Source organism: Brassica napus, chromosome C8 (assembly GCF_020379485.1).
Source record: "Brassica napus cultivar Da-Ae chromosome C8, Da-Ae, whole genome shotgun sequence".
In the NCBI taxonomy this organism is placed as follows: domain Eukaryota; kingdom Viridiplantae; phylum Streptophyta; class Magnoliopsida; order Brassicales; family Brassicaceae; genus Brassica; species Brassica napus.
In genome coordinates, this window is record NC_063451.1 from 19,791,650 (window position 1) to 19,863,062 (window position 71,413).

A 71,413-nucleotide genomic window follows, 5' to 3' on the forward strand; every position below is an offset into this window, starting at 1 on the left:
ATGCTAGCCATTGTCTTTGCCTATGAGAAGTTCAGAAGCTACTTGGTGGGATCTAAAGTCATTGTCTACATAGATCATGCTGCTTTGAGACACCTTTTGGCCAAGAAGGATGCTGTTGGGGTCAAAATATGTCACGATGGAATCGATGTCCGAAAGTCCTTAGAAAAACCGAATCTCGGTCAAAACTTCAAAAGCCGAGAAAACGAACAGCCGAAACGGATCGCCCGGCGAGCTCGGCCGTGACACAGGCCAGCTCGCCCGGCGAGCACGGCCGTGTTGCCGGTCGAGTCGCCGGTGAGCTCGGCCGTGACACGGGCCAGCTCGTCCGGCGAGCACGGCCGCGTTGCCAGTCGAGTCACCGGCGAGCTCGGCCGTGACACGGGCCAGCTCGCCCGACGAGCATGGCCGCGTTGCCGGTCGACTCGCCGGCGAGCTCGGCCGTGACACGGGCCAGCTCGCCCGGCGAGCACAGCCGCGTTGCCGGTCGGCTCGCTCGATCGTGCCGCGGATCGGTTCGCCCGACGACCGCGGCCAATTCTCCGTGGACCATTCCGAACCAGGTCCCATCCCATAACCATGCATCTTCGTCCGAAGTTTCCGTAACTCAGTCTTCGGGTCCGTGGATACGACACCAATGTTCCGTCTAAAAAACATCGTCGAAAGTATTCGGGAAGTTGGGAAGGTTATGTCTCTCGAACAGTTTCCTATTCTTCGTAGTAGAGCAGGTTACGGTTAACTTAACACCAACTGCCTCGGCTATGCAAAGAAACAGGGTTCCGTTGGAAGAACCATGCCTATACCAACGGCTACTTCGCGAGTAAAATCATAAAAACGCTAAAGTCTCTATACGGCCCAAAGAGGGTCCGAATTGCGGACAACGGCCCATCTTTGGTCCCAAAAGACTTGAACCCAAAAACTGGTATGACGGTTTATCGCATCTGCGGGAAGAGATAAATGTCAAATTTCCGAAGATAATCACAAGGAAGAAGGAAATATGGAAAAGCCCGCTTCACGACAAATCCGGCCCGAGAAGAGGTAAACCGACCTAAGGAGGAGTATATAAGGAGGACCTAGGACGAAGAGCAGAGGGGAGAGCATTCTAAGAGCAAACTTAATACTTAGAGCAATTTAGGCATTTTTTCGTTTTTACTATCGAGCTGCGACTCGACTAGGTTAGAACTTAGGTGGCTAGACTAGCGAACATACCAACAACTCTCGTGGCCTAGGATCTCACCTGTTGTTCACGCTCAAATGCGAATTCGGAAATATGACCTCTTTGTTCTCTTTTCGCTCTTTTACGATTTATTACTTTCGAATCTTTCATATTGATTGTGTTGTGCGTGGCCCAGCAGATAACCGGGACCTTCAAGGAAGGCTAGGTTAACTTGGCTTTCCTCCGATTAACAAAACTCGACGGTGTGAATTTCGGTTCCCACAGATGCAAAACCCAGGCTCTTGAGATGGATCCTTTTGCTTCAAGAGTTTGATTTAGAGATCAAAGACAAGCCAGGAGTTGAGAATGATGTAGCTGATCACTTGTCCAGGCTGAGAGTGGAGTGTGGCATTCCTATTGACGAAGGACTTCCAGAGGAGCAGATCATGGCTATTGGAGCAGTGATGGCAGTTTGTGAGACTGGTATAAAGCTTGAAGAAGTCAAGGCAACAGAAGAGAAAGAACCTTGGTATGCTGATTTGGTGAACTACCTAGCCACAGTAAAAGAACCTTTGAATCTTGTGGGCTATGCCAAGAAGAAGTTCTACAAGGATGTGAAGAGGTACTACTGGGATGAGCCCTACCTCTACATCCTCTGCAAGGATCAACTTTATAGGAGAGTGATTGCTGATGAGGAGATTGATGGGATACTTACACAATGTCATGGATCATCCTATGGAGGCCACTTTGCTACCTTCAAGACTGTTGCAAATGTGCTACAAGCTGGATTCTGGTGGCCACACATGTTTAAGGATACACAAGACTTTGTTTCAAAGTGTGATTCATGCCAAAGGAGAGGGAACATCACCAAAAGGAATGAGATGCCTCAAAATCCATTCCTTGAAGTTGAAGTGTTTGATGTGTGGGGTATTGACTTCATGGGACCATTTCCATCATCCTTTGGCAACAAATACATCCTTGTAGCTGTTGATTATGTCTCCAAATGGGTGGAAGCTATTGCAAGCCCCACCAATGATGCTAGAGTTGTAACCAAGATGTTCAGGAGCATCATCATTCCAAGGTTTGGAGTTCCAAGAGTTGTGATCAGTGATGGAGGCTCTCATTTCATCAACAAACTGCTTGAGAGACTTCTCAAGAAGAACGGTGTAAAGCACAAAGTAGCAACTCCTTACCATCCTCAAACAAGTGGTCAAGTTGAGATTTCTAACAGAGAGATCAAGTCCATTTTGGAGAAGATTGTGGGGATTACAAGGAAAGATTGGTCCATTAAGCTTGATGATGCGCTTTGGGCTTATAGGACAGCTTACAAGACTTCTCTGGAGACCACACCTTTCAACCTAGTGTACGGGAAAGCTTGCCATCTTCCAGTGGAGCTTGAGTACAAGGCACTATGGGCAGTAAAGTTGCTGAACTTTGACATCAAGAGTGCCAAGGAGAAAAGACTTCTACAGCTACAAGAGCTTGATGAGATAAGAATGGATGCTTTTGAAAACTCAAGGATCTACAAGGAGAAGACTAAAGCTTTCCATGACAAGAATATCCTGAAGAGAGAGTTTAAAGAAGGAGATCAAGTTCTTCTCTACAACTCTAGGCTGAAGTTATTTCCAGGAAAGCTTAAGTCAAGGTGGTCCGGTCCTTTCAAGGTCAAGGAGGTTAGGCCATATGGGGCAATAGTTTTGTGGAGTAATGATGAAAGAGACTTCACAGTCAATGGACAAAGGATTAAGCTCTACATGGCGACTGCACCAGAGGAAGATGGGGTTTCAACTCCACTTTCTGATCCTACCCCGACCTAATCTAAAGGGAGGCAAAATCAAGCTAGAGACTTAAAACAAGCTCAATTGGGAGGAAGTCTCATGTATATCCTTGTACATATTGCATTAGTATTTTAATTTTCATCATATTTCTAAAAAAAAAAAAAAAAGAGTTGAAGTTGTGTGCAGGTGCTTGATCGAGCCGGTTTCAGCAAAGAATCAGGCAGGGGAGCAAGGACCTAGAGCGACGACAAGAAGTCACTCCAGCTCCAGAGCGACATCACCACATCGAGTGAAATAAGTCGCTCGTCCTTACGGCGTTTTGGGGCTCAAAAAATACTCTCGGAGCGACCTCCTAGAGCGACGACGCGAAGTCGCTCCAGCTCCGGAGCGACCTCACCACAGCGACACCCCGAGGTCGCTCGGGTTTGTCGAGCTGGGAGCGACATCACCACAGCGACACCCAGACGTCGCTCGGTTAGTGTCGATTTGAGAGCGACGTCCCGGAGCGACGTGCCGAGGTCGCTCCACGACCGGTTCAGGTACCAATGGTTAAGAAAACAAAGGGAAAGCTGGATGCTGAGAAGCAAGAAGCTGAAAGAAAAGAGTTTGCATTAAGAGGGAAAGCCTTAGCCTCCGAGCCAGCTGGCTCTGGGGCACAGAGGACTTCTCGACAACAAACCTTGGCTATAAAGAAATCAAAAGAGCAAGAGAAGAGGGCAGGGAAAAGTGTAGCAGTTCCCACTAATGAGGAGAGTGACGATGAAAGTGAGGATGAACAGGCTCCTACAAAGAAAGCCAAGATGTCAAAAGGGAAGGCGGTTGCTGTTGATAGGGACAGGGAGAAAACTCCATCTGTGGAAGAGCTGTATGATCACTTGCTGAATGGTGTCACTTAGACTCCAACAAGGTTCGCCGACCTTGATTTGCTGAAGGAGTTGGGTCTTGATTCTGATATTGAGGCGATGCTAGAACATTTGAAGTTGCCAAAACTCCTCACCATGGCTTACCCTGTCTACAAGGATGTCTCCTGTCAGTTCTTGTCTTCCCTTGATGTCACTTACCATAACACTCCGCATGTGAGGCAAGGATGGGGCAAGATCAAGTTCAAGGTCAATGGGAGAGACTACAACATGAACTTCAAGGACATTGGGAGAGTCATGGGGTTCCAAGACTTGGAAGCCTCCTCTCTTCCCAAATGCGAAAATCTCCCCACTGAGCTTTGGAAATTGATTACCGGAAACAAGCATTCTACCGGGTCTGACAAGAACTCACATATCCGGCATCCGTCTGTGCTCTACCTCCATAGGATGCTCGTCCATGCATTATATCCACGGAAGGAAGCAGGTAATGTCACCGAGGAAGATATGCGACTGCTTTGCCCGGCTATCCGACCCTACGCCGCCCCTCGAGTTTTGCCTCTTCCAATCACCGACATCTATGCTACCTTTGGGATGGTCAGTTTCTTCGTGAGTCGTCTCGAACACTACAGAGACTGGGCCTGGTACACCTCTGATTCGCGCCCTTAGGTTGGAATTGGCGGGTTGATCACACCACTGCTTCAATTTATGAATGTTCCCTTGGGAAAGGACGCAGCAGGACCTAGATTCATTGATGACACTTACGTAAGGATTGCCACTTATTTCAGCGGGATGTATGGGAAGAACTACGTCTACCACTACTACTTGAAAGGCAAGCCTGTTGAGGTGGTTCTTCCAAACAAGAACCTGACGAGCTTAGAGAGACCTGGAGCTATCAGCTTCAACATTTCCCAGGAAGACTTTCTTGGAGAGCACGGGTCTCTCGGTCCCATTGCTGCACCAAGGAAAAGGAGTGCTCCGACGAGACATGACGAACCTGCTGCAGAAGCATCTGAACCCGTCTATGGACCTCCGCGCTACTACTTCCAGCCATATGCTGGAGTTCTTCCCCCTGGTGCGCTTCGTGATGCTCATGAGCATATTGGTCTACTTCAGAGATGGAACAAAGCACAAGACAAAACGATAGAAAAGCTGAAAGACAAGTGCAAGGCGCTTAGCAAGACTGTGAAGAAGCAAGCAAAGACTTCAGCCAAGTTCATGAAGAAAGTAGCTGATGTCTTGACCAGGGGAGGAATAGCTGGATGTAGCTCAGCAGACTTCGCCTTCGCGAACACATCAGTCCCCCAACCTCCACCTCAGCCCGCGGATCTTGGTTTCCCCCTCACTGCTAGACAGCTCCAGCGCAAGTGGAGGAACCCACCCATTGAACCCTCTGCCTCAGGAAACAAGTCCCCATCCCTAGCCTCTTCTGATAATGAGGTCGAGATTGACGAGGTTCAGAGCCAGCCATGGTTTGGAGGCTACAGCTCAGCAACAGGTGGTTACTACACCACATTCCCACCTGACGACGACGATGCTGGGGCATCTACCCGTACTCACTATCCGTAAAAGGTACTTCATTACTTTCCCTTGTATATACCATTTCATTTTTTTTTTGCATATTAGCTTTCTTTTGGGTATCTCTCTCTACTTGACAACGCAGAGACTCTGTAACTTAAGTTTGGGGGAGGTACCAAGTATTTGACCATGTTTGCTTTGCCGATTTTGCATTGACTCTTGCATACATACCTTTTTGCATCTAAAAAAAAAAAATCATATAGACTACATCACTTGCATTTTTAGAAGAGTCTAGAGCATATAGGTTGCATTCACTTGCATTGGGAGCAATGATTTAAAATGCCTTGTAAAGAACACTACCTCGCGCTTGAATAGCTATTGCATCTCTCGAAAAGCCTTATATGTTTCGAGCCTTGAAAACTCTTCCTGAATCTCATTAGTTGCTGAAACTCAATCTTTGAAGCCAACTACAACCTTATTTGAACTGAACGAACTTAATGTTTCTTGCTCATAGTCCCTTGTGTACTGAGTCATGGCTATACACACTTGAGTTGACACATCCTTTACGCCAATCTTTTTGACAAACTCGAGTGGTAGACCATTCCCAAAACCCGTTCCTCCTTTTAAGCTTTCATTGTTTGATGAGTGATGTTTTTTTCGGAAAGTCTTACATGTGCATAATGTTGAGAGTATCGAGAACGACAATGCTTGATCTTCATTCTTGCTAGATTAGGCACTCTATTGTCTAGCTATATGTGGGGATGAGTGTTGTGATTATGATTTGGGAGCATGAAAAGTTTGAAGGAAAAGAATAGACTCTTTGTGTTTAAGTGAATAGTCTTATTGAGATAAATAGATAAACATCTAGCTCAAGTTTATGAAAAGTTTTGGCCCCCAAAAATATATATATATATAAAAAATAAAAAATAAAAAGAAAATAAAAAGGGAGCTAGCAAAGTTGTTAGGAGCTAAGAAATGTTTTTGATATTAAAAAAAACAAAAAAGAGAAAAAAAAAATCCCTTGTAGATTTCAAAGAGAAAGAGTTTTATGTGAAAAATGTTCTTAGGATCTTTTAGTGAGAGATGTGAGTTGGGTTTGACATTGGGAAATGATTGTGTAACTTGTATGTTTGGGAAAATGGTAGAACAATGGAGATTGAGCATTGTATGCATGAGTTGATCCCTTTCTTAGATATATTATGTGCAATGTCAAGGCTACTTGTCTTGAGAGTGAACCACCTTAAAGATCATGTATCTCGAACCTCTTGACTCACTCGAATAAAAAAAAAGCCTTCCCTTACCCGACCAAATGATTTGAACCAATTGACCATTTGCAAGAATTCACCTGATGTTTATTGCTTAATGAATGTGAGAGTTGGTTGATTTGAATGTGTGGATGCTTGATGATGATTGTAAGGTCAAGAAGGAGTTGAGATAGGCCTAGAGAAGCTAAAGTATAATAAGAGAGTGTGCTGATGCTGAATTGAGTGCTAGATGTGTTTCTTTTGGCTATGAGCTCCCACCTTCAAACCTCTCTCCCTATGAGTTCTAGAAAGTTCACTTGTGGAAAAGTAAAAGAACAAGTTTGGGGAAGTTGATATCTTGCATACTTCCATTGTGTTATCCATTCACCCATGTGTATTTTGATCATATAGCCTAGGATTTAGCCATGTTTAGGTTGCATTTTGCATGCATGAGTCTTTATTAGGTATTAGAGTACCACATGGAGTTCTTGGAGACATTTCGGTGCGTTTGGAGCTCAAAAGAGGTGATAAAGGTGATCATTGGACGAGCAGTGCATGGGAGCGACCCTACCGGAGCGACGCCATGAACTCCCTGTGCCCTACCTCTCAGAGCGACCTTACCAGAGCGATAACACGAGGTCGCTCGCCATTTTCGTTTCGGAGCGACCTCCTAGAGCGACAAGACGAAGTCGCTCCAGCTCCAGAGCGACCTCACCACAGCGACACCCAGAGGTCGCTCGGGTTTGTGTCGAAAACGAGCCGAGAGCGACCTCCCGGAGCGATGTGCCGAGGTCGCTGCGCTTCAATTATTTGGTCGAACTTATGATTAATCAAGGGCCTTTTGGTCATTTGTTATGCATGTTTTTTACACTTTCTAAACCTATGTTTAAGTACCTTTTGTAAGCCATTGGAGGTTGATTATCTTTTATCTTAAGAAAAACCACCAAAAACCTCTTGGAAAGTTCATCTCTTTGATTCAATTGATCATTTTTGTTATTGCAATCCTGTTGTTTTCATATCGATTCTCTGTATTTCTCTACATGATTAATCTGTAATCCAATATGGGTTTAAGAGGAATCATGGAGATTAGTGAGTAATCACCGTTTGAATTCATGGGTTAGGGAGATTAAGGGTGATTAGGTTAGAGCTAGGATGTTTTAGTGTAGATCATTCTTGGTCCTTGCTAGTAGAGTATTCATAATGCATCTTTTGAGTTGGCCTCTCAAAAGCTGATCTTTAGGCATTTTTCACCCAAAAGGTGTTTGATGAAATGTCTGAGACAACTCTTCTAAGCTTTTAGCATACTTTGCCAAAGACATTTGTTGTTAGAGATGCTAAGATAGCCATTTGACTTGTTAGTAATGATTGCTTTCATATTATTCAACCAAAGACATTTGATGTTTGAAATTTGTTAGTAAATGAACATTCATCTAGACATAGAGCTTGTTTAGAACTGTGTCTAAGCTTAAGGTTGATAGTTTGATTGATCGTTTGCCATCCTTAGTTTGAAACTTGATCACCCAAGGTCTAATCCCTATGCACATGAGTTCTCTTTTCCCTTAGTAAAGAAAGTTACTTCATTTATTGCTTTTATTATTCTGCAACTGCATTAGCATTAATCATTAGTTTAGAAATCTTTTAAATCACCGGTTGCACTTAGATTAAGTGAGTACTTGCATTCTCAGTGCTTTGAAATCCCTTAGAATTGGTTCGACAATCTTTTATACTACATCATTTGTCTTAGGAGCCTTGAAAACTCTTAACATCAAAGAGCTTATATAATGCTCTGGAAACTAAGCCTAACGTTCATAAGAAGAAAAGAAAGGAAACAAATCAAGCAAACTAACAAAATCGGAAACTAGCCGTTGGAGCCTTTTATGGGATTTTGGCTCCAAGTGAGAAACTTGATTCTTCTTGAACCTGGACGGTTTAAGGGGATAAGAGAGCTTCCTTGGGATCTTCCTGGGTGCTTGATAGGTACTGATGTCGTGCCTGATCTGAAGAGAAAAGAGCTGTTGGACATTAATGTCGGTTTGCTCCAAATAAGGCAGGTTTGAGTAAATGAGGATCCTCCTGATCCAATGGTTGCTGGTGCATGGTATGAACTTGTAGAACTCTTCTGTATCTCTGGATATACTTCCTGAATGTATAGATTGATCTCCTGGTCGCCAATTTATGGTTTGAAGCTGATTGAACCGGCTAGCTTCCAATTGAGGCAAGTGCAGAACTGGTTTGGCCGGTTTTGGAGATTGGATCATAACTTCATAATTCCATGGCCATTTCTCCTGATCTTGGGCTTTCTGGAAAGATGATAAACTTCTCTTGACTCCTATGATGGGTTTTGCTTCATTCCGATTCGTCACTGGGCTTGAATCTTCTTCTAAAGTTGGGTACTCACAGATGGACGGGCTGAGAAACCTCTGACTTGTAAAATTCATAACTTCTTTCTCTGTGAATACTTTGGCCCGATTCCAATTGTCCTGGACTCCTTCTTGAATGTAGAATCCATAAATATTATCCTCGTCATTTAAACCCTCCTGGTTGGTAAGATATGGTGTTTTTAGTTCATGTATGTCCTGGCTGGCGCCTTGGCTGGTTGAGTAGAGCTTTGGGTTGACCTCTGGTTCAGTTGCTGATCTGATGGACGCATCATACCCTCCCCCTTGACAAATTTTGGTCCTCGAAACTGGATAACCTGTACCAAGATAGAGCAAGTCAAGTTTCATTCTCTTTTGAGAGTTTAGACCCTTACCTTGATATAATTTCGGTTTGAAGATGCATGATGCATCTGGTGGCTCTTCTTTGGACAGATATGAAAGGATCACGCCTCTTCTATGTTTATGGCCATTGCATCTCTTCTGGATTGGATGGTCCTTCAAATTTGTGGTGGCCACGTTTCTGATCCTCTTTGGAGTTGATCCTCCTAGCAACATAAGATAATCTGGTGGGATTTTTTTGAAGCTTTCTTCTTTGCAACCTGAAAATTTCTCATCTTTCTGGACAAAAAGCAAGTGAATTATATCTGTGTTTGGACACTGATAAAAATAATTTGAAATTTCCAGACTTACTTTGATAGATTCCACAAGTTGAAGAATGATTTTCTTCTTTAGACAACTTGTTTTTGTTTGCTGCTTTCTTTGCAACTTTTGACCTTGGTTGTTATGAACTTCTTCTTGTCTTATTCCTGGATCAAAACTTTTTGGCAAAAACAAGTGCATTATACTTGGATAATCAAGTGTCTTGGGCGTTTTAAGATCAGAGAAACTTACCTTAAGCCTTGGCATTTTAACAACACTTAGTTCAATTTTAGGCTTCCACGTATGAGGTGGTTCATGGCTGTGCTTATGGTCTGGTTCTTTCCTTGGAACTTCAGTACGCATATAGCTTTCATTTGTTCCCCCTATACCAAGAACAAAAACGTCAGCACTTGTATCTAAAAGTGGTGTTAGATACTTACCTTGGTGTGATACTTTGATTACTGGTTTTGCTTCTTTAAGCAACATGGACTGCATTGTGTCTTGAACCAGCTTCTGTTCCATCACAAGTGTGGCGCCTGGTGGCTCCTCTCCTTTGAATTCATGCTCCTTAGTTCCTGTTACAACACTTTTTGACAAAGACAAGTGCATATTACACAAGAATTTGGAATCAATAAATCAGATTGAATAAAACTATCACTTTTAATAGATAATTCTGTTTTCTTTCCTAGTGATGTTTCTATCAATGCTTGCTTAGTAGGACATACCACAGCATAATGTCCTTTCTTATGACATCTATAACATGTCTGATATTTCAAATCCTCAGATTTAGAAGACTTACCTTGGCTTGATGGCTCTTCTTCCTTTGGGTTTAAAATCTCCTTGTCTCTTGGACTTAAATCATGGACAACTTTGGATCTCAACAAGGATGTGGAGATCGTGTCTTTCGGGACCTCAGGACTTGTCTTAACATCTTTGGACAAAGACAAGTGACTCATACCAGTGGGAGATGATTTATAAAAAAATTTATCAAGTATAGGACTTACCTTGGCCTTTTTTTGAAAAATCGGTTTGTCTGATTTTTCTTTGTGTCTGGCCAATGTGTCTTGGCTGACAAAGTTCTTTTTCTCCACGGCCTTTGGGACCTCATAAGGCTGGTATTGATCATATAAAACCGTGGGCCTCTTGTTTGGCCAAATCTGGTCTTGATGGATTAAGCTTCTATGGCCTTGTTGTGGTACAACCCTCTTTGCCCCTTTAGACCCATGGCTTGAAAACCTCCTTGGGTACCTTTCTCTAATATCTGGTGTTGGAAGTGAGGATACATACTTCCTGATCATGGCATCTTTAAGATCTTCCCACGTTTTGATAGTCTCTCCATAACTCTTCTCTTGTGAACAATCTACTCTTTTCCACCATGAAAATGCTTTTCCGGAGAGTTGTTTGATGGCATGGCTCAGCCTTTCTTTCCTTGGCACGCAATGGTATGAAAACCATTCATCCATGGTTATTTCCCATGAGAGATAATCATCTGGCCAAGTGCTACCTGAAAAAGAGTATATCTTAACATCATTAGTAGGTTTAAAATTATGATAAGAATGAGTTAAGTAATCATGAGTGTAAGAAGTTTGCTGTGGGGTGTTCCATGAAGGATCCGGTGGTTTGGGCTCAACATAGCCAGCCTCTGGTGCATCTCCAAATCTTCTTTCTTCATGTTGTGGTCGTCGGCCTTGTGGCTTATTCCTTTTTCCCAACTGAGCAATCTTATCATTGAGCTCTTGTATAGCTATTAGTTGTTGGCTCAGTGCGGCCTCTAGGGTTTGGTCGTGTGCTTCTCCTAACATTGCTCCCTGAAATCAATCTCAAAGATCAAGTGAAGTAGGGGAAGTTTTGGTCGAGCATAAGAACAATGAATAATGCAAAACTATTTTAGACTAAACCGAGAAAAATGCAAGTATGAACCGATATAAAATAACTATGCAATAAATAATTTTTCTCTTTGGTTTTCTGAATCTAAACTCGAATTGAAACTATATAATATGATAAGAAACACAAATGGAAAGAAAATATGAAAAGCAAACTATCTCTGAATTTGGTTTTTTTTTTTTGACTTTTTCTTAAGATGCAACAATTAAACTAACAATATGCAAATGCTATAAACTAAAAACAATGCTCTTAATTTTTTTTTTTTTTAATGCAGGCACGAAATGGATCACTAATATGATATGAAATAATAACTAGAATGATTTTTTTTTTTTGAAGGATGGATATGCAAACAAAGGAAACAGATTCAAAATGGCAATTTTTATGGGATTTTTGATTATGAAAACAAAACAAAAAGGAAACTAACAAGAATTTCGAAACTAAGTGCAAGTAACATGAATCAAACACATCTTTCTTTTTCTTTTTCGTGGTGTTAAAATATGATGAACAGAAAGAACAAAAAAATGAAGAAACAAAACTTGAAACAAAGACTGTTTTTATGGGTTTTCGGTTTATAAGATGGAAAAACAAATGCAAGCAATATGAATGATTTTGTTTTTTTTTTTTTTGAATGAAAATAACAAACTTATGAAACAAATATGGTATGCACGAAATTAATAAAATGCTAGGCCTTTTTATTTTTATTTTATGCAAGATTCAAACAAGAAACAAATATGGAATGCAGATTTTTTTATTTTTTTTTAATGAATGCACACAATCTAAAAATGGCAAGTGGAGCTGGGGAATGAATGCAAACACAATATGAGATTTCTTTTTCAAATTTTCGTGAATCAAATGCAAGAAACTTTTTCTCTTTTGTTTTTCTTTTCTTAAGAACAATAACAATGCAAAAACTGTTTTTATGGCTTTTTGATTTACTGATGAAACAAATGCAAGGAAGATGAATGATGCAAGGATAGAATGGACCTGACTCAAGAACCTTTCGGCTCTGATACCAAATGTTACAGGGTGGAAGCTGGGTCGCCCAAATGGTTGTTGGAGGTTCAAATTGGATCAACCAAAGATGTGACCGGTTGGTCGATATGGTCTGAAATCGATTGTAAGACCTGAAACAAATGAAAGATGAATGAGATATGAATGTTATGAAGAATAAACTAAGATAAATAAACAAAGGTAAAGGATAGATATGGCGGAATCAAGCTGCTGGATGTGTATCACTCTCAGCTTGATCAAAAGATGGATTGAAGTGGATTTGCGGATGAATGTTTGATTGAATCTCTCAATCTGATGGATGATGGAAACGATGTGATTGGCTCTCTCAATCTGTGTACTGAGCTTGTTTGATTTTCACAAACAAACTAGAATCACAAAATCAATAGAACAACAAAGAATCTCTCTTTGAATCCTAAAGACCGATATTTTATACAAAGAACAATCTTTGATAAAAACTGAATAAACTTTTTATTAACTTGGTGATTGAGGGTGTTCTTTACAATGACTATCTAAGAGCTTATATAATTCTCTGGAAACTAAGTCTAACGTTCATAAGAAGAAAAGAAAGGAAACAAATCAAGCAAACTAACAAAATCGGAAACTAGCCGTTGGAGCCTTTTTATGGGATTTTGGCTCCAAGTGAGAAACTTGATTCTTCTTGAATCTGGAAGGTTTAAGGGGATAAGAGAGCTTACTTGGGATCTTCCTGGGTGCTTGATAGGTACTGATGTCATGCCTGATCTGAAGAGAAAAGAGCTGTTGGACATTAATGTCGGTTTGCTCCAAATAAGGCAGGTTTGAGTAAATGAGGATCCTCCTGATCCAATGGTTGCTGGTGCATGGTATGAACTTGTAGAACTCTTCTGGATCTCTGGATAGACTTCCTGAATGTATAGATTGATCTCCTGGTCGCCAATTTCTGGTTTGAAGCTGATTGAACCGGCTAGCTTCCAATTGAGGCAAGTGCAGAACTGGTTTGGCCGGTTTTGGAGATTGGATCATAACTTCATAATTCCATGTTCATTTCTCCAGATCTTGGGCTTTCTGGAAATATGATAAACTTCTCTTGACTCCTATGATGGGCTTTGCTTCAGGCCGATTCTTCATTGGGCTTGAATCTTCTTCTAAAGTCGGGTACTGACAGATGGATGGGCTGAGAAATCTCTGACTTGTAAAATTCATAACTTCTTGCTCCGTGAATACTTTGGCCTGATTACAATTGGCCTGGACTCCTTATTGAATGTAGAATCCATGAATATTAGCCTTGTCATTTAAACCCTCTTGGTTGGTAAGATATGGCGTTTTTAGTTCATGTATGTTGTGGCTGGCGCCTTGGCTAGTTGAGTAGGGGTTTGGGTTGACCTCTGGTTCAGTTGCTGATCTGATGGCGGAATCAAGCTTGCTTTTCCATATACACAAAGCATAATCATGACAACAAAAAGAAATAGATACTAACCCGACCAAGGTACTTAATGCATTGTTGGTGAAGTTTTAATCGAGGCACTTCTCCACAAGGTTTACTTATTTCCTATTGCCAATATCAAACCTGTAACATTTCAATCAAACAGACATCTAAGTTTATTTTTCTTGATTGGCTCAAACCTTTTGACATAAATGGGAAAAAGGAGTCGGTGAGAAGTAATTACCAGTAGAAGGATTTTTACTTTGTACATACATGTTTTATCACCTGTAAAAAACTTTTACCTAAATAAGTTAAAATAAACATAATTTCCATTGACCTAAAACCGAAGTAAGAAAAATATAAATTAAGAAAAAGTACATATGTTTTTAATGGTATTACTGTAAAAGAGTTGAGCATAATTAAAGATTAAGGATAATAATTAAAAATTTATTAGATTAGAGTGTATACAATCTTTCTAGTTCCTTCCAAGTTTTGTTTTGGTAGTAGTTAAAAATAATAGTTTATAAAGATGCCCGACAAAGAAATATAAGACTGCCTACACTTGTATTGTATGAACTTATAATCTTTCATGTGACAATGATTTGACCAGGGAAATATTAAGTCAAGTTTGAGATTAGAGTAGTCACTTTGCTGAAGTTTCTCAACATCTATTTCCTGCTTGGGAAAATAACAAAATGAGAACCGAGCACTGGAACTTCACCATTGCCTCGGAACGATCCATCTGGCTAGAGAAAACTTCCAAATTATAATACAGGAAGTAGAAAGTAGACGGATGCTCTGCCTCAAAAAAGAATTAAAGAATTTCATAAACCGCATCTGATGTAACAGAGAAATTGAAGAATGAATCAGCTTAGTATATAAACTTGGTGAAGAGTATACTCAAAAATCAAAAAACTTAATGACATGGGACTCCTTGTGACAGAACAAAAGTCGTAGTTGAATACGGTAAGCGGTGTAAGCCCTGTAATGTGAAGAGACTCTAGAATTCTGCATCAAGATCCAACTTGATTGTGTCCCCTCCGCTTGAGACCTCTTATTCTCGTAAGAGTTTCTCAGACCTGAGTATTATTTTCTCTGAACAGGCACTAAATATTTTGACCATAGCCTCTAGATAATGTAGGGAATCATAAGATTTAGCTGCAAGACAGATTAAAATGAAACAAATCATTAATGCCACAAACACTGCAATATCTAAAACACATAGAAATAAAAAATCTACTTTACCTCTTCTTCTTAACTTCCATGCATCTAGGTCTACTGGTATCAACCCTTTTCCCATAATCGGCTGGAAGATCTCAGCAAGAACTCCCTAGAGAAACACAAAGGAAGTTAACTGATGGTACAAAATAAAACAAAAACGAAATGATTCTTTTATCAATTGAAAGCATGTTACCTTGTCACTGAAAGTGTTTCCTCCGAGGACATGCCTTGCAACAATCGGATCTGAGATAACAACATAAGCTTTTCGAACAAACTCATATTTATACACTCTTGTATGCTTTAGATGAAAAATATCACGGAAGCAAACAAAGTTGGTAGCTTCAAGGAAACAAACACACCTCCTAGTGTCTATGAATTCAGAGTGGTGAGCAAGAGCACTGGCGGCAATTTTGTACCACAGATAAATACGGGCTCTCCCGCCGCTGTTTAATAAGAAATTATTAAGGTACACAACACCGCATCTATAATGCAATCTGACGTATAATGTTAGGATTAGTATGGTTCTTACTCTTTAAGTTGGAGATATAAGTACACCATATCCTTTTGCATTCACGTTCTCATATTTTGGGTACATCAACCAGCTAGAGTACCGCGCGCACAACATTATCAATGTGGGCTATGCAGTTAAGAAGGTTGTCTATAATTAGGAAATAGTAAGCATTATACGTACTTAGTATTGTATTAAAACTAATTACTAATTACCTGATCTGGTTCCTGTTTCAAGAAGGCAAAGATGTCACGAATGGTTAGCGTCTCGGCCTTTGTCACCTCAGACGCATTGACCATAACAGCAACATCTTGGTTTTGAGCCGACGTAAAACATATTTTTGAGTCAGATAGAGTTCACAACTATAAATTAAAATGAGCAAGGGATACAGACCAGGATAGATACTCAATTAAGGACTGGCCGGAAGAAGTGGAATCTAAAGTTATATACTTAGCAAACTAATAAGTGAGAAATCGTGCAGGATAACCATGAGTTACAAAGTGAGTCAAAAGGTACCTCCTATACGTTTTGTGTTGACTGTTATGACTAAGCGAACGGTTGGAGTTTGTAGGCTATTATAAAACTCATTGGCAGCCTGATCCAACAGGTAAGCATTCAGGACAGGGCCACTGCAATGTTCATCGAAAGTTTGTTAAAACTTAGAAGGGAATAAAGAAGGAATTCAATTGTTAAATGAGTTTGCAGGTGCCTACTCTTTAGGCTGAAGGTGCACCAAATCTCCTTTCTTCAAAGGATTTCCACAACAAAAAATAGTTCATAAGAGTATGTAAACCTTCCATAGAGATTACCACTGAGATCAGAGTTCGCTTCAAATTCTTTAGATGAAAGGAACATGAATCTGTCCAACTGAAACACCAGGCGGTTCTCTCCAAGATAACAGAGTTGTGAATGAAACAAACGATGTGGCCGTGGTCGAGAACACATTATATCTATTTGCTTTTGGTTGCAAAGAAATTAAGCTGTAGGTGGGTACACGACTTGAAGAGATGAACACCTATATGACACAACCATGTGATAGAATAGTTTCAGACAGCAAATCTGAATTTCAAGGAACCCAATAGTCGTCATATAGAGATGAGTTCATACCTATTCATCAATAAAAAGAGTTCCAGCCCAATTAGTAAGTCACCCTTCGTTGTGTTTCTGGCTTGCTAAAAAAAAATTTCTCTGTGTCCGTTGCCTTCAGTAGCTTCTTATAAATTGATTTATGTGGCTGAAGTGAAGAGGGGAATGAAGAAATACATGAGGGATATATATAATGTGGAGTTGGTGGGATGAAAATGATTATTGGCATTAGGATATCTGCAGTTAATGATTGAGCTTTAAGAGTTGTTGAACGTAACGTTCAAGAGGAGAAGGGGAAGCGGTACAGATGAGGTGGTGATTAGATAAGATTGAAGACGATGATGGAGAATTATATTTTACAGGTATCAGGCTTTAGACAGACAATGTGCTCCATTGTTGGGATAAGAAGAAATACATGTAACAAAATCATACTAAAAATATGAATGCCATTTACAAAAAAAAAAAAAATCATACTAAAAGCCCAGGTTTTATCTTCTGTCGATAAAACAAAAATGACATGGCGAATTAAACCCCTCTGATTGGATGATTTTTTGTGCTTAGGTGGATAGGTTAAAATGTCTCCCTCAATCCCTTTTTATATATTGGGATGTTTGGTCACTTATATAAAATATTATGAAATTTACTGAATTTGGTTAACAGTTTATTACGATATTTTCACACTGATTTTCGGTTCAAATGATTTAATCCCAACGGTCACAAAGAAAATTTTCAAAAAAAATTTACTCTTTTCAAACGACTATGAACAGTATTTTTCACCTATTAATATATTCATACTTTACTTATTTTCTTCATCCAAACATTTCATCTTCTCTCAAATATTTTCAAATCGCCATATTCCGGTTTTTCTATCGTAAGAAAGATGATTCGCTTATTTTTTATTTTATGTGCAATTGTAATTTTTGCTTCTATGTATTGTCTACTTGTTGGAGAATTTATTCTCGAAGAATTTATAACAAATATTAGTTTACTTTTATAACGTTATTTTTCCTTGTAATTGCGTGTATAATCAATATAAATGGTTCATTTTAAATTATGAAATTCTAATAAAATTTATTATTTTGTTTTTTTAGAAATTCAAATGGCAAATATCGAGAAACTTCAGTTTTCGGCTCTTAAAATTACTGGAGCAAATTACATGGCATGGATCACAAATATGGAGCTTCATCTAGATTCGGAGAAAATACTCGATACAATAAAAGAAGGAAATAAATCAGCCTCTCATGAAAAGGCTAAGGCCGTAATATTTCTGAGAAAGCACCTAGACGAAAACCTTACGCATGACTATGCAAGGATAAAAGATCCTCTAGATCTTTGGAAAGCTCTAAAAGAAAGGTTCGATAACCAGAAGAAAATAACTCTTCCCCATGCACTCGATGAATGGGCAAACGTAAAATTCTGCTATATTATGGATAGCGGCACAATTAGAATATTACGGTAAGCCCATGACGGAAGAAGAAATGCTTGAGAAAACTACCAAATGTTCCACAAAAATCATTATGTTCTACAAGAACAATACAGAAACCGTGGGTATACAAGGTTCTCTGAACTCGCTCTGGCGCTCATGATAGCGGATAAAAATAATGAACTCCTTATTAAAAACCACAATACCCGACCCACGGGACGCAAATCATTTCCTGAGGTGAATGCAACGGATGTGAAAAATTCAGAAAAAGGAAATTATTCCTATAGTGGTCGTGGTCGTGACCATCAATTTAATCGTGGTCATAAAAGGAGTTACAACCCAAGATAAACGGGATCCAACACATGGAATCGATCTGATCGAGTAAAAAGGAAAGAAGCCCAAGCAAACTCTACTCGTAAAAATGAGAACGTCTGTTACAGATGTGGATCGAAGGGACATTGGTCTCAAGTGTGTAGAACTCCTCATCACCTATGTAAGTGTACCAAGAGACCATCAAAGGAAAGGCAAAGGAAGTGAATTTTAATGAACACTTTGAGGGTACAACTTCGACATATCTTGAGTCCTCTGATTTTATCAGCGATTTTGACGATGCTGCACATCGAGATAATTAAAATACTTGTAGTAATCAAGCTCTATAATGCCCAGTGATGTCATAAAATTATTATTCCTACTATGTATTTCAATTCCAGAATAATATTGTTTTTCAAAACAACTGATGTATAATTATAATTTAATGTATAAACTATTATGTGCTTATAATGTGTATAATTATAATATTATTATTTATGAAATTTTATTTCTTTAATTAGTATTAATTCTGTGTTACAGAAATGGATAAGAAAGCAAATGGAACAACAACTAAGCAAATTGGTAGAGAAGTTTGCATACCAGATGTGGTACAACACACACTATACTGAAAAGATAATAGATATTTCTCTAACTTAAAGTCAACAAAAATGACTGTCAACACAATACCAGGTCCTACGGACTTGATCGAAGGAATTGACAAAGCAAACTTTATGTTGCCTAATATAACAAAGTTTTCCATAAATAATGTCTTGTATTCTCCAAATTCTAAGAGAAATTTGTTGAGTTTTAAAGATATATACCTGAAAGGATATGACACTCAGTCTACAACTGAGAATGGAAAAAAGTATACGTATATAACTTCTGAAAAATCAGGCAAAAGCGTTGTACTGAAAAAGTTTTCAGAACTTCCTTCTGGATTACATCATACTTATGTTAATGCAATAGAATCACATCTTGTGATTAAAAAAAATCCAGAAGATGTTATATTATGGCATGATCTCCTTGGTCACCTAGGCACTACAATGATGCGTAAAATCATTGAAAGTTCACATGGTCATTCAATAAAAACCCATGATATATATCAAAGTAATAAAATGACATGTGATGCATATGCTCTTGGTAAATTAATCATAAGGCCATCACCAACCAAAATTGATAAAGAATCACCAAAATTCTTGGAAAGGATCAAATGTGATATTTGTGGACCAATACATCTGTCATGTGGACCATTCTATTACTTTATGGTACTAATCGATGCATCCAGTAGATGGTCACATGTTTGTTTGTTATCATCTCGAAATATGACATTTGCGAGATTTCTAACTCATATAATCAAATTGAGAGCTCAATTCTCTGATTATCCAATTAAAAGAGTTAGATTAGATAACACTGCTGAATTCACATCCCAAGCATTTAATAATTATTGTATGGCATCAGGTATTGAAGTGAAGCATTCAGTTGCTCATGTTCATACACAAAATGGATTGGCAAATCGTTAATCAAACAGCTACAACTGATTGCAAGGCCATTGATCATGAGATAAAAACTTCTAACCTCTGTATGGGGACATGCAATTTTACATGCAGAAGCACTCATTCGGATAAGACCAAGTGTATATCATAGATATTCTCCATTACAATTAGCATTTGGTAGAGAACCAAATATCTCCCACATAAAAATCTTTGGTTGTGTGGTTTATGTTCCAGTGGCACCACAACAACGTACAAAGATGGGACCGCAAAGACGGTTAGGAATATATATTGGCGATGATTCTCCATTAATAATAAGATACCTAAAACCACAAACTGGTGATGTGTTTACGGCACGATTTGCCGATTGTCATTTCAACGAGAAAGAATTCCCAAATCTAGGAGGAGACAATAAACAAGTAGGAAAAGAAATCAAATAGAGTGTGCCATCTTTATTACACTTTGATCCTCCTACAAAACAGTCAGAACTAGAAGTTCGAAGTATCATGCATTTACAAAATATGTCAAATCAGTTACTTGATGCATTTACCGATGCCAAAATGGTAACTAAATCACATATACCCGCTGCGAATACTCCTGCACGTATTGAAGTACCACAAAAATGTGGAACGGCAGTTGATACACGTGAATCAGGAACACGTTTGAAACGCGGTAGACCTAATTGTTCAAAGGATAGAATTCCTATAAAACGTAAGGAAGTTGAAAGGCATGATACTCCCAAAATAACGGAAAATATTTTGGAAGAAGCGAATTGTGAACCTAACGCAATATAGAGCATCATGAATCTGAAGAAAATCACGAGATTTCTATCAATTACATCCATAATAGAAAGATATGGAAACGAAATGAGATGGATGATATTGATGATGTTTTCTCATACCTTTTAGCAAAGGAAATAGATGAAGAAAACGAAGATCCAGAACCAAAGTCCGTATATGAATGCCAAAAGAGACATGACTGGATAAAATGGAAAGATGCAATTCAAGTCGAACTAGATTCGCTTAACAAACGAAATGTATTCAGACCTATTGTACCCACACCCAAAGATGTGAAACCTGTTGGATACAAATGAGTGTTTGTCCGAAAACGAAATGAGAAAACGAGATTACAAGATACAAAACTCGCCTCGTAGCCCAAGGTTTCTCTCAAAGGGCTGGAATTGATTATGAAGAAACATATTCTCATTTTATGGACGCAATCACATTTCGATTCCTGATGAGCCTAGCAGCCAATGAAAATTTAGAAATGCGTCTCATGGATGTCGTTACAACATATTTATATGGATCATTAGATACTGATATCTATATGAGAATCCCAGATAGATAAAAAAGCCAGAAACGTTAAGTTCCAAACCTAAAGAGTTATGTGCAATAAAATTGCAAAGATCATTATATGGCTTAAAGCAATCTGGACGTATGTGGTATAATCGTCTCAGTGAGCATTTAACAAAGAAGGATACACAAATGATCTTATATGCCCTTGTGTTTTCATAAAAAAAAAACAACATCCGGATTTGTGATAATCGCAGTGTACGTTGATGATCTTAACATTATTGGAACTTAAAACGAAATTCAAAAGGCATCAGACTATCTGAAAGGAGAATTTGAGATGAAAGATCTCGGGCAGACAAAATATTGTCTAGGCTTACAAATTGACATTCTAGAAAGGGTATATTTGTACATCAGTCTACATATATAAAAAGAGTGTTGAAACGCTTTTACATGGATAAAGCAACTCTTCTTAGCACCCTGATGGTCGTTACCTAATGTTGAAAATGATCCGTTTCAACCATCTGAAGAAAATGAAAAAAAAATAGTTGGTCCTGAAATTCCATACTAAAGTGCAATTGGAGCTCTCATGTATCTTGCAAATTGCACAAGACCTGATAGATCATTCTCTGTTAATCCGTTGGCAATATTCAGTTCGTCTCCTACGCCGAGACACTAGAATTGAATTAAACATGTTTTTCGATATCTCTAAGGGACTATTGATTCAGGTTTATTTTATCCTAAAAACTCAAAAGGTTAAATGATTGGCTTTGCAGATGCAGGCTCTTGGCGTTCTCAGAAACAGACACTCATGGCTCCCTCTTCAAATCATGCTGAGGTCATTGCACCTCATGAAACAAGTAGAGAATGTGTATGGTTGAAGTCCATGAGTCGACACATCCGATCAAGTAGTGGAATTAATAAAGATACTGCTTCGACAATTTTATATGAAGATAATGTGGCATGCGTGACCCAAACAAAGGAGGGATATGTCAAAAGCGATAGAACCAAACATATACTTCCGAATTTCTTCTCATACACTCAGAAGCTCAAAAAGAATTAAGAAATTGAAGTAAAGTATGTTCGTTCATGTGACAATGCTGCAGATCTCTTCACAAAATCACTTCCTAGCTTGTTGTTCAAGAAGCATATCTATAATATAGGAATGAGACATTTACAAGACTTATAAACTATTCAATCGAATGGGAGCTTACGGTGTTGTATTATACTATGGTTTTTTCCACTAGGTTTTCCTATAAAGGTTTTTAACGTGGCAACAAACACGTTTATAAAGAGATAATAGCGACACTGGTCTCCAAGGGGGAGTGTTGTAAACATGAAAAAGAAGATGTCAACCAAACACTACAAAAAAAGAGTGGTTTAACATCATTTAATTTCTATTTTTGCATTACTTATAAATGATGCAAACAAATTTTACATCACTTATATAAATGACTTTGAAAGTGGTGATGCAAATAATTTACATCATTTTATTAATAATTGATGTAAAAATATCAAATATTCATGTCAGTTATGATAATTGATGTCAATTTATATCAATTATAAAAAAGTGATTTTAACATTTACATCATTTTTTTTAAAATTGATGTTAATACTAACATCAATTAAAATAATTGATTCAATCATTTATATATTTAATTTAAAATTAAATTAATACTATTTTAATAGAATTTTTAATTTTATAGTTTATAATTATTAATTCGGAATATTAAATAAATTTGTTTCAATATATAAATAAATAAACAAAATATTTTATTTAATCAATTTTTAATTTTATTTCCATTAAAAATTACAATCTAACGTATAAGCCAGAAAAAAAAATTAAAAAAAATTACATAGACGAAACTTCAACATTGTTTTTTTGCCTTCTTTTCTTCTTCTTCTTCTAGATCTTTAGATCTCTATTTCCATTCTTCGTCTCAGTTGATGGCATGAAGCTGAGTTAACGAGATTCATCGTATAACTCTCCACCCGGCGATATTCTCTGACGTCTACTCTTTTCCCAGATTTTGAGTCAACTTCTAAAATATTCGAAGACTCCAATTCCTAACAAAGAAAGATATATAATTCATAAACAAAAAGTGTTATAAACTTGTAATTTTCTAAAACATGAGAACTGGCAGAAGAGGAAAAGGGGGAAATAATACCTTTTGAGAGTTTTCCAGCGTATTAGTCTGATTAGCAAACCTTGGTCTCTTTGTCATATCCTCCACAAGAAGAAACAAAATCAACATCATGACTCATATGAGAAATAAATGTTTGATGCTTGTTGAAATTTTGTTTTTTATCAAAAAACTTAGAACAATAAATTTTAAACTCATAAACAAGTTTAAGAACTGAAGAGGAAGACGAAGGCTTAACGAGAGAGGATCTTGACAAAAAAGAAAATAAGATGCATTCATTAAAGCCACAAGATATTAACTACTTCTCGTATCGTTAATATTTGTAGAAAACTAATTTTAACGATTGGTTCAAGTGATCAGTTGTTTCAACTGGACGTGTTCGTGGTTCCTATTTTTTTGGGATTGCAACAGATTTGCTTTGCTACACATAATTCCATGTTAATATTACGTTATATATCTGTTAATTAATTATTTTATTAATGCAAATTAATTTTCTACTTTCAAATATTTAGAGGCAACCTAAAGTAAATAATATTATTTTAGTAAATTGATGAAAATATAATTATATAATTTTAACTAGTATCATTTTTAACTGATGTCAATTATGTATCATGTTAATAAGTGATGTTAACCAAACTAATACATACATCAATTATTTAAGTGATATAAATTTATAAAATAATATCATTTTTCTTAAAGTGATACAAATTAATGAAAAAATATATCATTTTACTGAACTGATGCAACATTAGTTAATAATAACATCAATTCCTATAATTGATTTCAAATTATTAATATTTGTCTCATTTAGGAATAAGTGATTTAAAATGAGATCATTTATTTAACTGATACAATTTAAATGATACAATACACAATTTCTTTTGTAGTGAAAGCTGCACCGATCATTGAAATGATCGTGTGAAAAAAATTTGAATGGAGCCCACTATCACTATTTACACAGTAACTTCTACCTTTTTTACTTCTATATAAACGATCGATTTCGATCATTTGTAACTTGCACCTTATCTCTCTTCTCCCTCTTTATAATAAACTCAATTTATTGTATATTTATCATATATTAGTATTATTTCTTTTCTGAGGGTATAAAATTTCGCTCTTATTTAAATTTCCCGATGTTATAAAATTATAAGTTATTTTATAACAGTATCTTAATAGTTTTGTTGATACAGCCATCAAACTTTTAATGGATATTCATTTTTTGTTGCAATACGTTCTTGATTGGCTATAAAGTTTAAATAAAACTAAAGATAAAATAAACTGTTCATTAACAACAACAGCAAGAGAGAGAGAGAGAGAGAGAGAGAGGAGAAAAAAAATATGTTGTTATATATATGAGTGAGACGAGGCAATAGAAAATATACAACAATCTGATGGAATATAACCGAATAAAATCATTAGTTAAAGCTAAACTGAATTAGGTCAAGTAGCTTTATCCATCAATACTATTAAAATAGAATAATTTTTTATCTACTCACAAATAGTTTAGCTTGAACCATTATATTTATTTAATTTCTTATTATTTCTCTTATAACTAATTTAGTTATTATTAAATATATAATATATCTAACTAAATATTTTAATATTTTCAAAACAAGATATCTAAAAAATATTCTTAAGTATCTTTTCTCAAATTTCATTTTAATAATATCTTTTAATATCTTTTATTTAAAATGTAAATATACATTTATTTTTAATATTTACTTTACATAATAAAATTCATAGTTAATATTAACTATAATTATAAAACAAATATAAATGCATTTTTATTTATTGAATAAGAAATAACATTCCTATAATACTTATCTATACATAATTTATATTCATAATTAAATTGCTACAACAATTTATAAATATAAAGTAATTTAATCACTTTATTAACTATTTTATAAATTATAAAATTAAAGAATAAAATATACTCATGAATTTTATAACATATTTTAAAACAAAATATTAAAGTAAGAAACATAAACTAATAACTAATTTCACATTTTAATATACATATTTAAATTAGAATATTAAAAATAATCAATATATTTATCAACTATGAGACGGGTTGAATGACATATATTTAATTTATATAATAATCAAAATAAATTTTGACCAATATAAAAATTAAAAATAAATTTGAACCATAATTTAAGCTTTAAAGTATAAATAAAATTAATATGAGGTGGGTTATGTAAATGAATTATCTTATCTTCATAAAACTATATTCTTGTAAATTTTAATATAGTTATCTATACTTATAAAAAAATAGGCTCGATAATTATCCTCTTAGTGACCACCTTTTCGGTGCACTTCTTCGGGTTTGGCTAATTTCGGGTTCGGATATGTTCTTTTCCTTTCTACGAGACTCATTCTTACATTTCAGACTAGGTACAAATCAATTTTTTTTTTGTTTGGATTCGATTCAGACTTCGGTTTACAGATGTTATGAAAAATGTTGTTATATATTATTTGAAAAACATTGCAACATTTAAAATGATTATAAATTACTAAAACTATTAAAAATTTCGACATTGAATTTTTTTTCATCAATGGGTTAAAAGGATAAAAATGATCATAATTCACAAATGTGAAATTTTATTTAATTAATAATCATCCTAATAATATGCTATACATATGTTAATATATTTAAATTTAATTATATACCATATAGAATAGATAAAAGTGATTATTTTGATTTATTTACAATAAAATGATTGTAAATAAACAAGAGTGGTTGTTTTGATTTATGTGCTCGCGTCAACTTCGTTGTACACAAAATATTTACTGCATTTTCAATGATTTAATATATATATATCTATTAATTTAGTTTTTCATAATATGCAAAAATAAATAACAATACATAAAAATAATTTGTATACAAACATGAATGATATGTTAGCTAGACATTTTTTTTCTTTCTAAAGTTTAATTAGAGGTATTATTGTCCTATACTTTAATTGTTTTCATATTTTTTTCCTTTTGTTGAGAACAAGTATCCATATGTATGTTTCCTTCTTTCTGTTATTTATTAACCACGCATAAGCTTTAACCACTAGCTAGTCTAGTAAGTATGATATTCACAAATATATCGGCCTTAGAGGCTTTGACATATAGAAAAGAGTTGGAAGGAAAAATATAATTTTTGCAATTTTTTTAAATCAGTTTAGATACATGTTTTCAAATCGCAGTTAATGATAACAAAATTCTCTATATATATTTATGTACCGCAATTGTTGCCACACACATACCTACATATATACCTATATATCTTTGGCACATGCTAGCATTTTTTTTGGCACATGCTAGCATTACACCTAGATATAGAAACATCACGCCAAATAACATGCCACTACACTAAATAACCCTTAATTAAATCCGTATTCGTGTTACTAAAATGCATAAATTAATCATAAGGCCTAGATAAGAATAATGGCTAGCTTTACAAGTTGAATTATACTCCCTCTGTTTTCATTATAAGTGTAGTTTTAGGCTTCGCCACACGAATTAAAGAAACAATTAATTTTGTACATTTCCTATAAAAAAAATACTATTACCTATACACCTAACCATATTTCAACCAATAAAAAAATAAATTTTGCATAAAATTAATAAATTTTGCATTGAAAATCGAAAACGACACTTATTTTGTAACGAAAAAAATTCTCTAAAACGACACTTAATATGAAACGGAGGGAGTACATGTTTATTTGATCCATCCTATATGTGTGTCTTACGTACATGCATTTAAACTGAAGTCCATGTTTTTCTTCTTTTTTTTTGCGGTGTTATAGAGATATCAAGTCCGAACTTATCCCTAAATCATATCGCCCAACGTTAGTATCATTTGATACATATTTAATGCAAACTAGGTTTTCGACTTTTTTTAGTCTGATATCTGAAAAGAATTAGCCTAATCTAAGTATAAACTTGAAATTATAGTCATCATAACTTTGAAAAGGTCTGTTTCATAATAAATTTAAACTCGGTCTGAAATAATTAAAAATTTCCAGTACAGTTATAAAATTAGAAGCAACGCTTAAACACACTTCTGATAATTTATGTTTAGTTGTTAAAATCTGAAAATTTCAAATATTTACGGCAGAATACCTATTATGAGATTTTTTAGGAATTTGATAATTTCATACTGTATTAAATAGAGCCAAAAAACTACGTGTCAATTATTTGTCACCTGCTATAGTATTTAGAGCTTGTTACATAAAAGGTTACTTTGTCTTGGACTTTTAACGTATTTAGATACTTTGCACTTGAAGTGTACTTTTTGACTTGCTTTTGTTTTCTCTTCCGTAATTGCCCTTCTCGCAAACTAGTTATAGCGAGACTTAAAATCCGGTTACACAAAAAGTAAATAATAGTTTGTCTCTTTCTGTTACAATTAATTGGTAGATTTATTCAACAATGAGATTTTTTTTTTGGACCGTTAGATTAAAGAATGTAAAAACAAATCGGATGACTAATGTTAAAGCAAGTACAAATCTACTAAAAAGAAAAGACATAAATGTGTAGTCATTGCTAAGGTTTCATCTCTTTCCTTGTTGTGGAAAAACAATGTTCATGAAACGTGTGGTAAGGCTGGATTGGTATTATTTTGGCTGGTGGAGCTTGGTGCGTTGGAAGGTGGTCTGGTGGATCGTGGTGGGATGAAGTATGGTTGATGGTAGTGTGGACAGAAAACATGTGGTTGGGTGAAGAGTTGAAACAGGAGTAGGCGTGTGGGTGAAGTGTGGCTGTGTGAAATGTGGTTGGGAAAGTAGTGGATGGTCGAGGCGTGGTTGGGGGAGACATGGTTGGGGTGACTCTCTGTTGGAGAATGTGAAGAGGTGACTCTCTGTTGGAGGTTTCTGCAACACATAAAAAGATTTAGGTGTCAACCAAAGCTTTAATCATGGGTTGAGGAGATTATCAACGAATAATCAGAGAAGATAAGCCATACCATTCGTTGTGGTTTTGAGAAACTAACGGCAATTGAAATTAATGCCGGTGAGAAATTGACGGCGGATTGTGTTTTCGTCGAATCGAAGGAGACAGGGGCTTTTGCTATTTCGCTATAACAGCAAAAAAAGAAGGGGATCTAGATCAATCTATAAAATAGGGTAAAGTAGTTAAGATTTGTCATATCTTTCCTTGTAGGAGAATACACCGTGGAGTCACCATGATTTTTGTTCTTCGGCGGTGAGAATGAAGAAGAAATCGTCAAACTGGAAGAGAAAAAGATAACTACTTGACTTTTAGATATTGAGATAAGAGAAAGAGTAGCTGGTTCACGATTAAGGTAAACAAAAGAAAAATGTAACTAATTGATTTCTGGTTTTGGAGGTAAATAAGACAATAGCACATAAGAAAATATTTGACATGGAAAAAGTATGTTAGAGTGATATAGGGTAGAGATAAAGTATGTCTAACTGTAAATTTTACCTTATCACTTAAGATTTTTGGTTTTGTAAAACTAGCTGGGGGAAATGAATGGTCTCAGGCCATCTCCGACAAAATACCAAAACACTAAATTTGGTGTAATTTAATCTCCAACAAAACATCAAAATTGATATCATCTCACCAAATTTGGTGTAATATGAATAGTATTATATCAAATTTGGTGTAATACTATTCATCACACCAAATTTATAAAAAACATATTTTATTATGTTTCATTTAATAATATAGTTCAATTACTATCAAATTTGTAATTGAAAATAAGTATATTGTATTATTTGTATTTTAATTTTATTTTCACACAATATTTTTTTTTTCAAAATAAATTATTAAATGACTATTATCATTTATCACTTACAAATAGTAAAAATATAAATAATAATCTAGATGTGATAAAATAATTATTTATCAATTACAAATAATAAAAATATAAAAAATGTAAAATTGAAAGCATCAAATAATATATAATATTATTTTTGATGTAAAATTTGGTGTCATTGTTGGAAATGACGAAATTATTTTGACACCAAAATATCAAATTTGACGTAATTTTAACACTAATTCGATGTTATTGTTCCACGAGAGTTTCTGTGTTATAAAAGGGGGTGTGGTCTCAGTGGATCTTCTCGACAAAAACAATAATGCTTTTATAATCCCGGTTTTGCGAAAACTCGAACCCCATTGCTTCAATCATTCTCGAGAAAACACAGTTAATTATTGGTTCTAGGCCTCGGCGTTCGGGTCTTCGGGTCGGGTTCGGACCGGTTCTTTTCGGATCCGGGTTTTTTCGGGTCCTAAATATTTAGACTTAATAGGTACTTAGAAATTTTCGGTTCGGATTCGGGTCGGTTCTTCTCGGGTCCAGGTCGGTTCGGGTCTATAATTAAAATACCCATAAAATACCCGTAATTTTTCGGGTCCATATCGGGTCCGGATCGGGTTCGGGTATTTAGGATCTGAAAAAGACATGATATACCCAATTCCATCAACTTTAGTTGAATATTTGTCATATATATCTAAAATTTTACAAAACAACTTAAATGAAACTATTAATAATTAAAATAAAACGTTTTAAAACTCTAAATTTTATATTTTAAAACTTTATATTACTTTAAAAATGTTAAAAAATAATAACAAATGTTGTTAACAAAAGATATTTCAACTAAATCATAAAATAATATATATAAAATAGAACACAAAAACATCATAGTTTTAGATATACATGTTTTTAAGTCGGGTACAAATCAGTTCTTATCGGGTCGGGTCTATTCGGGTCGGTTCTTTTCGGGTCCGAGTCTATTCGGGTCGGTTCCTTTTCGGTTCCGGTTCTTTCGGGTAAAAAAAATTTAGACCCAAAAGGTATTTGTAAATTTTCGGACCGGTTCCGGATCGGATATTTTTGGGTCGGTTCTGGTTCGGATCTTCGGGTCTAGGTTAAAATGCCCAGGCCTAATTGGTTCTTTAAAGAAAACACTGTCTTGGACACCATTAAATAAATAGTAAAGGGAAAACTTTATATTTACACGAAAATTTGAGGTCGGCAAGCAAATGTAATTGGCTAAACATTAGTTTTTACTTCTTTGTAGGTTAACCTATAAGTCAAACAAATTGCGGATAAGATTATTGGTGTCTAATCTTAAACAAACAGAAAGTTTTTTAAATCAAATTTGGTCCGTCCGGTTCAGTGTTTGTTTTGGTTTGCCTTTTCACGAACCAGTCCACTTGTACATCGTTTCTTTCAGTATTTGTCAACTAATAATTGGGACCCACGTTTTTACCGAGTACAAGTTTGTCACATGCAGAAACAAATGACAATTATTGAGGATAAAAAGGAACTAAAATTATTTTACATATATTATACTAATATTGTCACGTTTAGAGAGAGAAGTTAGATCTACTTTGGGGACCGGCGTTCGGCCGGCGCGTGAACGTCCGTGCCGGCGCCGGAGTCTTTTCTTGTCCGTCGTAGTGGCTCTCCTTCGCTCCTTCTTTGCCGTCCTGTCAACGACCGCTTTGTCCGAGCTCTGGTACCGCTACCATTCCTAACGGTGGCTCGGTTTTGGAGTAACGACGCGTTCGTCTGGAGGTCCCCGGTGGAGAGGGAGCGGCTTGCATGTTTAGATGTGGTGTTTTCCGGGAAGTGGAGGCTTGCTCAGATCCACCGTCGTCGGCTCTAGCTTCCGGGAAGGGAGTCTCCTTCAGATTCGCCTTCGCCGGCTTTTGGTTACGGAGAGCGGAGGCTAGCAAAGCTCCGCGCTGCCGCTTGGGAACCCGGTGTTCGTTTGGGTCAAGGTTACTAGGTTCGATTTGTGTCAAGTTCGGCGTGGTTGTCGTCAAGGTGGGGTTGGGTCAATGCGGATGAGATCTCGGTAGACGATGAAGCTCTCCGGCGAAGTGACGACTTTCAAGAAAGAAAGCGATGGTTCTCGGTTCGAGTGTCTAGGGTTTGAAGTGTTTTAAAGTCGGAGGAGATCTCGAGGTGCGTTGGAACTATCCGGCGTGATGACAACACGGTGAAGAACGACTATGGGTTCGTTGGAGGCTTGTCGGTTACTGAGCTCTGGCGAACAAGGATTTCGATGGTGTTGTTCCGACGGCGTAGAGGCGGATGCGGTCAAGTTGAGGCGGTTACGACGCGTGACGCGTTAATGGAGCAGATCTCTCCACGTGTCGAGCCAGCCTCCTCGACACGCTATCCGACTGGGTCATGCGGCTTCTGAGTTTGGGCCGAGGGCCCGTTTAGCTTTTTCATTTAGCCCGTAATCTTTTGGGCTTATAGCCGTCTTTTGCTGTAATCGGGTTTCGGCCGTTTACTGGGCATGGCCCATTTATCTAATTTAAAAAAAAAAACTTTGACGAAAAAAAAAAGGAACGAAAAACACTTCGGTCTGACTGAAAAGTAGTTTTAGCGAGAACATGATAGCGATAATTCATTTTCCACTTAGTTTAACATTTTTTTACCAGTCTTCTAAATATATTAGTTTTCGTTATATTTTTATACTATCTTTTAAGTTTTCATTTTATTTGTGTATCAATTTAAGTTGGATTCTAGTAATGATATAAAATTTCATAAAAATAATTTTCTAATTATACATATATATATTTAACTAATATAAAATTAAATTAAATTTAAAATTCGGTTGAATCGGTTGGACCGGTCTGACCATTGACCTAGTTACAATGCCGAGTCAATGTCCGATCCGGTTTTCAAAAGATTGCATCTATCCATAGAGTTCCTGAATCATCAAATCAGCCACAAATTTTTTTATATATTTTCTCTATATACTTAGTATATTAACATCTACCCATAGAGGTTCCGTAATCATCCAATCAGTCACAACAATTGTTTTTTTCACATTTTCCTCTTTGTATCTTTTCAATTAATAATGATACATATAAATCAACAAAATAACTTTTTAAATAATAGTATAAATAGATCATTCATTTTCAAATTATAGTGAACATAAAACATTTCAAATAATAATTTAATATAATGACACACATATATATATATATATATATATATATATATATACTTATTTGATGAAAATCAGTCTAAATCATATAAAACATAACAAATCAACAAAATAGTGTTTTAATTAACAGTATATAAAAGATGACCTAGTCTAAAATCATGGAAAATATGATATTTAAACGAAATAACTTTTTAAATAATAGTTTGAACATAAGTAGATTTATACAAGAAAAAATAAACTAAACAGTTTATATCAAAAAAATAAAATAATACCTGATAGTATTAATAGATTTGAGAAAAATGGATCCTGGTTAAATAGATATATAATTCGTAGGGGTGAAAAATGTGAAAACAAAAGGTTAGGGTAAAAAAAAGAGAGAAGAAAGACGGACATTTTGTTATATGCTAGTTAGCGCATCATCTACCATTTCCAGTTGAATCGTCAACGGAAAACACAATCTACTTTATTAAAATAGAAGTACAAATAAGAAATAACCTTAAGATTTACAATTTAATTACAACTAGATCCTGATCCGCGCGCCAGCGCGGATATGAATTTTCAGTTTTTTAATTATTTATTTTATTAAATGTTGTATTTGTAAAATTTATTCATATTATATTCATTAAGTAAATATCTTTTTTCGCATCTTAAACTTTCTATTTTTTACGAATATGTGATATCATATAAAAAATATAAAAAAATGAGTATACATAGTTAATTAGATAATTGTAAAAACATAAATTTTTCTTTCGTTTGCGATATCATATAAATAACGATCCGCTCAGTTAACAAAAATCATGATTTTTTATGTGTAATTTTTTTTATTTTGACCGTTTCCTTAAAACTATATTAAGTTTTACATATTTTAATTAGAATATTTTTAATATCTTTACCTTTTTATTTGAAATGCAACTCAATATTTTTTAAAAAATTATAACAAAATATTTAAAAAAACATTTTTAGAATTTGTTTGAAAAATATGAAAATTACATTTTAAATTAAAATTATCCTAAAATATGATAAGTTTTGATGTAAACGAAAACTCAAATTATGTCAAAAATAATTATATTCAATGACAATAACAATTTAAATTGATTATTTAAAAAAAATACATTTACAAAAATATTGTTTCAAAGAAAATCCATTTCTCTTTCAAATATAAAATGAAAATATTATAATTAAATAAAAAAAAATATAAATAAAAACTATATATTTAGCAAATGACATCTGAGTTATATTATGCTAAAATTTTATTTCTAACAATTTAGCAAATGACAAATGAGTTATGAGCAAATAATACCACATAATTTTTAAAAACATAGTCATTCTTAAATATTTTTTGAATAAATAAATATTTTTTAATTTAATCAACTGAAAATAATATCCGTACAATTGTGTGAGTCAAATTCTAGTTTTATTGATGTATGTTATATATTAGTGTTGTATATTTTAGGTAACAATTTAATGATGCACGTTTTTTAAAATCTCCATTATTAAAATTATGCACGTAAGGATAACTCATGAGTTTTTTTTATTGATTAAATGACATTAAGTCCAAATTTATTTAAGGATATTTCATTAAGGTAACTAAAAAGACAAACAATAAAATAGGAAGTTTAAATTCATTTAAACATATTTCATTAATGTAGCTGAAAAGACAAGTAATAAATTAGGCAGTTTTATTCGTTTTATGATATTTCATAAATGCAACTGAAAAAGACAAGAAAAAATAGGGAGTTTAATTAATAAAGTAAGAACATTTTCAAATGGGTACTTCTCTTTTAATAATATAGATACAATGCAACTGAAGTAATTAATAAACTTAAATCTAAATTAATTTTTTTCCTAAATCTATTCCACAACAAATTCATGATAAATATTACACTTAATGCACATTAATACCATGAACCTTAATATGTAAAGTAGAAAACCTATTTCCATAAATTCGTTGGTATTATCCTCTATTAGATAATATTTATTACATTTTTCAAAATTTTATTGTTAATGAAATCAATTAACAATATTTAAAAAATTTAAAGGATATGTCGTATTTGAGAATAAAAACTTAATAATGAGAACATATTTAAAAAAAATCCATTTTACTTGATAATTCTAAATTTGTACTTAATTAAAATTTTCAAATAACCAGTTTGACTAATCTATTTAATTGACAATATTGTTTTAGATATATATAACTAAAATGCTCTTAGAAAATTATTTTTAAATTATGTATGATATTACATATGTTCAATTGAATTTTACCTTAAATTATTTATCTTTAGTAAGGATTTGAAATATTAGATTTGGTAATAACATGTACATTTAAGTATTAATATTAAAAAATTAAAAACACCTAAGATTTTTCTTATGAGAAAATTGTAATAGGGAAAGTTTCAAAAGAATATTTTTCAAGTTTTGTACGTAAAGAAAAACATTTAGACAAGATTAAAAAAAATTCAAATAAAATAAAAATCCTACATATAATAAAATTTTAAAGTCAATAAGTTAAAATAAAATTAATTTGATAATAATATAAATACAAGAAATGCAATTACTCATTCTAACAAATTACTCATTTTAATAAGTATAACATAAATATTTTACTAAAAATGCATGACAAATATTTATATATCAGGTTGAGAAATTAAAAATTAAGACTATTTATATAATGGGTTGGAAATTTAAATATAGTTATCATTTATGACCAAAAACCTATCAAAACATCTTAAATATTATTTTCGCATATATATAGGTTAGTTTATGGAAACACACACATAAACTAAAAATAAACGAAAATATATATTTTAATTATTATGCGTAATGTCATAATAAAAAATACATAATATGTGAAAAAATAAATATATATTATACTATTTATAGAAAACAAAAGTATATTCCTAAAAGATGAAAAAATGGTTTCTCTTTTTTACTGGGAACCCAAATGTTGTAAATAATGTCACATATCAAACCTGACCAATGAAAGGCTACTAGCATTTCCTTTACTAATAGCCAACTCGATATCGGGTAAATAAAAATGATATCGGTTAAATAAAAACAAATATTCGCGTGATATTTACATTTACAGTTATATAAATTATTTTACTTTTACTATTAGTGGAATTATGTAACATCAATATATGTATTATGTGATGTATTTTTGTTACTATTTTATTATAATTTTTATAGATTATATAATGGTGTAAAAAATATTTAGTTACATTACGTAAAAAAAAACATCAGTTCCGTAGAGCCGGTCCAGCTCTAGTTTTATCTTGTAAGAAGCTCTCTTTAAGAATTAATTAAAATAATTTAGTGGAGAAAAAGCTCAAATTCGTTTTTGTTTGATTGTTTCTCTCTCTCTCTCTCTTTCTCTCACATCATTTCGTATATCTCAAAATCTGTGTGTTACAAGACAGTACTTGTCGTGAGGATCATCGGACTTGTCTTAGATGGCGGGAGTCGATTCCGCCAGGCTTATCGGCTCTGAGATTCATGGATTCCATACTCTGCAAGGTTGTTTTCTTAAACCTTGATCCTTCGTGTTGACGATTCCGTGATAAAGTAGTTTTGACTGTGTTCTTAAATCGGAGTTTCAAAATCACCGATTCCATCTTGACTTTCGTTTCCGATCGCTCTTGATTTGATCGCGCATTCCTTGTGATCTAATATTTGCATTCAATCAGAGCTCGCCGACATTTTTTAGGATAGGGTACAACTTTTGATAGAAGAAGACTATTTGCTTAGATACATGACTTTGACTTTCTGAGTATTTCTTCTTGTATTGCAGATCTGGATATACAAACGATGCTGGAGGAAGCATACACTAGGTGGCTCCGCCCTAATGAGATCCATGCTCTCCTCTCTAACCATAAGTACTTCACCATCAACGTCAAGCCTGTCCACTTACCCAAAAGTATTCTCCCATCCTCTTTTTTTTCTTTCTTTTTTATTTCCTCAGAGTTTTCTTCTTTTGCTTCTTATAGGTGGCACGATTGTGTTTTTCGACCGTAAGATGCTGAGGAACTTTAGAAAAGATGGTCATAACTGGAAAAAGAAGAAGGATGGCAAGACTATCAAGGAAGCTCACGAACACCTTAAAGTGAGCGTCTTTGACTTCATACGTGCTTTTATATCCTCTTGTGTGATGATCTCTGTATATTATTGTTCCATCTCCAGGTTGGTAATGAGGAAAGGATCCATGTTTACTATGCCCACGGTGATGATAACCCTACCTTTGTTCGAAGGTGTTACTGGCTATTGGACAAGTATGTGGCAGCCCAAGATTGTATAAATATAGTTCACTTGATGATGCCTTCTTTCCCCTGCTTTATTTCTCAAGGTTTTTGAGTTAATAATCCATCTCTTCCTATAATGGCAGGTCTCAGGAGCACATAGTTCTTGTCCACTATCGTGAGACACATGAGGTTTTTTACCTGTTTCTCAGCTTCTTCTGATTTTTTTTTTTTTTTGGTTAGGATGATGCATTGATGTTGTTTCAATAGGTTACGGCCTTCTCTTGGCATATTTTAGTAGCAAACTACAATATTCGTTTGCAGCCCTCTGAAGAATTTTGGTAAAACAGGTTCAGGCAGCTCCAGCAACACCTGGGAACTCGTACTCAAGTTCGACCACTGACCACTTATCAGCAAAACCTGTTGCTGAAGATATTAATTCTGGTGTCAGTAATGCTTGTAATACAGGTGAGAAGGAGTCTCCTGCTGATCTTGAGCTTTTGCTATTCAAATTTTTCGTGTATATTGGCAATTTTCTGTACTATTCAGAAATTTTTAGTGTATATTGAAATATGTTCTTCATTTGGAGTTCTCTTAAGATGGCTGGACATTGATCACAGTTCCTTTTTTTTGTTTTGTTTACGGGTTTAAAGCACGCAGCAACAGTCTGGTTGCTAGAAATCATGAGATTAGCCTTCATGAGATCAACACACTTGATTGGGATGAGCTTCTAGTAGAAGCAGATATGACCAACCAGTCTTCACCAACAGAAGGTACTTATATCACTTGACCTTAACCTTCATAAGTTAACTAACATCTTCCAAAAATATAATATATCTGCTTGTTTTTAAAAAGGGAGCGATGAATTTTTACTTTCGTTTGTATCTCTGCAGACGATGTGTTATACTTCACTGAACAGCTCCAAACTGCGCCTATGGGATCTGCACAGCAGGTGAGTGAAATAGATGTTTCAAGTCTGTAAGAGGCTTTGCCTGTCTTGCTGTTCACCATTTTTCCGCCTGGTTTATTGTGCAGGGGAATCACCAGGCAGTATACAATGGATCAACAGATATACCATCATATCTCGGTCTTGGGGACCCTGTTTATCAAAATAACAGTCCATGTGGCGCACGAGAATTTTCTAGTCAGCACTTGCACTGTGTAGTAGATCCAAATCAACAGACAAGGGATTCCAGTGCAACAGTTGCTGATGAACAGGGTGATGCTTTGCTTAATAACGGTTATGGAAGTCAGGAAAGTTTTGGAAAATGGGTAAACAACTTCATAAGTGACTCTCCTGGTTCAGTGGACGATCCTTCACTTGAAGCTGTATATACACCTGGACAGGAATCATCTGCTCCTCCTGCTGTAGTTCATTCTCAGTCTAACATACCAGAGCAAGTATTCAACATCACTGATGTTTCACCTGCCTGGGCCTACTCGACAGAGAAAACAAAGGTTTCTAGTACTTCTTTCCAGTATACCCTTATCATGTCACCATTGGTTGGTCCTATAAGTGAATCTAACCATTTTCATGTTAATCTTGCAGATTCTTGTAACTGGGTTCTTTCACGACAGCTTCCAACATTTTGGAAGATCAAACCTCTTCTGCATTTGTGGAGAGTTGCGTGTCCCCGCAGAATTTCTCCAGATGGGGGTATATCGTTGCTTCCTTCCCCCTCAATCTCCTGGGATAGTGAACCTCTATCTAAGTGCGGATGGGACCAAACCGATCAGCCAATTATTCAGCTTCGAACACCGCTCAGTTCCAGTTATTGAAAAAGCCGTCCCTCAAGAGGACCAGCTGTACAAGTGGGAAGAATTTGAGTTCCAAGTCAGACTATCTCATCTTCTATTCACTTCTTCGAGCAAAATCAGCGTTTTCTCAAGCAGAATCTCACCTGATAACCTGCTAGAGGCTAAAAAACTCGCTAGCAGGACTTCCCATCTCTTAAACAGCTGGGCGTATTTAATGAAGTCAATCCAGGCGAATGAGCTGCCGTTTGATCAAGCAAGGGACCATCTCTTTGAGCTCACTCTGAAAAATAGGCTGAAGGAGTGGCTTTTGGAGAAAGTGATCGAAAACCGCAACACGAAGGAGTATGACTCTAAAGGCCTTGGAGTGATCCACCTTTGTGCTGTCCTTGGATACACTTGGTCGATCCTTCTCTTCTCCTGGGCAAATATATCGTTGGATTTCCGTGATAAGCATGGTTGGACCGCTCTTCATTGGGCAGCATACTATGGAAGGTAAAACAACTTGCATCTTTATAGTAACACGAGGTTCTTTTGCATATCCTCTTTTCGTTTTATTAACTTCTTTTCCATGTTTTACTCTTTGAAAGGGAGAAAATGGTGGCTGCTCTTCTGTCTGCCGGGGCAAGGCCTAACTTGGTGACAGACCCGACTAAGGAATACCTCGGCGGCTGCACAGCGGCTGATATTGCACAGCAGAAAGGTTACGAGGGTTTAGCAGCTTTTCTTGCAGAGAAATGTCTTGTAGCACAGTTCAGAGACATGAAAATGGCTGGAAACATCAGTGGTAACCTTGAGGGCGTCAAAGCAGAGACGTCAACAAACCCGGGGCATTCAAATGAAGAGGAGCAGAGCCTGAAGGACACTCTGGCGGCATACAGAACCGCTGCAGAGGCGGCTGCACGGATCCAGGGGGCGTTCAGAGAGCACGAGCTCAAAGTCAGGTCAAAGGCGGTGCGGTTTGCTAGCAAAGAAGAAGAGGCCAAAAACATAATAGCCGCTATGAAGATTCAGCATGCGTTTCGAAATTACGAGACTCGTAGGAAGATTGCAGCCGCTGCTCGGATTCAGTACAGGTTCCAAACATGGAAAATGAGGCGGGAGTTTTTGAACATGCGGAAAAAGGCAATTAAGATCCAGGTAAAAAAAGATTATATCGCCATCAAACTCTGCAAGACTGCTCTTTGCTGCTTTAGAATACACTAAAGATGAATTTGTTTTATGGTGGTGCAGGCTGTGTTTAGGGGGTTCCAAGTAAGAAGACAGTACCAGAAGATAACATGGTCGGTGGGAGTTCTTGAGAAGGCGATTCTGAGGTGGAGACTCAAGAGAAGAGGATTCAGAGGGCTTCAGGTTAGCCAACCTGAGGAGAAGGAAGGCACTGAAGCGGTGGAGGATTTCTACAAGACAAGCCAGAAACAAGCAGAGGATCGGCTAGAGAGATCAGTGGTTCGAGTCCAGGCCATGTTCCGGTCCAAGAAGGCTCAGCAAGATTACAGAAGGATGAAACTGGCTCATGAAGAAGCTCAGGTGAAATTACTTTTGTTTCTTTCTATTTTCTTAACTCGCTATATATAATCTATTTCAAAAACATGACACAGTTTCACTTATAAATGTGTAACATGTGACAGCTGGAGTATGATGGGATGCAAGAGCTTGATCAGATGGATATGGAGAGCTGAATTTCATATTAAAGAGAAGTGTTGTGCTATTACAAGTAAAATCTGTGTAAATGACAAGAGGCAATTTCGGCCTTTTTGAAGCTGTTTGTTAGCATGGTAAAATCAATTCTGGAGGTGGGAGATTTTGCTGAGAGGCGTCTTGTCATCAGTCTTTTGTTTGGAAGACGGTGTTAGTTTCTGTAATGTGTTATGTGACTTATGTTCAATAAACAATCTAAGATATAATAAGAAGACAGAAAAAAAAAACATGAAACAAATATACATGAAATCCAGAGTATACAAGTGCAAGTCTTCTTCCACAAAACTTTGGTTAAATGCTGTTTTCGAATTCTGGGTGGTGCTTACACTCTGTGCCGATGTTGAGTTGGACTTTTGACCTGAAATAAATAGGAGTTGCTTCTAGTCGAGATTTGATTTCTAGGTCCAGTGGGTGGGCTTTTATCTACAGTTTGAAGTTAGTCTTTTGCAACAAGATACACGTCGGAAAAAAAAACGAAAAAGAGCGGTGAACAGTTCGAACGTCACACTCCGACACGTGTGGAGATGCAAAACACGTGTCAAAGGAGTGGCTAAGCTCTCTCTGATCTGTTCCTCAAACTTTTCCTTGCTTCTTGTGAAGAGAGAAGTATTAACATAGAAGCAAAGAAAAATAAGTGATAGAAGAAACAAAAAGTGGACAAGAGTGGAGGAAGAAAGGTGATGGATGAGATAAGGAGCTTTGAGAAGGCAAATTTGTTCGATCTTGGCCATCCTCGTATCAACCGCATCGCTGACTCGTTCGTCTAAGCCTCCGGTATAAGTAATTTTAATATTTCATGTATTGTGTAAATATATTTAAGATGGCATATTTGTATTAACATAGCTTAAGATGGATTTATTTTTGAAGGTCGGAGCTTTACAAGCTGTGTGTCTAGGGAAGCTTACTTCACGGTGGTTGATGGTAAAATCTCCCATATTTAAAAAAAAATATAAGTTAATATAGAACTTTATATGTTTGATTATGAATCCAGGGGCAGGGCAGCATGGGTCCACCTTCTGAGAATGCCGGTAGCAAGAAACATAGGTTTCCTAATCTCAGAGGTTGGTTAACAATGTTATGCAATTGCAATCATGAGATTTGTACGGTTTGATGTGTTTAAAATTTGCAGTGTTTTGCAGGGCAGCTCTGAGATTTAGGGGGCTGTAGGTGGTTTTTAAAAAATTCCAGCTATAAATTTATTTTGGTAAATTTGGGGGTCTAAAAACAAATTTTGGGGCTTTTTTCTATATAATTTTTTCCAAATTTTTTGGGGGCTTAAGGCCAATGTTTCGTTAGGTTTTGCTCATGACCGGCCCTGGTGTTTTGTAAACTATGATTAACTTATGTTGATAGTACTATTTGGGTTGCGTTTTCAGGGGAAAGCAGCAAATCGCTGGAGGCATTGGCCAGTATTTTTACAAAATGAGCACTAATTTTTCCTATATTTATTTATGTCCAATATTCGTCCGCACGTGTATGCGTGTTATGACATGTCTTGTGTCGAAATGTGTTCGTGTGTTGAGCAAATGCAAGAGACAAAGTATGGGTCGGATGTAGGATGCTAATTAGTAGGGGGCACAATGATTTTTTCCATTATGATTTAGTTTTAGGGTGGAAGCATTCAATAAACCCTATAGTATTTAGCAAAGAAAATTTTAAAAACAGTAGTCATTGTCTTGCGTCCGTCATAAGCTTGTGTTTTAGAATTAGTTAACTAAGGTTTGGTCTTGTGATACCGTTATGACTATCTTCCTCCATGTGATCTCCACTCCACCTTGACAATCGACAGTCCTTGGTTTCCAAAATCTTCTTTTGTAGCTGTTCGATATTGATGCATGTGACGTGTTGTGAAGTGATTTTGCTTTTGGATTTTTCAAATCTGGCGTCCCCTATCTGAGCTTTGTCTAAGGATTGGCTTCTTCACGTGGTGGTTGTCTTGTTCTTTTGTCTTGGTGACCATTCTCGCTGATGTATCGCTCGGTGGTCTTTGTCGGAGCTGGTGTTTTGGTAGGGTTAAAGAACATATCCGAATCTGAAAAATTGAACCGATCGAATCAGGGCCGGCTTAGGGGGGCGAGCGGTGCGACCGTCCCGGGTCTAGTCCGTTGTCCCTCTATTTCTTAATAGATAAAGACCCGATTTTTTTTTAAAAAATACATGTATTTTTATATTAAAAATAAAAAAGGGGCTCAAAATTTTTTTATATGAATGTATTTTTTTATTTTCATAGATTTATTTTTAAAAATACTTCTGGTATTTTGTAAAAAAACATATATCTATTTGATTTTTTAAAGAAAAATGATAGTTTAGAAATTAAATTTATTTTTTGTCCGAGGCACACCATTGAGTCGGCCCTGGATCGAATTCGGCCCAAAGTATTTATACAGTACACCCGAAAATATCTGAATTATAGTTATATTTTTAAATACATTAATTATTTTTACATAATATTTAAAAATATTTAAATATTTAAAAATATTCAGAATTTTCCTTAACACTTGGAAATATCTAAAATACCTAAAATACATATTTTTAAATAGTCAAAGTTACTTAAAGTAGTAAATATTGAGTCTCACAACATTGAAGGTTGAATGTTAAATATTATGAGAGACTTGGACTATCAATTATTGTACTTGCTTCTAAAAAGATTATTGATCTTGCTTATTCCTCTCTCAAATACATATTACCAAGGCAACTGTCGTGATGTTATATATTTAAAGTTAGATGATCATGTAATTAGTTAGAGATAACTCTTAAGTTAAGTTGGTATTTTGAGATAAGCCTAATAGGCAATCTCTTGTAAAGTATATATGAGTCAACGTCCACACAAATATCCACCAAAACCTTGTTTACAGTAGCAATCTTAAGCTTTGATTAACAGAGCCGGTGGCAAAGCATTATCGGTAGCATAATGCTTTTATAAATGCAATTAATACACTGATTGGTAGAACAGTAAATAAAAGAAATTGTAGAGCCCAACATCACTAAGCTCCACGTCTTTGCTTGGAAGTTAAAGGCGCCCAAGAAGATATGTCATCTTATATGGCAATTGTTAACTGGTCATATGACAGTAACGAGGAACTTAACAAGACGCAATATGAGGTGTGACAACTACTGTCCAAGATGTGGAGAACTAGAAGAGACTGTAATCCATGCCATTTTCGAATGTCCGTCAACTCTCCAAGTTTGGTCATTATCATCAACTCCAACAAGTCCAAATATATTCCCTGTACCGAGTGTACACAAATATGGACTACCTGTTCTGGAGGAAAAATAGCATTATTGAACCAGAACAAGACAAAGATCATTATCCGTGGATAATATGGTATATTTGGAAGGCTAGAAACGATAAACTTTTCAGAGGGATAGAGATCCTTTGGAGGTAGTTCGACATGCAGAAAGCGAATGCCAGACATGGTACAAGATGACAATACTGACGAACCTCAAGTCATAAGCTTGGGTAATATTTGCTTGATAGATGGATCTTGGACCTCCTCTGCTCACTTTAGTTGATGCGGATGGGTCTGGATGGATAGTGGTGGGAACATTCAACTTATGGGGACAAGAAATTTCAATCGACGTGAATCAGCCTTGCATTCGGAAATAGAAGCATTGCGATGGACGATGAAGAATATGCTTCAACATTCAACATGCCAAAGCTTCGGGACAGACTGCAAAGAGTTGATTGCAATGATAAAGGCACCTCAGGCTTGGCCAAGCTTTGCGACGGAGTTGGAGAGGATAGAGACGCTACAGATATGCTTCTCGGATTTCAACATCACTTATGTTCCACGAGCGCGCAATCAGATTTCAGACTTTTTATTTAAGACTGCTAGATTCTTTCATAGGGAGTTACATTTTACTGGTTGCTCTATTCCGGTTTGGTTACTCAGACCACCTCAAATTTGAGTAATAGAATAGTCTTATGACGTCAAAAAAAAATGATTTTTATATAAAATTATCATATAAAATTAGTATATGATATATAATTAGATTATTGCTGAAAAATATAGATATATTATATTTATAATATATATTTTATTAATTTTTATATTTTTATTAACGATAATTAATTATATTTAATTTAATTATATTTTAAATGTAAAATACTTTTTTTGAAAAATAAATTTTATTTTTATATTAAAAAAATTAGAAAGATTATTTAAATTTTTTTAAAGTTTTATTTAAAAAAAAATTAATTTAATTTTAAAATTTAAATTTTTTTTGTTTCAATATATATATATATATATATTTAAAATAATAGTCTTCATTTAAATATTTTAATTTTTTTAAAATAATTAAATTTATATTTTAAAAATTATATAGTTTGGATATAAATAGAATTTGTGATACTATTATATAAAATCAGTTAATTATATTAAATTATTTTAATGATTTTATATATTGTGATATTATTATATAAAATAAGTTAATTCTGTTAAATTGTTTAATTATTTTATATATTCTAAATTTAAATGATCTACCAAAAGCGTCACATGAAAGCATTGAGCAGAGAACACTTGGAGAGCATTTGCATCATCTAAATGCTAAAAAAATTATTGATTGTAGATCCCTAATATTAGTCTGATGATTCCTCCCAGTGTCTAGACTCAGCTTGTTACAAAAAGAAAGATAAGTGGAAATTATAAATAATACTATAAATAACATATTTGCACTAAATATAACAATTGGAGAGCATTTGCATCATCTAAATGCTAAAAAAATTGTTGATTGTAGATCCCTAATATTAGTCTGATGATTCCTCTCAGTGTCTAGACTCAGCTTGTTACAAAAAGAAAGATAAGTGGAAATTATAAATAATACTATAAATAACATATTTGCACTAAATATAACAAAAAGTATTAGAACACAATTTAATTTTATTAAATTCAAATATTTGTACTACAATAGAAAAAGAGAATTAAGCATTCTCTTCGAAGATAACCATAAACTATAATAGCAAATTTGAGAGAGAGAGAGAGACATTTATATAAGCTTATTGCGATTTTAATTTATATCTTAAATAGATAAACCATTTTGACTTGGATTACCAAAACTTAAAAACCAATATATATATATATATTATATAAAAGTTGATAGGAGAAACTAGCCCAAGTGATTTCCATTACATATATGCGATCTAGTATTTTTTCAACCTTGAAGGTATCACATACTCATGGAAATGCTTTGACTAATTTCCAGAGGAGTGGGCCATGGATGGACTCTCACTCCGAAAATAATCATAAACTATAATAGGAAAAATAGATACGATAATTTTTCATGAGAGAGAGAGTACTGTTCTATATTTAGTGACCATATAATATAAAATAAAATAAAATATTTTTATTAAAATATCTTTTAAAAGAATATTTATCTTGTGCAAAAATATATATGCTTGAAAATCATATGATATTATGTATGATGTTAGTTAACCATATTTTTGCTTTAAAATATTTATTTATCATCATTTGATTAAAAATTATAAATATGTGTTAATCTATTAAATTAATATAGATAGAACTTCATTTTCTTGTTAATTGTTTTTTTGGTTTATTGAGAAATAAATGTTGGTTTGAAATTTTTTCAAACTATAGCATATGTATAAAAATGTGTTATTTTATGAAATTGATATAGAATAGAACTTGATTTTCTTGTTAAATTTTGTTTTATTAGTTTATTGAAAAATATATGTCGGTTTGAAAATTTTCAAACTATGGCATATGTATAAAGATGTCTATGTTTTTCTAATACAATTGCTTGTGATTATATTAGTACAAATATTATAAGATCAAATGAAATTAGATGGGAAGAAAAATAGAGAAATATAAAGGGTAAATATTGAATAGCTATAGAAATAGTAATGAAAATTCCATAGGATAGCATTTTTAAGTTTTTGTCACAAAAATAGTCTTTAATGAGAAAAATGACTAAAAAAAGTTTTATTAAAGGGTAAAATTACATATTTATCCTAGGGTTAACTAATCTAGACTTAGAATTTAGAGTTAAGGGGTGGAGTTTTGCGGATAGAGTTTCAAATTTTGAAATATAAAAATAAATATTAAAAATTTCAAAATAATTTTTTTTCTCGCAGCGGTCATTTTTTTATTAGTGCTATTTTGTGACAAAAACTTAAAAAGTACTATTCGAGAGAATCGCCCAAAAATATTACATAATATGTACACGATATTCTAACTATGCATGATTCTAATATGGTTATTAATTGTCAAATTATAATTTATATTTTAAGCATACATATTCTGTAAATTAATATCAAATAAAAATATGAAATGACCCAAATATGAAAACTAATCAAAATGAAGATTAGTTTTTAGATAGAACCTAGTAGGTTTTGAAAACCCTTGTTGGGTTTCTCTCTTCTCTCTTCTCTCTTCCCCCTCTTGTATCTTTCACGGAGAAGTTTTGAGAGAAATTCTTGTTTAATCTTCTGATCATAGTTTACATCAGAATTTCGTTTTTTTGATCGGTTGGATCCTTACTTTGCTTGGCGATTCTGTTTTGTTTTGTTTGAATAATTTCGAAGAGTTTGGATCTTGCCCTCTCAAGCTCCTTTTGAGGTTCTTTAAATCCAGATGAAATGAAATTGATACTCTTTTGCTGGTCTAACTATGCCTATACGTCTTTCAAGAAAGTGTAAATCTTACTGTTTTACAGGAGCCGCTGATTTGAGTCAAGTGAATTGTGAGAAAGATGAATAGAGTATTGATTCAACTCGATTAAGTTGGGTTTGATTTTAGTAGATGGCTTTTCAGGTGAAAAGCCTCCTGGCAAAATTCTAAACTTCAACTGTTAAGAGTTTTATCCAGTTCTTAATGTCCCATCAATTTTAGAATCAATCTTCAGGAATGGTTGAAGAAAGGAGCTTCGTTGGTGTTACATGGAGCATATGGTTTTCGAACCTCACGGAGGAGGACAAGTTGCTGATGAAGGATGTTTACATCGGAAAGACTTTACGTCGGTGCTGATGATTGCAGATCCAATGAGGTGTCCGGTGATACTATCACCGTACGGAGTCCACTTGTTGCATGATGCCCTTAGTTTCCTACATGTATTTAATATTTATTTAATATTGTTTTTGTTTAAAGTGGGAAATGGGGTATAAAAATATGGTGTAATGGGTCATTGGCTGTTGTAATGCTTACTTGGCATTTCATATAAATGAAACAGTTGGCAAAAAAAGTTTCTAGATACAGTAAAAAATCTACAAATTAATAATGTTTGGACTATAGCATTTTATTAATTTATAGAGTTATTAATTTACAAAAAAAATTTATTTGTTAGATTTTTCCATCTTAACATATATTTTTACAAAATATTTTTTTTACTGTAAATACATTAACTAAATTTTGAATGCGATTTTTTAATCTGGATTTTATTATATTATTTAGTATATATAAATATGTTTCTTAGAATTTAAATATGGTTTAGATATAGTTTTACCAAATACCATCAAAATATATTGAAATATTAAGAAAATATAAAGATAATTTCATTATGAATATAAAAATAATGCAATGGTTTGTTTGCACTTATATAAAATTAATATACATATAGATTATTAATTTATGATTTAATAGGGATCAAATATTTATATACGATTTTCTACAAAATTATTATTTATTATTGAGAAAATTACCCAAACTAATCTACATATTATAAGAAATAACTAGAGTAACCCGTCAAATTCGTTATTACTCACATCTCTATTATTAAAAGAGAAGTACCCACTAAAAAATACCCCTAAGTTTTTTATCTTATTTACACTTTCATGCCACTGAGAATTAAATTAAACTACATATTTTAATGCTTGTCTTTTCTAGTTAAATTAATGAGTTTTCCTTAATCAAATTTAAACTTAATGTCATTAAATAAACCTACATATTTTAATGCTTGTCTTTTCCAGTTAAATTAATGAGTTTTTCTTAATCAAATTTAAACTTAATGTCATTAAATGAACCTAAAAATACATTATATTTAACGTAGCTTATTACGTACGAGTACGGCCCAATAATGAACTTGAATTTTATTTTTACGAAAACGTGAATCACTTGACTTATGTAATATTTAAAATATATTAATTACAATATAACCAATGCATATAACCTACCTATACTTTAGTTTGAAATGATCATGTTCAAGTTTTATATAGTCAAATTACATCATGCATCGATCGATGTACAATATTCAAACCACCTATAGTTTTCGTTTTCTTTATATGATGTATCAACCAACCAATCATCCCATTGATTTTCTAAGCTTTATAAAAAAACAAATCAATAAATACAAACTCAAAATCCAATATCTTCTATTAATCAAAACAGAATATCTTCAATGTCGTATCTTTAATATACCTATTATATATAGAAACTGTAACCATAATTACACTAATTATAAGAATAGATTTGATTCCAACCAATTGATCTATTACTTCGGTAATTGATTTGCTTGCAGAAGAGGAAACAATAAATTTAAAATTTATAAGAATATAAAGATATAGAGATTCCAACCAATTGTCTATATTTGCGTATGATTTCTGCATAATAAGATTCAAATTGAACATTGAAAAAAGATAGAGATTTTTTTTAATCTTTTACCGACACAAACTTAAACAAAACGAAGAGTTAAATGTAATTTTGTTTTGTTAGATTTCCCGGAAAAAAATGGTTACAACATGGATTTTCATAATATGGCCTTTTAACATATTAATGTTATGAACATTTAATAATTATCTTGACGAAAAACAAAGACTACAAATAATTTATTATTAATAAAATTATGAAATTATTTACAATTTGATGACTAATTCATGGCCCTTTTTTATATGTTAAATTTTTCATAGAAGTTTAAAAATCATTTTATTTTCTTTAAACGTGTATAACTAATTTATAATCTTTTATGCCATACTAAGTCATAATATAATATTTCTTCATATTTTACATTAATAACCATTGTTTTTATATATCGTCTACAATTCTCTAATTACGTCTATTTGTTCTATTTTTTATATGATATCGAATATTCATCGTAAATAGATGGTTTAAGATGCCAAAAAAATTATTTACTTTGTCAATATAATACATCAAATATTACAAATATATTATTTAGTTAAATAAATAACCAAAAACCGAAAATTCAAATCCGTGCTGGCGCGCGGATCAGGGTCTAGTAACCTATAAATCATTAACTAATTTTATAATTCCCAAAACTACCCTTTTAAAACTTGATTTAAATTTAGTCGCTACAAAAAAATCGAAAAATAATAATGTGTAATTATTTACTTACCTAATTTACTTTATTAAAATCAAATTTATTTATGAGTAATCTTTTTAAAATTAGGAAATTTGATGTATCAATCTTACCTTTTTTCCGCGGTCATATGACTTTATTTTCAAAGTGAGGTTGCAGACAAAGTTTTGGATATTGTGCGACTCTGTCGAAGTAAGTAAGGATTCGAATTTGACGTATCTTCCTCTATCCATTATAATTATTACTATTCTTCTCTTCCATAAACTTATGTTATTCATGTTATTCTCATTATCTTTCAATAACGAACGCGTCTAATAATGAAACCAGTCTCTGTTTTTTTGTGCTTTTTGTTTTTTGGTTAGTGTTGTTTTATTAACTTGTCATAGTCTTTACTGAAGGTTGGATAATTGATTGATAGAGTCTTTATTTAAGCTTATTATTCATTTTTTATACAGGATGTCGATTCAAACAAATGTGGATTTAGGATTCCTGCTGCGGTTGTATTCGGTTGGTTGTGAGCCGAAATCGAAGAAAAGTATCAATCACCATAGTAAAACGAAAAGTTTCTTGAAGATGTGAAAAATGATGTTGGAGAAGAATTGTGAAGGACATTGTTTGTGCTTCTCCTCTCGGAGTAATTATACTGTTCGTAGAAAATAAGTTCACTTGGTCTTCTAAGATTGTCGAGCATCTTCTTGTGAACCAACTTGCTTGCAAGAAAAATCAGGAAATGTGGTGCTTGTTTTTCTGTATCATCACCACTACAAGAAAACAGGGGGATTCTGATGGCGGAAATCGTCGGAAATTCGTCGGAATAGACCGATTCCGACGAATTTCCGACGAACCCGTCCGTCGGTATCGTTTCGTCGGAAAAAAAAATTCGTCGGAATTTCGTCAGAACTTCCGACGACTTTCTGACGAATACCGAGAAACGTCATTCTGACGAACTTCCGACGATATTACGATGCGGATACACGAGACTAGAGTTCATCGGAAAAACTACGTACCGACGGAGAACGTTTCTCGGACAATTCCGACGTAGAGTGTTCCTCGGTGTATTCCGACGAACTTTAGGCGTCGGAATTTACCGACGGACAACGGTCGTCGGAATATACCGACGAACGTCGTTCATCGGTATATTCCGACGGAAATGGGGTTCATCGGTAAATTCCGACGGATATATGTCCGTCGGTATATTCCGACGACCACTGTCCGTCGGTATATACCCATTTTTTAAAAAAAATTAATTTTGCATTTTTATATATTTTTCGATATTAATAAATTTAAAAAATCAGAAATTTAAAACTAATAATATTATAAAATTTAAATTCATAAAAACCGAAATAGGAAAAAAACATTCATAAAGTTTAAAATTCATACAAACCGAAATAGAAAAAAAAAACATTCCGAAAGTTTTAAAAAGCCGAAATAAACTAAGATGAACTCGAAGACATCAAACGATCTAGCTTCTGCATAATCTCGGTGTTGAACTTCTTCTGGGATGCCAACTCAGCAAGGATAGTGGCATTCTCCGAACGGATAGTGGCATTCTCCGAAAGGATAGTGGTGTTCTGCTCCTCCAATGCCCCAATCCGTTCATCTTTGTCATGTAGCTCCTCGAGAATCATGGGATCGGCATACGGAGCTTGCGAAGAAGATGCCGGATACGAAGAAGCACGACGGGCCAACCCAACTAAACGGCCTCCTTTCCTTTTAGGAACCGCCTACAAAAATATTTAAAGTAAGTAAATAGGGACAAGTAAGTAATCGACATTATAAAAAAATATATTAATAAAAAAAATTACCTTTTCAACCATCTCATTTATTTGCAATAGAGACAGGTTGGTTGAAGCTCCCGTGGATTCGCCGTCATCAGAGAGAGGCTGAGATTGGGCAACTATTTCAGCTTCCACCAAATCAACTACACCTTTGATCACGGGGTCCTGAATTTGACCCGTCGTCTTGTTAGTGTGAGCCACCTTAATGAGTTGGAGACGATCAACGGGATTACCGTCATTTGCTTCGATCTAAAAAAACCGCCATTATTAGCCAAGAAATATATAAAATATTTATTTAAAAAATATAAAGATAAATAATAATAAAAAAACTTACAAGTTCATCCTCCTTAGTAGACATAGAGCAAGCGCCGAGGTTGTGCACATACATACCTTTCCCGCCACGATCGCTCTTCCGGTTCCTGGAGTTCCTAGAAGACGTCTCTGCAGTTTCTTCCTTCTCCCAATGACCTATCAACTGCTCCCACACCGTCCCGTTGATGAACCGTGGCTTCTTGTTTTTCTGCCAAACTTTCTTCCACGCGTTTATCTGCTTTGTGTAAGAGTCCATGGCCTTCTCGTTGAATTTCTTACGGACTGTTTCCGTAAGATCGGAGTGCCAGTTGAACTCTTGCTACAAAACAAACACAATTTAATAAGTAAATATATTTAAAAAAATGTAAAAACTTTAAAAAAATGAAGAGTTACTATACCGCAAACTGACGAAACCACAACTCTCGTTCGTCGTTAGGGATCACACTCCACTTTGGATATCCAAAACGGAGCATGGAGTACATCATCTGGTTGATGCTCCGGCTAATGCCATTTTTCGACTTGGTGAACCTGTTAAAAAAAATACAAGTTAGCAAGTTAATTAAAGGAAAAAATATAACGGTACAAATAAAAAAAATACTAACCAAGTGCTATGGCCTCGTCGTGGGTTGGGTTGGAGAAACGGGAGATGCTCTCGACCTGGTTGTTGAACCAATAGATGAACTGGCATGACCCCCGGATCCTGTTGAGCAGCAGCGTGAGGGGCAGCGTGAGGGGCAGAGGGAGCTGGAGCGGGAATATATGCGGGAACCGAGTCATGAGACGATCCCGATGCACGGGAACTGCTCACCGAACTACGTCGAAGACGGGCTGCGGGGCGGGCTTCATCCTCGGCCCTAAAAAAAAAAATTAATACATCAAACATATTCTCAAATCATTTCTATTTTAATGTTTTCATTTATATATTTACAAAAGGTTTTATAAACGTTTTAAAAAAAACTATTAAACCTTTTATATATATATATATATGTATACAAAATTATTAAAAATTTATAAATATAAAAAAATGTTGTTAAAAATTTATAAATGAAGAAAAATGTTGTTAAATATTTATATTTTTTAAAAAAAAACGTTTTATTATACATAATTTATTAGTGGAAACTTATAAAAAATTATAAAAAATTTTAAAATTTTTATTATACATGATTTACATATATATATATATGTATACAAAATTATAAAAAAATTATAAATATAGAAAAATGTTGTTAAAAATTTATAAATGAAGAAAAATGTTGTTAAATATTTATATTTTAAAAAAAAAATGTTTTATTATACATAGTTTATTAGTGGAAACTTATAAAAAATTATAAAAAATTTTAAAATTTTTATTATACATGATTTACATATATATATATATGTATACAAAATTGTAAAAAATTTATGAATAGATTGACATACCTGATCAGCTTGCGAACCCAGAATGAAGGGATCATAATATTGAAGTTTTCGCCGCGAATGAACTGATGTAACACCAAACGCATCAATCTTCACTCCTCTATCTGGGGTGGTGTCATACCAATCACAATAGAATACTACACAACGCAATCCAACCATTCCAGGAAATTGGATTTCCAATATTTCTTTTATGTTGCCGTAGTAGACATCGTCACTAGAAGAAGATGAAACACCAGCATCATATGTTGTCTTAGAATGACCTTTCCTTGTGAATGCATATCCTCGCGTACAAAATTTAGCATATGATTTGACCACATAGTTTGGTCCCTGCACAAATTCGCGTATCCAATCATCGAACACAAGACCTCTGGCCAAACAATCATTCACCTATAAATTAAAAACATATATGATTGAAAAGTTAATTAGTTTATATATATTAAATTTAAACTAATCATTTGCATAGGGTAATATGATATATGACTCACATAACTACGAAGCCACGCAGAAAATCCGTTATCTCTAAGTTGTCGAAGCTCATCTTCTGTTGCATGCCTGTGAGTCATACGCAACTCCGCCATATATACACTATATACAAAAATATTATCAATATGAAATAAATTTATTGAATATTAATCTAACAATAAATGAATAAATATTTTTACCTCTCATATTGTAGAACATCTTCACAGTTGGTGAGCAAATATGTTTGCAAATGAGCGTGCTCAGTGTCCGTAAGTCTCCGCTTCGTGAATTTTCCACTAAGTCGTCCTATTTCCTTGAACATGCTTGGGACAGTAACATGATATGTTGCTCTCTCCCCTCTATCATCATGCCGAGCAGGTCTTCGGTGTTTTGTATGCACTTCTGGTGGAAAATAATTTTCAGCAAAGATTGCAGTTTCTTCATTGATCACATGTGCCACTATAGATCCTTCCACCCTGCTTTGATTTTTGACCATCTTCTTCAGAGGATGCATATAACGCTCAAAAATATACATCCATCTGTACTGCACAGGACCACCAAGTTCCAATTCTCTTGCGAGATGAATAGCAAGATGTTCCATTACATCAAAGAATGATGGAGGAAATATCTTCTCAAGGTTGCACATGCTGACTGGTGCGTTTGTCTTCAAATTATTAATACCCTCTTCAGTCACTACTCTGCTGCATAAGTCGCGGAAGAAAACACTAATCCCTACATAGATAAAAGACATAATTTTCGTAAGTATTAAGTTTTTATAAGCATAATTGTTAAATATAAAAATAAATTAAATTTTAAAAATATAATATAACTGCAATTGCTTCATGAACATTACGTGGCAATAATGCTGAAAAAGCAAACGGAAGGAGGCGCTGCATAATTACATGACAATCATGACTCTTCAAGCCAGTAAACTTTCTTTCGCTTCTATCAACGCAGTTCCCCAAATTTGATGCATATCCGTCAGGAAATTTCACTTTATCTGTAATCCAATCAAAGAACTCTTCTTTTCTAGCACCATCCAGCCGATAAATGGGAAAAGGGGCCGTACCGTTCTCATCAACATGAAGTTCAGAACGATCACAAATATCGACTAAATCCAACCTTGACTTCAAATTATCCTTCGTTTTACCTTGGATGTTAAGGACTGTGTTCATCAGATTATCGAAGAAGTTCTTCTCAATATGCATGACATCTAAATTATGCCGCAATAGATGACTCTCCCAATATGGCAGATCCCATAAAATACTCTTTTTGTGCCAGTTATGTAGCTCTCCAACCGCATTGACTCGAATGTTTTCATGTCCACCTACATCTGGCGTCCTTTCTGCATCAAAATACCTAAACTGCTTCAACAAATCTTTCCCACTAACTTCCTCAGGTGGACCATCAAACACCTGCTTGTTCTTCGTAAACGAAGTCTTACTCCTGCGGTATGGATGATCAGGTGGTAGAAATCGTCTGTGACAGTCAAACCAACACGTTTTCCTTCCGTTCTTTAGTTGGAAAGCATCTGTGTCATCTTGACAATATGGACATGATAGCTTCCCATGTGTTGTCCATCCAGATAACATACCATATGCTGGAAAGTCACTTATTGTCCACATAAGTACTGCCCGCATCTGAAAGTTTTCTTTGCGCGAAACATCGTATGTCTCAAAACCATGCGCCCATAGTTGTTGCAACTCGTATATTAGTGGTTGAAGAAACACATCTAGTGATCTTTTAGGATGATCTGGCCCGGGGACGAGAATTGAGAGAAACAAAAACTCTCGTCGCATGCACAAGCTCGGCCGTAAGTTGTACGGTGTCACAATAACTGGCCATAGAGAATACTGCCTTCCATGCTTTCCAAATGGGCTGAAACCATCAGTAGATAATCCAAGATAAACATTTCTTCTCTCTTCCGCGAATTCTGGATATGTTGACTGGAAATGTTTCCAAGCCTTTGCATCTGAAGGATGTCTAATCTCACCATTTGTGGAATGCTCTGCATGCCATCTCATTGCTTTTGCTGTGCGCTCACACTGATACAACCTCTTCAATCTTTCCGTCAAAGGCAAATACCACATTCTTTTGAATGGGATCGGAACTCTTCCCCTCGTCTCCTGATAACGAGGTTTCCCACAAAATTTGCATACATTCCGTGTCTCATCCGCTCTCCAGTAGATCATGCAGTTGTCAATACATACATCTATCACTTCATACGGTAGTTGAAGACCTGCAACAAGTTTCTGAACCTCGTAGTATGAACCCGGTGCAAGGTTATCCTCAGGTAGAATACCTTTGACAAAATCAGTAATCGCATCCATACATTCTTCAGCCAAATTATAGTCTGTCTTAATACCCATTAATCTAGTTGCAGATGATAAGACTGAATGACCATCTCTACAATTTTGATACAAAGGTTGTTTTCCTGCATCCAACATGTCAAAAAATCTCCTAGATTCGGGGTTTGGTTCTTCCCCTCTATAATGATCATGTACCATCTGCTCAGTACCTACACCATAATCTATATCCGTTCTAGATTCTTCTAACCTAATATCAGGTTGAGGTTCACTAACAGGCTGAGGTTCGCTAGTACTACCATATTCATAACCAGTTTCCCCATGAAGGTACCAAACTTTATAATTACGTGAAAACCCTTTCATATACAAATGAGTCCAAACATCAAATTCTTTTATAACCTTATTATTATTGCAAGAAGAGCAGGGACATCTTAACATACCACTTTTTGCATCCGGTTGCTGTTGAACAAGCCTCATGAATTCTCCAATCCCTTGAACGTATTCTTCCGTAAGCAAATTGGTGTTCGGATCCAAATGAGGTTTATCCATCCACGAACGATAATAAACTTCTGAAGACATGATTTTCACGGAATTGTTATGACTAAAGAGAATAAAGAGAGAATGAAGTGTGAATGAGTTGAATGAGGAGGGGTTGTATTTATAGGAAATTGCTTACGGACCTCCGACGACTTTCCGACGGAATTCCGACGGATGTAAAGCAGTCCGTCGGAATTCCGTCGGTATTGTCCAATCTCAAACGGCTATACAACGGTCATATATATTTGTCGGCAACGGTCACATGGTTCGTCGGAATTCCATCGGTATTTTCCGACGAACTTCCGACGACTTTGCTGTTAATCAGAATGTCGTCGGAAATTCGTCGGAATATACCGACGAACTTCCGACGACTACAACGGTTACATTTTTTATCGGAATGTCGTCGAAAAGTCGTCGGAAAGTTCCGACGAACCATATTTCGTCGGAATTCCGTCGGAAATGGCCGACGGAATTCCGACGACTTAATTTTTTTGGATTTGGTCAGAAATTTGTCAGTATTCCGTCACAAATGTCCGACGACCTTGGTGTCCGTCGGAACCTCCGTCGAAATTCGGTGTGTTTTCTTGTAGTGCACTACCTACCACTTTTCATTTATCTTCACTACCTCTATCAAGAGTACCACGTTTTTCTTCATATTCACAAGTTTTATTTTGATTGGTACTCATTTCCTCAACTACGTACCTGCAAAATAAATGTCTATGGCGTATTAGCTAATCTACGAATAACATGTCGATATAATATAAATCTGCCGACTGAGATCTAGTCTACCAGAACATGTGATATCTAGTCTACCAAAACATGTAGACATCAGGCAAGTCAAGGACAAAATACAAGTCTACAAAAATAACATGTAAAGTCTGCTTTACACGTGTGGACTTAATGTAAATCCACCAATTATTAGCAGACAGTAATCTAGTATGTCAATAATCAGTAGACAACGAAATAATCTACGGATTATGAATGTCATGTCTGTAGAAACATGTAGTCAATATGTAAGTCTACCAAATTCACACATAAAGTCTGCCATACACATTTAGATCTTTTGCTTATCTACCGATTATAAGAAGATACAAACTAACGTACAGGTTTCGAATGTCATGCATGTAGAAACATGTAGTCATTACGTAAGTCTACCAAATGCATGATGTAAAGTCTGCTATACATGTGTAGACTTTATTCTAATCTACCTACAACAAACTAGTTTACAGGTTTCAAATTTCATATTTGTAAAATCATGTAGACACTATGTATCTATCGCACAAGTCTATCAAATTCAGATGTAAAGTCTGCTATACATGTGTAGACTATATGATAATCTACCTATTATGAGCAGGCAACAAAATAATATACAAGTTTTGCAAACAAAATATATGTCTACCGATTTCTAGTTTACCATGAACGTCTACTGGTTCGAAGTTTCTCTACCAAAATTTGACAGACGCTATGTTCTTTTTATCTTCTGCCTATATAAAGCTGTTTCAGTTACCTTGATCTTTGTAGAAATTCAATCCTGAAATTCTTTTTGAATGCTTTTTAAAAGTAAATAGATCTACAAAAAGGTTAGCAATATTAAAAACAAAACATAGAACAGTGTTATCTATGAATGATTATTATAAATTCTAGCACTGATATAATAATGGTTATAGAATTGTATAAACCTCGCGTTAAGGTATAAACTTTTGCTTTGGTGGAAAAAATGTTTTAGTATAAAAAGATGTTTTAGGAAGATGAATGTGTAACAATAATGATTTTTGATTTTTCAAAAATGTTTTTTCCTTTTTGGCCAGATTCGTTCCTCTTCTGTAAAAGCAATCAATGTTGTTTTAATGTTATACTAGGTAATAACTCACGCCTTGCGCGGAATGTGATTATTAGTTTCGTTATTTTTAATAAAAACACATTAAATCTGTTTAATCTGGATATCGGTTCGGTTTTAAGTTATTTTTTGGTTTTTAATCTCCTAAAATATAACTATTATATTAAATTAATATTTATTTTGGTTTATTCGGTTAGAATGTTTGATTTTTTAGTTTTTTCGGTAAAAACCAAAAATTACTATTATTTGTTTATTTTCATATTATGAATTTTAGATAGTCGTCATGTCGAACCAATGGTTTCATATCATAGTTTGTAAACGGATAATAGTTCAAGAAAAGAAAAGAAAATTATTAAGACAAATCATTTCACTACAATTTGGTCAGTAGTGGAAGAAGCTTTAAGAAAAAAATATTTCAACTTCAAAAAATAAAATAAATACTTCAGTTGTGGTAAATACTTAGTCACAAGATGCTCACATCAATGTGCAAATGTATGTGTATGTAAAAATATATAAAAATAGTTGACAAATATATAAAGATATTGTTAATTAATATTAAATGACATTTTTGTTCAAAATAATACAAGAAAAATAAAATTAAAATTAATTAAAAATTAAAAAGGCCTTGACATTAGTGAATTTTTTTCATATAAAGAAAAATAAATTGTATCCGTAAATAGAGGTTGACACATATCGAATATCTGGGTATTTGGAGGCATTCATGTTGATTCAATCTTTAGCCACCTGGATAGTCGGTGACTCTGATATCCGAAATGATTTAGAATTTTAAAGAATATCCGATTTAATCCGTAAATAAAATAAAATTTTAAAAATAATTGAAAATTTTAATAATAACATTTTATTACAAAAATAAAATATCATTTAATTTTTTAAATTTTAATACCTAATATAATAAATTTAATTCATAAAAATATTGTAAAACTTATCTAAACTATAACATATATAACATATATATATATATATAATTTTGTACATATATGTATATATATGTGATCGAATTAGATATCCGTTCCTAAAAATATAGGTATTTGTTATTTGCTTTTTTTTATATTGTATTTTAGTATTTGATTTGCTTCGTAGAGTTACAGATATCCATATTTTTTTTGGTTCAAATCAAAACGGATAACGAATCAAATCAAAATTTATAAATATTTTGTCCAACTTTATCCGTAAACAATAAAAATAATATATATATATATATATATAGCTTTTGATTCGTTATTTGTTTTGATTCGAATAGAAAATCCAAAGTTTTATTGGAACCATGCATGTGAGTTTATATTAAAAAAATACGAAATATATAGTGTGAACACATTTATGAATACAGTGTGAACGCGTTAGCATATTTATTATCAAATCATTGTGAGGTTGCCACGTGTCTATTATAGTGTGAATGCATTTATTACAATACTTCTCCTTTAATATATAAGGGATTCATCTTTAATATTATTTCCATTTAATTAAATTCAAATTTTGATTAATTTATTTAAAGAAATTAATTATTCTCTAATTTATATGGTAGAATCAAGAAATTAAATTATGTGCTTAAGGGTAATATAGTAAAAGTGTCTTCAGAAAATCTTCAAAAATCTTTATAATTTATTTTAGCTATTTTCTATACTTTTTTGATGACCCTTGGTATCCGGATGCCTTCGAAAAAAACTCGAATAGCGCCTAATGACCGTCCACTAGAGCTGAGCCGGTGCCAAAGGCATCCAGAAGGACCGCCTTTTTCACCCATTTAAATTGACAGTGGCCGGGACTCGAACTTAGGTGGGAGAACTCACAGCCGTGAACCCTTTACCACCAGGGCACCGGCGTCCGGTTATTTTTTCTATATTTTTAATGTTATTGTAGCAAATGTCTTTTTATTATTTTATTGATTTATGTCATACTTTGAACCAATCTAATTTGAAACCTGAAAAATTTATTAATTTATCGTGTTTATTAGTTTACCGAGTATTAATTTATAGAGTATTAATCCTATGACTCAAAAAGAGTCAATCTAAAATGTTAATTAACTAACGTTCATTGACTAAAAAGTTTTACCATATACGTTAATTTAAGAAAAATCTAAAATGTTAATTAACTAACGTTCCTTGACTAAAAAGTTTGACCATATACGTTTTTTTTTTCAATGACCATATACGTTAATTTAAGAAAAATAATATTCGTCTAATATATTTACGGAAATAAATATAAATGATCGTTGACTCTGTGTCCTAATACATTAGCATTATCTTATATGTAACTCATCACAAACTTCATGTTGTTAGCTACACTCTCCTATACCACCCAAATGGATATTCCAAAACGACACCTATCCTTATTCATATTGATTATCTTCATAACTACATATTCGTCAAATGCCGGCACAAACAACAACATTCCAGTTCCGTATGGTCCATCACCACCAACATATGCGTCGTCTAGTCCTTATGCAAAAAAAAACTGTAGAAATCATCAACGATATTGGTAGTATAGTTTCGTATCATTGTAAATCAAAAGACTGATTTTGGTGTCAGAAGTTTGCAAGTGGATAGCTCGTGGTCGTTTAGTTTCCGGCGTCAGATATTTGGAAGGTCATTGTTTTTCTGTTATTTTGTGTTGCCAAATATTGGAAGCTATTGGTTCGACATATATAAAGAGCCCCCAGATAGTTCCGGCGAATTCTGGTGCAATAATTGTGCGTGGAAGATAAGACCGCTCGGACCTTGTAGGTTTAACAAGATAACTCATGAGTTTGATCTTTGTTATCCATGGAATAAAAATAAGTCCTTGTATTGACAAATTAAAGACATAGCCGAGATAAATGTAATGCGTTTGTTTTGTCTATGGCTCGCGAACATAATATAAAATAAACCATTTTTATGTAATTTCAGTTTTTTTTATAAATTGATAATTGTTCATAGCTGGGATCTCACTACTATATGATGCCTTTATATGGACTCGGTACAAAAACGATAGCTGGGATTAGGACTGGGTGTTTTTACCCTAAACCGAACTCCCTACCCTAACGCAAACCGAAACAACCAAAACCCGATCCGCAGTGCTGGTCCTGAGTTATTTCGGGTTTTAAAGCTCTAAATAATAAATAAAATTAATTTAGATTAAAATTAAATTTACAACTACCCTTGGAACAAATATATTTATAGTTTTGAAATTTAACTCTTTATTTTCTTTATATAAATAAAGAAAAAATATTCAAAATTTTATTGTTAGAGGTTTGAAATACTTTTTAGAATCTTATTTACATTTTCCGCTAATAACCAAAGAATGACCTTAAAAACTACAAAAAATTGTAGGCCCCATATGGGCTCAACACTGGCCTGTTGATCCGTTGAATATTCGAACATGACTAGAGTTTGGTATTTTGGGGTTTGGGTTACCCGAACAAACCAAAATTCGAACTAGGATCTGAAATATCCAAAATTAGTTAAATATGTTAATGTTTTTATATATGTTAATGTTAAGGTAATTTAGAGTATTTAAAGACTTTTTTGCAATTTGTTTTATTTGTTATTTTGAATAATTTTAGTTAGTTTACGTAGTGTAACTAGTTTTAAATTAGATTTGTGAATATGGACGCACTGTGACTTAGTGGTTAAGGTTAAAAAAAACTCTTGCACCAGGTTTAGGTTTCTATGCATAGAAGATGCAATTGTTTTGCAGTTTATAGGATGTAAGACTTTTCAGAGGTTATAGTATGCTGCTGCAGGTAGCTGTTCATTGTGATCGTGTGCTGCAAAGAGAGCATGTCCATCGGAGACGTACATGCAGAACCGTTCGTAGATCCAAGTATTATGGAGAGAGCTACATTATGGAATCATTGTCCGAGAAGTTGTTCGTCGATATCACATATGTTGCAGGTAGCTTATCATCGTATCTAATAGAAATAGAGATTATATGATGTTGTAATGTATTCGACCAATGTTAAAAATCATTAGTATTGTGAAGAATTTCAGACATTGGTTATAATCTGAGAATCACACTCATAAAGAACCCAATGGAAGCCAAACCGATAATTGGTAAAATTTGAAGATAACTTATGCGCATAGTACCCCAAAATTTGAATCAATAGAACTGAATCCGACAGAACCCCCCTCCCCCACCCCCCCATTGCCCTGGGATCTTACTAGTATATTTATATATGAGTTGTGTGTGTGTACAAGGACAAATCTTTGCTTAACCATGACTTTTTAGATCCTTTAAATACATCCACACCAGGAATAAATATATTCTCATGGCATAATGATTTTTTTTTAAAACACTGGATAAATATGTTATTATAAACTATGAGAAATGTTCAAACGATTCTACATCTGACAAATTTACCTTACAGCCGACAATTCTACATGCCTTATGAGGATTCCCGTATGACTGCACCACCCCGAGCAGTTTTATGAGATACGATGCTCCTTCCACCATGCTAAAGATCTCTTATAAGCTTTTTCTATTTACTGCATAATACCGTCTTCTCTAGGACTCAAAACCCAGACTTCTTAATGTAGAAGCATTAATGAACCTTTAATCACACTAGTGGACTAGGGGGGAGGGAGAGATTCCGCTGCCATTATAATTATGAAATTGCTTAGAGAAACTTTTAAATTAAGTTAAAAGGTTTATTTTTCGAGTTATTTGTGTTTTTTACTGGCTTAAGCTGAGAAGCCCCTCCCCTCCCCCCCTCTCTCTCTCTCTCTCTCTCTCTCTCTCTATCAATCCTCTCCCTTCTCTCTAGAATTTCTACGTTTGCTTTGCTGGTTTACCGACTCCGGCTGCTCCCTTAGAGCCGGAGTCGGGTCTTTGCCTTTTGTTTTTTTTTGTCTTTTGGTTCGATTCTCTAGGGAAATCCTATGATTTTCTCTTGTTCTTCTCATCGGGTGGAATAATCAATATTCTGTTCTTGTACTTTCCAAAGGGATCAAGAGGTTTTAGTTGATCTTGCTAAGTGTGAATCGATCTTTGATTCTTGATCTACCTAGTTGAAGCGGGTGGGGTTTTATTAACCCTCAGATCTGTTTTTGTCATAGAAACCTGGTGTTGAATCGTTTGAATGATTTTCATGTTGGCTTTGAGCTTTCTTTAGCTCACATATGGTCTCAATCTTTGACCTTCTCTGTCTCTCGAGCAAGGTTGAACTTGTTTGTGAGTTGTCTCGTTCCTTGTCATTTCCTTTAAGATCTGATCGAGATCTTCTCTTCCGTCAATCTTCAAATGGCGTTCCTTCTCTGTCTCCGCCATTCTTGTCGATTGACTTATGAACTTAAATTGTTCTGTCTCCTGGAAGATGAAGCTTTGTTCTCAAATTGCTGAGTTATTCACTAAAGGAGGAGTCACAAGCCGAAGGTTCTATCCATGGTTGATTACCTTGCCTTGTCTCGTTCAAAGGGGCTTCAAGGAAGTCTACATGCTTTGTTATTCTCATTTTGTTTGGGTTTCTTTTGATCTGGTTATCGTTCTTCTAGTTTAGATTTTTTAATTTAAAGGTTCTTTGTCGGTTGTTTTGTTTTCTCCTTGTCTCTCATGTGTGGGCTGTTGTCTCCGGGAACCTGTGTTTGGTTCGTCGGCTCTCTCTTCCGGGTTTCGTATTAAACGCTGTACTTTGTAATTGATATTGGCTTGAATATAAATACTTTAGTGTTAAAAAAAGCTGAGAGCCTATAGCCTCAATTATTTTAGCTTAAAAGGCATGCTTTTTAGAGAGGATTGGCAAAATGAGATACATTTAATTTCCAATTTTTCCAATTAAGAATTTTTCTTGACATTTTGACCATATTGGACATGTCTTGCCTTTTATAAGAATAGTTTTAAAAAATTTAAAACTACAAAAATATGATCTAGTGAGAGTAATTACGTAAAAAATAATTTCTTATATATTTCTTAAAAATTGCACATCCTCTTTTCGTTTTATTAACTTCTTTTCCATGTTTTACTCTTTGAAAGGGAGAAAATGGTGGCTGCTCTTCTGTCTGCCGGGGCAAGGCCTAACTTGGTGACAGACCCGACTAAGGAATACCTCGGCGGCTGCACAGCGGCTGATATTGCACAGCAGAAAGGTTACGAGGGTTTAGCAGCTTTTCTTGCAGAGAAATGTCTTGTAGCACAGTTCAGAGACATGAAAATGGCTGGAAACATCAGTGGTAACCTTGAGGGCGTCAAAGCAGAGACGTCAACAAACCCGGGGCATTCAAATGAAGAGGAGCAGAGCCTGAAGGACACTCTGGCGGCATACAGAACCGCTGCAGAGGCGGCTGCACGGATCCAGGGGGCGTTCAGAGAGCACGAGCTCAAAGTCAGGTCAAAGGCGGTGCGGTTTGCTAGCAAAGAAGAAGAGGCCAAAAACATAATAGCCGCTATGAAGATTCAGCATGCGTTTCGAAATTACGAGACTCGTAGGAAGATTGCAGCCGCTGCTCGGATTCAGTACAGGTTCCAAACATGGAAAATGAGGCGGGAGTTTTTGAACATGCGGAAAAAGGCAATTAAGATCCAGGTAAAAAAAGATTATATCGCCATCAAACTCTGCAAGACTGCTCTTTGCTGCTTTAGAATACACTAAAGATGAATTTGTTTTATGGTGGTGCAGGCTGTGTTTAGGGGGTTCCAAGTAAGAAGACAGTACCAGAAGATAACATGGTCGGTGGGAGTTCTTGAGAAGGCGATTCTGAGGTGGAGACTCAAGAGAAGAGGATTCAGAGGGCTTCAGGTTAGCCAACCTGAGGAGAAGGAAGGCACTGAAGCGGTGGAGGATTTCTACAAGACAAGCCAGAAACAAGCAGAGGATCGGCTAGAGAGATCAGTGGTTCGAGTCCAGGCCATGTTCCGGTCCAAGAAGGCTCAGCAAGATTACAGAAGGATGAAACTGGCTCATGAAGAAGCTCAGGTGAAATTACTTTTGTTTCTTTCTATTTTCTTAACTCACTACATATAATCTATTTCAAAAACATGACACAATTTCACTTATAAATAATGTGTAACATGTGACACAGCTGGGTATGATGTGATGCAAGAGCTTGATCAGATGGCATGGAGAGCTGAATTTCATAGTAAGGAGAAGTGTTGTGGTACTATTAGTAAATATGTGTAAATGACAAGGGGTAATTTCGTCTTTTTGAAGCTGTTTTCAGAAAAGAAGTTTCAACGGTATCATGGTAAGATCAATCCTGGAGGTGGGAGATTTTGCTTAGAGATGTCTTGTCATAAGTCTTTGTTTGGTAGACGGTGTTAGTTTTTGTAATGCGTTATGTGACTTATATGTTCAATAACAATATATAAGATATAATAAGAAGACAAAGAAAAAGGCAAAATACGTGAAATCCAGAGTATACAACTGCACATCGTCTTCCACAAAACTTTTGTTACAGGCTGATCTCGAATTCTTGGTGCTTACACCTTGTGCCGATGTTGAGTTGGACTTCGAGATGAAATAAATAGGAGTTCCTTGCTTCTAATCGAGATTTGATTTCTATAGATTAGAGAACGAAAATGTAGATTCTTGTATTTTTTACCTTGCCTGCTCTAATCAGTTTGCAACAACTCAAGACAGCGTTCTATGTGCATGAACTGAAGTCTTAGCGCATTTTAAGTGGGAGATTCTTCCCAAATTACTCCACCAAAAGATATATTAAAAAAATTAAAAGCATGAAAGAAAAAGTAAAATTGTAGAGAAACTTAGGACTTTAATCTATTATGGAACAAAAGGATGAAAAAAATACGGCACCATCTAAAATAATCTCCCATAGGACAAGGAAGTGGTTAATGACAATTTGCCCCATTAATGAAATCAATATGAACCCTTAGATCAGAATTCTATGGGATATAACGTGAGCCGTCGGATCATTAGAAGAAAATAGATCAATATTTAGAAGAATGCCATTAATGAAACTCTCCCTTAAGCCGTCGGATTTTCTGTCTTTGTTTTAATCTTGGCCTTCAGATCTCACATCCAAACTCTTCTCTCTCGTCTGGGTCCCACAGATGCATTAATCTTTTTTCTTCTTCTTCATTTCTCCTACAACCATACTCAACTACCACGGAAATTCATTCTCCTCACCAACAAAAGTTTTCTTCTTCAACTTTTCATCCACAAACCTTCACCTCTGTTTCTTGGGGATTTTCGACAGGTTAGGACGCCGTGAAACAGGTCATGTACGTCGTCCTTAGTTCTGAAATCGGTTGATAAGTGTAAACTCTCTCCTTCTCTCTCTCTCTTCTGTTTCTCTCTCTCTCTCTCTCTCTTTATTGTTGTTTGTTTCGGTTTAGTCATATAAACTGTGTGTTAACCATATGAGTCAGATTATAAAGTTTAATATAATTTGGTTAAAGTATGAAGCATGATATTGTAGAATAAATCATTTTTGTCTATGGTACAATAGGTACAACTAGGTACAACTCTAGTAAAATGGAAAGTAGTAAAACTGGCAGAACTAGTATTACTGATATTATTCATCTGAAACATACCACTAGTAAACCTGGTAAAACTTGGAGTAACACATTGAATAGATAGTATTGGTACCACTCGTATAAATTATAGTAGTCATGGGCAAAGTTGACATAGTATAACTGGTCTTACTAGTATAACTGATAACTATTGTTACATGTAAACTAGTCTAATTGATAATATTAGTATAACTGAACTAACTTATTAATGATAATTTTGGTTTTTAGTCATTTTCAGGAACTATGGATAGTAATGGGTCTGTGGTGATACATTTTGAACATGGTGAAGAGCAACATATTTCTACACTAGTGATGAAAGGAAGATATGAGGAGATTACTTATTCTCAGTTAGTTGATATAATAGCCAAGAAAATGAAGATCGATGTAGTTGAGACGAAGCTTCAGTTGAGTTACTTTCCGCTGGTATTGAATAATAAGAGGCCTTGTTATATCTTGGATGATGAAGATGTTTTAGGATATTTAATGAAGGTAGATAAGAAAAACCGACGTAGTGTCTTGCGTGTGGAGCTTAAGGAAATCGTCGCAGAAAATCAGAGCAACAAGATGTTTTCTATGAATGAGGAAAATTTGAGTGATGCCAGAGCTAATGATGGCATGGTTGGAGTTGGAGAGTTGGAAATTGTTCCTCATATTCAGGAGGATGAGTTTGAGCATGAGAAAATCAGTGAAGAGGGTGATGAAATGGATGATAGGGAGGAGTTGCCGGCTGTTACAGCAGTTGAACCTCATGTTGTCAATTCAGAGTGGGATGATGGCATTGATATTAGTTTTCATCAAGAATTTGCGACTAGAGAAGAAGTGAGGGATTTAGTGGACAGAGGTGTGCATTCCAATTGTTTTCAGGTTGATATAAAGAAGTCGAATCCTCGGGTTTACATATTGAAATGTCGTGGGGCTGGATGCAGATGGTATTTACGAGCTGCAAAGCTGAAGAACTCTGATTTTTTCTCTATCAGAACGTATAGAAAGATGCATACGTGCTCTCGTGGAGATGCAAGTGTCATGAAGAAGAAGAAAAGAGGCACGCCAAGCTTGGTCGCATCAGTGGTGCACTCTGATTATCCCGGCAAATACAAGACTCCGGATCCAAAGACTCTCATAGATTTGGTGCAGAACAGACTGAGTGTTAAGGTTTCATATTCTACGGCTTTGAGAGGGAAAAATAAAGCTTTGAGTGATTTGCGTGGCAACCCGGAGGAGAGTTTTGCTAGGCTGCCATCTTACTTGCACATGTTACAAAGGATGAATCCTGATACCATTACACGATTAGAAGTGGATGAGAAGAACCAGTTTAAGTATATGTTCTTTGCGCTTGGAGCTTGCATCGAAGGGTTCAAGGCGATGAAGCAATTGATAATAATGGATGGAACTCACCTGAAGGGTGTGTACAAAGGAGTGCTTCTCATTGCCACTGCTCAGGATCCAGATCATCATCTTTATCCCCTTGCTTTTGCGGTAGTAGATGGTGAGAAAAATGCAAGCTGGGAGTGGTTTTTAACTATATTAAAAACTTTGATACCAGATGATCCTCAGCTTGTATTTTGTACTGATAGAAACCAAAGCATCATCAAGAAAGTACACGAGGTATACCCATTGGCGATCCATGGATATTGCAATTATCACTTGTCTAATAATGTCAGCGGAGCTTGCAGCAATGTTAACAAGAAAGGGGTTGCCAAAAAATTTAGAGATATTGCTGGTATTTACAGTGAGGTGGAGTTCAGAAAATGCTACAACGAATTCAGGAAAATGTATCCTCAAGCGGCCGAGTATCTAGATGACAGTGTTCATGAGACAAAATGGGCAAGATGTAAATTTCCGGGAGAAAGGTACAACATAGACACAACCAACACTGTTGAATCTATCAATGGTGTTTTGAAGGAACCAAAGAAATATGCGTTGTTGCCAATGCTTGATGTGATCGTGGAAAAGATAACATAATGGTTCAACAAATACCGTCTATTATCTCTACGCGTACCAGAGAGGCAGATACTAATCCCACATGTGCATGGGATATTGCATCACATATATCCTACGGCTAAAAAGCTGAAGGTGACCGAGCTAAATACATTTGAAGGTCACTACAATGTGCTTGGCGAGGATGGTCATGGTTATTTGGTTGATTTGAGAAACAAAACATGCTATTGAGGTATTTTGATATTGATCGGTATCCTTGTGTGCATGCACTTGCTGCCATCATGGCGCGTGGAGAAATGGCTGAACATTATTGTTCTAGGTATTACTGGATGGAGCAGTGGACTTTGGCATATTACAGGACAATATATCCAGTGCCTCATCATTCAACATGGGAAAGTTCTGAAATTCCTGAGGAAATCCTATCTCAGGTTGTCTTCCCTCCGTATGTGGAGAAAAAAAAGGAAGACTACAAGTTACTAGATTCCCGTCTGCCGGAGAATATCGGAGGAAGAGAAAGAAGAAGTTTCCACCATTGATTGGTGAAAACGAAGAAAGTGGCAGTGATTGCAGTGGCAGTGATAGCAATAGCGGTGGTAGTGACAGCAGTGGCAGCAAGGGAAATGGGGACGAGGGAGGTGACAACGAAGGAAATGATGAATGAGTCTTACTTGTCAACTTGTTATGGAACTTGCTTATGTGTTGTGGAACATATTTATGTGTTGTAGAATTTATTTATGCGTTGTGTTGTTTCAATCAGGTAAAACTTCATAAACATAACACTCATATTTATGTGTTGTCATACTGATATAACTAGTAAAACTAAAATAGGTTCTACTGGTATAACTAGTACAACTATGTCTAGTTTACTAAAATAGGTTCTACTGGTATAACTAGTACAACTATGCATGTTATGAAATTTAAATATTCTTTTGGGCTTTCCCTATTAATAAAACAATCAAATAGTCTAATTTTTAAGTGTTTGGATAGGTTTCTTTGTGTTTTGTATTGGACTTTTTTTTTTTTTAGATTTCTAACTCCATCACAAAAGTTTGCTTGATCTACCTTATACTTTTAAGGTTTGTTTACTTGTTTGTCCACATATTTTTTGTAAAACATACGTGACAAGTATTTTAACAATAGTGATGCTTTCATTGTATCGAGGCAAACAAATGTAAACATAAATAAATGGTACAACTTAGATAATGGTATTTTTTTTTTGGTACAACTAATATTTTCAGGTTTCACTCCCAAAGTACAACTCTGTACAAACCAGTATAACTGAATAACTAGTACAACTTTGTGCAGGACAGTATAACTAATAAACTAGTACAACTTTGTAGAAACCAGTATAACTAAATAACTAATACAACTTTGTGTGCATAATGTGTTTCAAATAAGTGGATTCCTAGATAAGTCCTACATGTTTTAATTCAACACTAGTTGTACTAGTTTTTCTAGTTGTACTAATTTTATATTTTTGGGCATAGTTGATGCAGTTTTACTTGTTCTAGTTTCCCACCTGTAAATGCAACCTATTCAACCACCAAATCAATTACACACATACAAGTTTGGATTTAGGTTTTAAAACACACACACATACAAGTTTTAGGTTTTAAAACACACACATACAAGTTTGGATTTAGGTTTTAAAACAAACACATACATGTTCCAAAAGCAACAACATAGTTTAGCACTTCCCCAAATCAGTTTGGCGTAAAAAGAGACCTCAACAAATGAGAACGCTTGGACACCCTCTTTGGCATCTCATCAACTCCAACCGAAGCTGCCTCCTCTAAAGCATCATCCACTCCAACAGAAGCTGCCTCCTCTAAAGCAACATCAACTCCAACCTCACCTTCCTTCTCCAAAGCATCATCATCATCTACAACCTCATTTGTCTTGTCCGCAGCAGCTTTTTCCACAGCAGCCTTCTTAAATCTCTCTGCAGTGTCTGCCATAATTTGAAGTGTAGATTGCTCATCTCCATCATCATCAAATCTCTCTTCAGTATCTACATTGAACAAAAATACATCCTGACTTAGATCATCATCATTTAAAATATAATTTGAACTTATATGTTATCATGATTTACCTTGCATCAACTTCTCAGCCTCTGCCTCGATCTGTTTCTCACCATCTTTCTCAGCCTATGCCTCATCACCATCCTTCTCAGCCTCTGCCTCGATCTGTTTCTCACCATCTTTCTCAGCCTCTGCCTCATCACCATCCTTCTCAGCCTCTGCCTCATCACCATCCTTGTCACCATTGTCCTCGCCCTCCTTATCACCCTCATAATCATCCAAGCCCTGCTTCTCAGCCTCTTCATCACCCTTCTTATCACCATGCATCTCAGTCTCTTCATCACCCTCCTTATCACCATGCATCTCAGCCTCTTCATCACCATCCTTATCTCTTCTTCTCCCTCCGGAAGCATATCCGGTTTCAGCTTCACCAAACTGGAATGGCCAACTTTCTCTCTGAATCTTGTCTTGTTCTAACTCCTTCACTCTTGCTGCTAGAAGACGAATTGCTTCGTCTCTCAATGCAAATCCATCGTCCATTCTTTTGTTCAACTTCAACTCTAATTCTCTTAAACTCTCACGACCTGCCTCGCCCCCTGCCTCGCCTCCTGCCTGGCCCCCTGCCTCAACTCCTGCCTCGCCTCCTGCCTCGCCCCCTGCCTCGCCTTCTGCTTGCTCTTGTTGCTCTCGGGTTCTCACATCCATCTCGAATAGATCCGGCCAGAAAATTTTACTCCCTGGTTCTAGTAGGATCTTGTTCCAACTGTCAACAGCTATGTCTGGCGTATCCGAATCATCTATCAGCTCCAAGTCTTCATAAGTCCCTTCATCCATTATTTCATACAAAAGGTCTGCTTCATATCCTTGTGGTTCCAAAATACTGATAATCTCCTGAAATATAACCAACAACAAATTACACATTTAATTAACTATGAACTTGAAGAAAATGACATAAACAACACTTAAAAAAATTATAAGCTTTTACCTTTGTGTTTCCTAGCGTCCGATAAATCATGTCAAGTGGAAATCATGTTGTTCCGGTCCTCTTGAACTTCCATTTGCACATTCTTGGACAACCATCAGGACAGTTTGGAACAGGCTCTCTGAATCTATCTCTAAGGACAGGG

At 35.1% G+C, this 71,413-nt stretch overlaps 6 protein-coding genes, 3 long non-coding RNA genes and 1 pseudogene across 16 annotated transcripts in view; 5 read left to right on the forward strand and 5 right to left on the reverse strand.

Annotated features, from left to right (window-relative positions):
• Positions 1–9,728: 9,728 nt before the first annotated feature.
• On the reverse strand, positions 9,729–11,369 carry LOC106412860. The gene is made up of 5 exons (XM_013853741.1): positions 10,641–11,369; positions 10,367–10,490; positions 10,008–10,142; positions 9,820–9,950; positions 9,729–9,734 (listed from the first exon to the last, which is right to left on the reverse strand). The coding sequence occupies exons 1-5, from the start codon at positions 11,367–11,369 to the stop codon at positions 9,729–9,731; spliced, it is 1,125 nt and encodes a 374-aa protein (XP_013709195.1).
• A 3,294-nt stretch (positions 11,370–14,663) lies between these two features.
• LOC125591664 (cytochrome P450 97B3, chloroplastic-like) lies at positions 14,664–18,162 on the reverse strand. 2 transcript variants are annotated; one of them, XR_007327769.1, is made up of 7 exons: positions 16,307–18,162; positions 15,809–16,222; positions 15,615–15,722; positions 15,445–15,528; positions 15,279–15,328; positions 15,110–15,194; positions 14,664–15,022 (listed from the first exon to the last, which is right to left on the reverse strand). XR_007327769.1 is itself a non-coding variant. In XM_048766243.1 (6 exons), the coding sequence occupies exons 3-6, from the start codon at positions 15,653–15,655 to the stop codon at positions 14,919–14,921; spliced, it is 480 nt and encodes a 159-aa protein (XP_048622200.1). In that variant the 5' UTR covers positions 15,656–15,722; positions 15,809–16,222; positions 16,307–18,162; the 3' UTR covers positions 14,664–14,918. The 2 variants fall into 2 exon arrangements, 1 of the variants encoding a protein (XP_048622200.1); XM_048766243.1 differs by having other exon boundaries at positions 15,279–15,528.
• Positions 18,163–22,966: 4,804 nt separating this feature from the next.
• On the reverse strand, positions 22,967–24,221 carry LOC125591773. The gene is made up of 2 exons (XR_007327882.1): positions 23,359–24,221; positions 22,967–23,257 (listed from the first exon to the last, which is right to left on the reverse strand). It is a non-coding gene; the product is annotated as an uncharacterized LOC125591773 (long non-coding RNA).
• Positions 24,222–27,706: 3,485 nt separating this feature from the next.
• On the reverse strand, positions 27,707–28,997 carry LOC111208531. The gene is made up of 2 exons (XR_002660431.2): positions 28,295–28,997; positions 27,707–28,202 (listed from the first exon to the last, which is right to left on the reverse strand). It is a non-coding gene; the product is annotated as an uncharacterized LOC111208531 (long non-coding RNA).
• A 6,571-nt stretch (positions 28,998–35,568) lies between these two features.
• LOC106415182 (calmodulin-binding transcription activator 5) lies at positions 35,569–40,195 on the forward strand. Of its 2 annotated transcripts, XM_013855819.3 has the most exons (13): positions 35,569–35,780; positions 36,055–36,180; positions 36,251–36,366; positions 36,444–36,532; positions 36,646–36,691; positions 36,850–36,967; positions 37,153–37,272; positions 37,393–37,451; positions 37,535–37,957; positions 38,049–38,749; positions 38,845–39,394; positions 39,488–39,784; positions 39,886–40,195. In XM_013855819.3, the coding sequence occupies exons 1-13, from the start codon at positions 35,717–35,719 to the stop codon at positions 39,934–39,936; spliced, it is 2,760 nt and encodes a 919-aa protein (XP_013711273.1). In that variant the 5' UTR covers positions 35,569–35,716; the 3' UTR covers positions 39,937–40,195. The 2 variants fall into 2 exon arrangements, with proteins under 2 accessions (XP_013711273.1, XP_048620472.1); XM_048764515.1 differs by having other exon boundaries at positions 36,055–36,366.
• A 5,875-nt stretch (positions 40,196–46,070) lies between these two features.
• On the forward strand, positions 46,071–47,083 carry LOC111208478. The gene is made up of 2 exons (XR_007327668.1): positions 46,071–46,725; positions 46,804–47,083. It is a non-coding gene; the product is annotated as an uncharacterized LOC111208478 (long non-coding RNA).
• Positions 47,084–59,325: 12,242 nt separating this feature from the next.
• On the forward strand, positions 59,326–63,395 carry LOC106415000 (annotated as a pseudogene).
• Positions 62,537–65,204, forward strand: LOC106415839 (calmodulin-binding transcription activator 5-like). 6 transcript variants are annotated; one of them, XM_048766619.1, is made up of 5 exons: positions 62,583–63,246; positions 63,832–64,381; positions 64,475–64,771; positions 64,878–64,934; positions 65,006–65,204. In XM_048766619.1, the coding sequence occupies exons 1-4, from the start codon at positions 63,146–63,148 to the stop codon at positions 64,890–64,892; spliced, it is 963 nt and encodes a 320-aa protein (XP_048622576.1). In that variant the 5' UTR covers positions 62,583–63,145; the 3' UTR covers positions 64,893–64,934; positions 65,006–65,204. The 6 variants fall into 6 exon arrangements, with proteins under 6 accessions (XP_048622578.1, XP_048622577.1, XP_048622576.1 ...); XM_048766618.1 differs by having other exon boundaries at positions 65,016–65,204; XM_048766621.1 differs by having other exon boundaries at positions 62,537–63,234; positions 64,878–65,204.
• Positions 65,205–66,570: 1,366 nt separating this feature from the next.
• On the forward strand, positions 66,571–68,289 carry LOC125591892. Its single transcript, XM_048766803.1, has one exon. The coding sequence runs from the start codon at positions 66,571–66,573 to the stop codon at positions 68,287–68,289; it is 1,719 nt and encodes a 572-aa protein (XP_048622760.1).
• Positions 68,290–69,237: 948 nt separating this feature from the next.
• Positions 69,238–71,413, reverse strand: part of LOC106412857 — a 4,519-nt gene continuing 2,343 nt past the window's right edge. Inside the window, exon 2 of the mRNA XM_022708625.2 lies at positions 69,238–71,413. This exon is cut by the window's right edge and continues 849 nt beyond it. The gene's annotated coding sequence lies outside the window, so the exon portion shown is untranslated.

Bases quoted from the DNA above. Each gene is read 5' to 3' on its own strand.
- LOC125591664 (XM_048766243.1), bottom strand. From the start codon at position 15,655: ATGCAAAAGGATATGGTGTACTTATATCTCCAACTTAAAGA. The intron at 15,529-15,614 runs GTAAGAACCATA...CTTATTAAACAG, and splicing joins TTATATCTCCAACTTAAAGA to CGGCGGGAGAGCCCGTATTT. The intron at 15,195-15,278 runs GTAACATGCTTT...GTGTTTCTCTAG, and splicing joins GAAACACTTTCAGTGACAAG to GGAGTTCTTGCTGAGATCTT.
- LOC106412860 (XM_013853741.1), bottom strand. From the start codon at position 11,369: ATGTTAGGAGAAGCACACGACCAAACCCTAGAGGCCGCACTGAGCCAA. The intron at 10,143-10,366 runs GTAAGTCTTCTA...GTGTTGTAACAG, and splicing joins AGAAGAGCCATCAAGCCAAG to GAACTAAGGAGCATGAATTC. The intron at 9,951-10,007 runs GTAAGTATCTAA...TTCTTGGTATAG, and splicing joins AATCAAAGTATCACACCAAG to GGGGAACAAATGAAAGCTAT.
- LOC106415182 (XM_048764515.1), top strand. From the start codon at position 35,760: ATGGATTCCATACTCTGCAAG. The intron at 36,692-36,849 runs GTTTTTTACCTG...TTGGTAAAACAG, and splicing joins ACTATCGTGAGACACATGAG to GTTCAGGCAGCTCCAGCAAC. The intron at 37,958-38,048 runs GTTTCTAGTACT...TTAATCTTGCAG, and splicing joins ACTCGACAGAGAAAACAAAG to ATTCTTGTAACTGGGTTCTT.
- LOC125591892 (XM_048766803.1), top strand. From the start codon at position 66,571: ATGGATAGTAATGGGTCTGTGGTGATACATTTTGAACATGGTGAAGAG.
- LOC106415839 (XM_048766620.1), top strand. From the start codon at position 63,146: ATGAACTTAAATTGTTCTGTCTCCTGGAAGATGAAGCTTTGTTCTCAA. The intron at 63,247-63,831 runs GTTGATTACCTT...ACTCTTTGAAAG, and splicing joins AGCCGAAGGTTCTATCCATG to GGAGAAAATGGTGGCTGCTC. The intron at 64,382-64,474 runs GTAAAAAAAGAT...ATGGTGGTGCAG, and splicing joins AAAAGGCAATTAAGATCCAG to GCTGTGTTTAGGGGGTTCCA.